Source organism: Homo sapiens, chromosome X (genome assembly GCF_000001405.40).
Source record: "Homo sapiens chromosome X, GRCh38.p14 Primary Assembly".
Lineage (NCBI taxonomy): Eukaryota > Metazoa > Chordata > Mammalia > Primates > Hominidae > Homo > Homo sapiens.
Genome location: NC_000023.11, coordinates 46,325,471 through 46,397,559, shown reverse-complemented (window position 1 = coordinate 46,397,559; position 72,089 = coordinate 46,325,471). Strand labels below are relative to the sequence as shown.

The window sequence follows — 72,089 nt, the reverse complement described above, 5'->3', positions numbered from 1 at the left end:
GATCTCAGCTCACTGTGACCTCTGCCTCCTGGATTTTAGCGATTCTCCTGCCTCAGCCTCCTGAGTAGCTGGGATTACAGGCGGCCACCACCACGTCTGGCTAATTTTTGTATTTTTAGTAGAGACGGGGTTTCACCATGTTGTTCAGGCTGGTCTCAAACTCCTGACCTCAGGTGATGTACCTGCCTTGGCCTCCCAAAGTGCTGGGATTACAGGTGTGAGCCACTGCGCCTGGCATATATAGTGGTATCACTCTTTCAAACAATACATGCATGGATGAATCAAAAGCAATTATTATCCCCATTTCACACAAATGGTGAAGACCAATAACTTCCTGTTGAGAAAAAACAGATCAAATATCTGAAACTCGATATATAAATGAGAATAGAATTATAAGAGCAGACTACTGAGTAACAATGACAATGTCGACGACGATGATGATGATTTTGGAAGAGGGTTGGAATGAGAGGGACCTTGCTGGTTGTTTAATATGGGTCTTGATTTAGAAATTTTTGTTTGTCCTCTCCCTCTCCCTCTCCCTCTCCCCACGGTCTCCCTCTCCCTCTCTTTCCACGGTCTCCCTCTCATGCCGAGCCGAAGCTGGACTGTGCTGCTGCCATCTCGGCTCACTGCAACCTCCCTGCCTGATTCTCCTGCCTCAGCCTGCCGAGTGCCTGCGATTGCAGGCGTGCGCCGCCACGCCTGACTGGTTTTCGTATTTTTTTGGTAGAGACGGGGTTTCGCTGTGTTGGCCGGGCTGGTCTCCAGCTCCTAACCGCGAGTGATCTGCCAGCCTTGGCCTCCCGAGGTGCCGGGATTGCAGACGGAGTCTGGTTCACTCAGTGCTCAATGGTGCCCAGGCTGGAGTGCAGTGGCATAATCTCGGCTCGCTACAACCTCCACCTCCCAGCCGCCTGCCTTGGCCTCCCAAAGTGCCGAGATTGCAGCCTCTGCCCGGCCGCCACCCCGTCTGGGAAGTGAGGAGCGTCTCTGCCTGGCCGCCCATCGTCTGGGATGTGAAGAGCCCCTCTGCCTGGCTGCCCAGTCTGGGAAGTCAGGAGCGCCTCTTCCCGGCCGTCATCCCATCTAGGAAGTGAGGAGCGTCTCTGCCCGGCCGCCCATTGTCTGAGATGTGGGGAGCGCCTCTGCCCCGCCGCGACCCCATCTGGGAGGTGAGGAGCGTCTCTGCTCGGCCACCCCATCTGAGAAGTGAGGAGCCCCTCCGCCCGGCAGCCGCCCCGTCCGGGAAGTGAGGAGCGTCTCCGCCCGGCAGCCGCCCCGTCTGAGAAGTGAGGAGCCCCTCCGCCCGGCAGCCGCCCCGTCTGAGAAGTGAGGAGCCCCTCCGCCCGGCAGCCACCCCATCTGGGAAGTGAGGAGCGTCTCCGCCCGGCAGCCACCCCGTCCGGGAAGGAGGTGGGGGTCAGCCCCCCGCCCGGCCAGCCGCCCCGTCCGGGAAGTGAGGGGCGCCTCTGCCCAGCCGCCCCTACTGGGAAGTGAGGAGCCCCTCTGCCCGGCCAGCCGCCCCGTCCGGGAGGGAGGTGGGGGTCAGCCCCCGCCAGGCCAGCCGCCCCGTCCGGGAGGGAGGTGGGGGGGTCAGCCCCCCGGCCGGCCAGCCACCCCGTCTGGGAGGTGAGGGGTGCCTCTGCCCGGCCGCCCCTACTGGGAAGTGAGGAGCCCCTCTGCCCGGCCAGCCGCCCCGTCTGGGAGGGAGGTGGGGGGGTCAGCCCCCCACCCGGCCAGCCGCCCTGTCCAGGAGGGAGGTGGGGGGGTCAGTCCCCCGCGCGGCCAGCTGCCCCGTCTGGGAGGGAGGTGGGGGGGTCAGCCCCCTGCCCGGCCAGCCGCCCCGTCCGGGAGGGGAGAGGCGCCTCTGCCCGGCCGCCCCTACTGGGAAGTGAGGAGCCCCTCTGCCCGGCCAGCCGCCCCGTCCGGGAAGGAGGTGGGGGGGTCAGCCCCCCGCCCGGCCAGCCGCCCCGTCCGGGAGGGAGGTGTGGGGGTCAGCCCCCCGCCCGGCCAGCCGCCCCATCTGGGAGGGAGGTGGGGGGATCAGCCCCCCGCCCGGCCAGCCGCCCCGTCCGGGAGGGAGGTGTGGGGGTCAGCCCCCCGCCCGGCCAGCCGCCCCGTCCGGGAGGGGAGAGGCGCCTCTGCCCGGCCGCCCCTACTGGGAAGTGAGGAGCCCCTCTGCCCGGCCAGCCGCCCAGTCCGGGAGGGAGGTGTGGGGGTCAGCCCCCTGCCCGGCCAGCCGCCCCGTCCGGGAGGGAGGTGGTGGGGGTCAGCCCCCCGCCCGGCCAGCCGCCCCATCCGGGAGGGGAGGGGTGCCTCTGCCCAGCCGCCCCTACTGGGAAGTGAGGAGCCCCTCTGCCCGGCCACCACCCGGTCCGGGAGGTGTACCCAACAGCTCATTGAGAACGGGCCATGATGACAATGGCGGTTTTGTGGAATGGAAAGGGGGGAAAGGTGGGGAAAAGATTGAGAAATTGGATGGTTGCCGTGTCTGTGTAGAAAGAGGTAGACATGGGAGACTTTTCATTTTGTTCTGTACTAAGAAAAATTCTTATCCTGTTGATCTGTGACCTTACCCCCAACCCTGTGCTCTCTGAAACATGTGCTGTGTCCACTCAGGGTTAAATGGATTAAGGGCGGTGCAAGATGTGCTTTGTTAAACAGATGCTTGAAGGCAGCATGCTCCTTAAGAGTCATCACCACTCCCTAATCTCAAGTACCCAGGGACACAAACACTGCGGAAGGCCGCAGGGTCCTCTGCCTAGGAAAACCAGAGACCTTTGTTCACTTGTTTATCTGCTGACCTTCCCTCCACTATTGTCCTGTGACCCTGCCAAATCCCCCTCTGCGAGAAATACCCAAGAATGATCAATAAAAAAAACAAAACAAAACAAAACAAAACAAAACAAAAAAAAGAAATTTTTGTTTGTTTTTGTAACTTCTAGGGTAGGCTTGAAAAGGAAGCTATCTCCTACTTGATAAAGATACATTCAAAGGGGAAAAATGAGTTTTATTAACTCAAAATATTTCTTGCAAAAAATATTTCATGGTAGGTACATATCAATTTTTCTTTAGAAGTGACTTCTTCAATATCATTTGTTTTACAATTGTTTTCACATATTTTTGCGTTTTTAAGTTTAAAGGAAGAGCCCTTTTAATCAATTTACAGCAATTTTTTTTTTTTTTTTTTTGAGACAGAGTCTCACTCTGTCACCCAGGCTGGAGTGCAGTGGTGTGATCTCGGCTCACCGCAACCTCTGCCTCCCAGGTTCAAGCAATTCCCCTGCCTCAGCCTCCCGAGGTAGCTGGGATTACAGGCGCACGCCACCACGCCAAACTAATTTTTGTATTTTTAGTAGAGACCGGATTTCACCATGTTGGCCAGGATGGTCTCGATCTCTTCACCTTGTGTTCTGCCCGCCTCAGCCTCCCAAAGTGCTGGGATTACAGGTATGAGCCACCAGGCCCAGCCAGCAATATTCTTTTGTTCATTACTTGATGTGAGACATACCTGGGGGAACACTTGGGCAGGGACAAGTTGATGAACCTCATGAAAATGCTCCCTTATCAGGCTAGTATCCTGGTACACCTTGGAAAGGGAAGGGGTACAAGACCAGGTCCTTTCAAACTTATTTGTACTTTTCTAAAGTACTTGTTATAAATGCACCAAAACTTCAGTGGATATAGCTGTCATAAAATATTCTTAAGACTCAGAGTAATAAATCATGGATATGTAGAAACAGGAGAAGTACCTATATAGTGTCTTCAAATAATCATGGCCAAAATCACGTTTGCTTAAATACCACACACTTGATAGTTCATCAACAAATAATTATTGAGCCAGGTATCCAGATAAGGTCCCAGCCACCATGGTTACACTCTAGTTGGTTGGGGGGATGCAGAAATTTAAGAAGTGAAAATTAAATAAGATAATTTGGCCGGGTGCGGTAGCTCATGCCTGTAATCCCAGCACTTTGGGAGGCCTAGGCGGGTGGATCATCTGAGGTCAGGAGTTTGAGACCAGCCTGGCCAACATGGTGAAACCCTGTCTCTACTAAAAAAAAAATTAGCCAGGCGTGGTGGCACGTGCCTGTAATCTCAACTACTCGGGAGGCTGAGGCAGGAGAATCGCTTGAACCCTGGAGGTGGAGGTTGCAATGAGCCAGGATTGTGCCACTGCACTCCATCCTGGGCAAGACAGAGGGAGACTCTGTCTCAAAAATAAAAAAGATAATTCAAGGTAGTAAAGGAGATCAGAATATGTCACTCCCAAATATGCTACCTAGGCTTAAAGATGATTTTGAGCTGAAGTCAATTAAGAAACAGCAGACACAAAAGAAACTCTCTGCCCGTCCTCTTTCTATCTAGAAGCAGGACAAAAATTTCCATTTATAATGGTGTGTCCCTCTCTTGTACCAAGAAAAGAACTACTCTTATCACTAAAGACAGCACCAACTTGAGTCTGCACACCAAACCTTACTAAGCATGTTTTATCTACTATTAGTTTCCTCCATATATTTACCCTCCCATAATTTAACTACTCCTAGAAGCCCAAATCCCTTTTCCTTGGTCTAGTCACATCTCCATAATTTATCATACTTTTTATTTTTTATTATTTTTAACTAATTAATTTATTTATTTTGTGACAGAGTCTCACTCTGATGCCCAGGCTGGAGTGCAGTGGCACGACCTCGGCTCACTGCAACCTCTGCCTCCAGGGTTCAAGCTATTCTCCTGCTTCAGCCTCCCAAGTAGCTGGGATTACAGGTGTGCACCACCATGCCTGGCTAATTTTGTGTATTTTTAGTAGAGACAGGGTTTCACCACGTTGGCCAGGCTGGTCTTGAACTCCTGACCTCAGGTGATCTGCCTCAGCCTCCCAAAGTGCTGGGATTACAGGTATGAGCCACCACGCCCAGCCACACTTTTGTTACTGTTTTTCTAGAGACAGGGTCTCATTCTGTTGATCAGGCTAGAGTGCAGTGGTATGATCATAGCTCACTGCAGCCCCAACCCCGTGAGCTCAAGTGATCTTCCCACGTCAGCTGGTACTACAGGCATGCACCACCATACCTGCCTAGTTTTTTTTTTAGTTTTTGTAGAGATGGAGGGGTCTCTGCATTGTCCAGGCTGGTGTCAAACTCCTGGCCTCAAGCAATCCTTCCACCTCAAACTCCCCCAAATCACCCTTTTGTTAAAATCATATAGAAACCCCTGAGTCTAACCACCTCTGAGGTTTTCACTCCTTTTCTGTGTGGCCCCTGCCCTTATGCATGTACAATTAATTAAACACATCAATTAAATATGTATGCTGTTTTTTTCTTGTTACTCTGTCTTGTATTGGTTTAATTTACAGGCCCCCAGCTAATAAACATAAGAGGGTAGAGGAAAAGTTTTTTCTCCCCTACGGTGGTGATAACTGTTATGAAGAAAATAACAGGAAGTAATACAATAGTGGATGGAAGAAAGTGGCTTTGGATATAAGTAGTTAGGAAAGGCTCCTCCGAGGAAACGACATCTTTTTTCTTTCTTTCTTTTTTTTTTTTGTGACAGAGTTTCACTCTTGTTGCCCAGGCTGGAGTGCAGTGGTGCGATCACAGCTCACCGCAACCTCTGCCTCCTGGGTTCAAGTGATTCTCCTGCCTCAGCCTCCCAAGTAGCTGGGACTACAGGCACCTGCCACCACATCCAGCTAATTTTTGTATTTTTAGTAGAGACAGGGTTCCTCCGTGTTGGTCAGGCTGGTCTCGAACTCCTGACCTCAGGTGATCTGCCCACCTCGGCCTCCCAAAGTGCTGGGATTACAGGCATGAGCCACTGTGCCCAGCCTGGAAATGACATCTTAATAGAGACCTGTAATATGAAAAGGCCTGGGGCATACCAAGATCTTAGAAAATGTATTCCAGGCAGAGGGAATAGCAAGCGAAAAATTCCTGGGTTAGGCATCCACTTGGATATTTAATTGGAAGAAAGAAGGCCAGAGTAGCTGAAGTGGAGTGGACCATGGAGGAAGTTGAACTGGAGGAGGTCAGAAATGCCTGCAAGGGTCAGGCTGGATGGGGTAGTAGAGGCCAATGATTCCCAAACTCCAGCGAACATCAGAATCACCTGGAGGGATTAAGTCACCGGTTCTTGGGTCCCACCCCTAGAGTTTCTGATTCTGGAGGTCTGGGTGAGTCTGAGAATTTACGTTTTTAACAAGTTTACAGATGCTGCTGCTGCTGCTGGGTCCAGGGACCACGTTTTAAGAACCACTGTTAGGCCAAGGGAAGGTGCTTAGATTTTATTTTAATAACAATGGGAAGCTATTGAGGTTATTTTAAGCAGGATGTTAAGCAGGTTTGAAACTTTATTTTGAAGGGGTTCAGAACATGTCACCCCAAAATATGCCATTTTGGCATATTGATTATTTTGAGCTAAAAGAAATTGAGAACCAGCCAATGCAGGAAAAAAGCTCTTCACCTCCCCCTCAACTGCCTAAAATAAAATATAAAATTCCCCTTTTGTAAAGGAAATTTGCATTTATAAAGGAAATCTTATTAGTAGAGGTATCTGTACCAGGAAGAGAGCTAGTTCAAGACAACTTTTATCACCTGAGAGACTTTTATCTGTAAAACAAGGCAACCTTTATTCACCATACATTTTCTCTCTTCACCTTTCCATAATCTGTCTCCACCACCCCACAAAAGTCCCATGCCCCTATTCTTTTCTATAGCTCAGCAGGATAGATAAGCCTCAATCATCCGGCTGCTTCCTTGAGTCTCATATTTTTGTGGAACTTCTGTGTTTATTTACATAATTAAATTTTTTTTTATCCTGTTAATTTGTCTTACGCCAATGTAATTTGTAGACTAGCCAAAGAACCTAGAAATGCAGAAGGAAACAAGTTTTCCTCCCCTACAGTTTGTGTAATTACAAGGCCCCTTTGATTGCTGTTTGAACAGACTGATAACAAAAAAGGAAGAAAGCAGATGCCATCATATTGAGTCTTGGTTGAGCTTCTGGTAACTGAATTTGAGGCTCCTTTCTGCTATTGTTAAAGACAAACCAGAGCCTGACAGTGGTAAAAGTGGTAAAACAGATTTTATCTAGGACTATTGCCATAGGGGAAAAGAGACTTCAGTATAGGACTGGACTCCATTTTGAATACAACAAAAACTGTAGGAATTTATTGCCAGGGAGCAGGGTCCATGGGGATCAGTGGTTGGGAAATTACTAAGAGGAAACATCAGGGGTAAGGGGGATTTCTGGCTAAACTGGCCTAACAAGATTCTTACTGAAGACAGGCCAGGGGGATCACAAATCACCTGGGGGATGGTGAAGGACAAGGAACCCGATCAGATATTGAGGGTGATCAGATATTGAGTTGGGGGGGCAGTTTCTGGCCAAACTGATGTAGCAGGATTCTTGCTAAAGTTGAGTGATGCAAAGATGGACATGGAAGTCCAAAAGTTGAGGCCCATTTGGGAAAAGAATTCAGGGGAGCCTGACTAAAGTTTGGTCAAGGAGAGTCTGTCACTATCTACTTGATCAATATAATTTAAGCTAGAAACTCATCCCTCAACAGATGTACCCTGCAGAAACCTATCCAGTTGAGAATATGACACTTGCCATTCAAACCATCTTTCATGTACATAATAGGGCATTTTCAATTCAATTCAATTCAATAAGTATATATTGAACATTTATAATGCCCCAAAATAAAGGAAATATGAAATAATTGGGGGCAAATAGAGTGAATATAGGCAGTTGGGGTATAATGTATAATCACCCAACAGGATCTTCTTGCCCTCTGCACATATAGAGCCAATTCACTGAGACAGCAATATTGCAATAAAGAAAGAGTTTAATCTAGGGCTAGCCATGTGGAAGACAGGAGTTCATTACTCAAGTCAGTCTTCCTAGGAACTCAGAGGCTAGAATTTTTGTGAATCATTTGGTGGGCAGGGGGCTAGGGAATGGGTGCTGCTGATTGGTTGGGGATGAAATCACAGGGGTGTGGAAAATGGTCCTTGTTCACTGGGTCAGCCTCTGGGCAGGGTCCAGAGGACCAGGTGAGTCACAAGTCATAGGTCTGAGTAGAGTCATTCAGTTGCCAGAATGCAAAAGTCTAAAAGACATCTCAAGAGACCAATCTTAGGTTCTACAATAGTGATTTTACCTATAGGAGCAATTGGGGAAGTCATAAATCTTGTGACCTCTGGAACAATGGCTGGTTATCATTTGACTACCCCTACATCTTAGCAGAGTTCAGGCCCCTCCCATAATCCTAAACTTGTGGCCTTTTATTAGCTTCACAAAGGCAGTTTCAGTCTCCAAACAAGAAGGGGATAGTTTTAAGAAGGGCTATTATCATCTTTGCTTTAAGGTTAACCTATAAACTAAATCCCTCCCAAAGTTAGCTTGGCCTATTCTCAGGAATGAACAAAGACAGCTTGGAGGTTAGAAGCAAGATGGAGTCAACTATGTCATATTTCTCTTATTGCCATAATTTTGCAAAGGTGGTTTCATAAGCTACCTGTCCATCACTGTACTATTCCTAGTGTTTAGTACAGTACCTAGCATAAAGTCATTTCTTAATATCTGTTGAAAAAAATTCCATGAATAAGTACTGATTTTGGAATCAGATGAGCAGAGTGCCTATCTTATTTTGCCACTTCTTGAATGGAACCATTGACGTCACTGAGCCTCAATTTTTTACTTGAATGTTAAGCATCACAATAGAAACTTCATAGGGTGTTAAATTATGTCATGTATGTGCTAGAACTGGGATAATTTAAATTATTGTGATTGTTAATAAAGATAAAAATAAAGATTGTACAAACAAAGGAAATCACAAAATGTAGTTGTGGGATGTGGTAAATGAAAGACAACACAAATAAAGGAGAAGGAGGAGGCATGGAGAGTTGCAGGCAGGCATAGTCTTTTTTTTTTTAATCAAATATAAGTTTAAAAATATTTGTTAAATTGGCAGCCCAACTTGGGCCAGAGGTTAGATTTTTATACTGAACTTGAATGCCTTAATCTTGAAATCTTGAATTCACTTATTCATGGAGTTGTGTGACTTTGATCTTTTAAGAAATAAAATACTCTGTTAAAGGCTCAAAAGGCTTTTGTCAGAGGAGACCAGCAAGCAACTCTTAAAACCCTTTTGAAGTGGAAATGATCCAAACTCCCCAAGATTTCACCCATCAGGGGAGAGAGTTTGGTGAGGCTCACCTTAGGAGCTGTCTTTAACTGTACCCCTTATGCTGTTAACAGCTAGGAATTTAACCTTAAGGTATTTGAGCATAATACATGTGTGTGGGAAGAGTGGAGTTGATCTAATTTTAGATAACACAATTGAGAAAGACTGGAGGTGAAAAAGAAGGGAAGACGTGTCTGTGTGTGTGTGTGTGTGTATGTGTGTGTTTGTATGTATGTGTGTGTGTTGTCACATGTATGCAGGATATTCCTGCTTCCAGTCTGATACTAATCCAAGGAAATCTACATGATCTGTGGAGAAGTTGAGATACGGCTGAGTCAAAGTTCTCCTGTTCCCTTAAATCCCTTCACACATTTCTAGGGACAGAGAGGCTTATAGTTTTTTATTTAGGAAATTCTTCTGTGCCTCGGTTTAGTAAAAATTTGGTAGTAACCCCCAAGTTTGAATTGTTCGAAACTAGAACCTGGTGGCAGAAGGGCTTTCTCTGAAGATTTCCAAGGAAAGGGTAGATTTCCATCTTATAGCAATAGTGTCTATGTTATGCTTCGTGGGTGTGGGCAAAATCAGGGTTTAGAGGTGTATCTAAAGTGGCTTGCCAAATCCTCCTTCATGGGTTTGGGCGGCAGAGCCCGAGAAGACTTTGCCTGGGTATTCCTTATTGAAGTTCAAATATCCTGGCAGACTGTCACACTTTAATTTATGATCAGTTAACAAGGATTAATGAGATTGATATCTACAGTGGGTGGGGTGGGAACCTGGCAGGGTAAAAAGGGGCTGACATCAGAAGTGGTGAGCTGGAGCCAAAGGGCAGACTTTGACCACTTCCAAGTTTAGCCTATAGCCCTCTCTTGCACCCTAGGCACAGCAGGTGGGAGAGGGTTTGAGTAGGACTCAGGTTACACGAACTAGATTCTGGCTCCATTGTGGTATCCTCTTGATGAAACTTTTAAAAGTTTACCTTATACAGAGTAAATATTTACTTGATGTGTGGGTTTTTTTTTTGACATTTCCCTCATGCGTCCAACAGCTATAGCATGTTTTTCCGTTCTAGGAAGTTGCCTTAGAAGACTCACTCTCCTCATTCTTCCTCTTATCTCCCTTCTTGCTCTCAAGACTCCATTGAGTTGGCCGTTGGCACCAAGGAGCCTCCATGAAGGAGGCCATTCCAGGATGGAATGCAAGTACTGCTGATGAACCAGAGTGGTAGTAGATGTAGGGGAGGAAATATCCTTTTCCCTGTACTCTCCTAGGTTCAGTGGCTAAAGCCTGTGAATCAAACTGGTAAAAGAGATTAACAAGAGAAAAAAATAGTTTTAATTACATACATATGGGAGTCTTACAAAGAAATGAGAGTCAAGGAGGTGGCCGGATGATTGAGGCGATTGAGGCTTATACACCATCTTAGGCTAAACAAAGGAAAAGGGGTTTGGAGCTTCTGGGTGGGGGAGGCAAGTTATAAGAAGGGGAGGAGAGGAAGTATCTAGTAAATAAGGGTTCTCTGGTTATGCAGATACATCTCTCAGGTGATAAAACTCTGGAGTAGTTCTCTTCCTCTTATGAAATATCTTTAAAAATGGAAATTTCCTTTATAAATGTAAAATCCTTTTAAAAGGATAAAATGTATACTCCATTTTAGGCAGTTAGGGGGAGATAGAGAGCTTTTCCTGCATCTGCTTCTTCTCAATTGCTTTTAGCTCAAAATAATCCATATGCCAAAGATGCATTATTTTGGGGTGGCATATTTTGGTACCCTTCAGACTAAGAACTTGGGCTATGGAATCAAACAGAGCTAGATCAAAGGTTTAGCTCTGTGCTTCTGAGGTTTGTAATATCAGACATCCCTGTGTTATGGAAAGAAAACAGAAATTACTCAGGATTTCAATAAAAAAGTGGTGATAACAGAGAGGCTTAGGTACTTATGTGATTGTTGGGAGGGCTGGAGGAGCAAAGGTCAGGAAAGGCCACTGCTAGCTCTCAGACACACTGGTCACTTTCAGAGACTTAGGAAGTTGCTTCTGTTGTCCAAGAAAGGAATTTCAAGAGGCCACCTCTGATGGTGACAGGGAGCTGGCAGCATCAGGGAGGGAGATTAACAGAGAAACATTCGAAAGCTGATGAAAAAATTAACATCTACTGACACATACAGGTCTACCCACTGGTGCTTTTCCTTTACCTTCCAAATCTTATGCAAATACATTTCATCAGGCAAACCTAAAATGAATCCAGAATCCTGCTGGTGAAAGAGTCTGGGACATGTGATTCCATGTGTTTAACCTTTGAAAACCAGGAGAGCATAGAAGGAGGTGCAAAGAATGCTGAACGTCAGCACAGCCTATGTCCAACACAGCAAACCATTGTCCCTGAGCCTGTGTCCTCACCAGTAAAATAGAGGTCCTAACATCTGCAACTATGGCCATCTCCAAAAAGAATGCATGCAAAGTAACTGATACGAAGCTCAAAAACCATTTGTTCCTTTTATTCCACTGGAAAATCATCATCTGATCAAGAAAACCAAAACACTTTCTGAAAGGAATACAAAAAAGGACTTTTGTGCTACTTAAATTCTTTTTTTTACTGTAAGAATAATAAACGCTCATTTTAAAATTTGTGAAAATACTGTCAGAGGCAAAGTGCACTGGATAATTAAGGAGATGATTTAGTTCAGATTAGTACAATAGGGAGAATATTCATTAGTTAATTCTTCATTAAAGAAGATGGCTAGCACCTGAGGTTTTATAGAGGCACAAAAACCAAGGAGTCTTGGGAAACGGTGGGCAGGAAGTCTTATGGGAGTCATGAGGAGCCATGAGGAAGGGTAGAGGTGGGTCTTATTTCTGAATACCATTGGCAAGGTGGTCCTTTGCACTTACCCTTTCCTGGAAAGTAAAGAGGTAGGGAATTTATTTCATAATCATTTCTACTTTCTGAGAGAGGGCTCAGATAAAATTCAATGTGCTCAGTCTCCCCTTTTGTTCAAGATGAATCATGAGTTGCTTAAAAGCTCAGTGATTATAAAACTCCTGAATAGGGGAGGTAGGGTCTAAGAAATAATCTTTCCAGGACTCTTCTTGACATTGTTGCAGATCAGGACACACCACCCCAAAATATGACCAGAGACCAGAATATGCCCCTTTGGCATATTGGTTATTTTGAAAAACTGTAAATACAGGAGTAGTTCTGGAAAGTTGCTCTTTTGGAAGAGAAATTTATATGTATAAAGGAAATCTCCTTTCATAAGGGTCTCTCCCTCTCAGTAACCGGAGGAGAAGAATGATTAAATCACTATTAAACAACGGAGAAGGCATGACTTAAATCAGCATGACAAATATTGCTTTTATTTATGGTGCTTTTCCTGGCAATCTGTCTTGGCGTGGGATTTCCCCACACCCTTATTAGTTTCAGCAAACAATGGTATTCATGCTTGAAGTTTATACTCTTTCTTTGAGATCTACTCTGGATATTTACTAATTTCTCTAAATTTTCTCTCATGTATACTATATATTAATATATAATATATTAATATGTATAATATATTTTAATATATAAACTATAAATTAAAATATATAATATATATTATAATTATATATTATAATTATATATTATATATAATTATATATTTAATATATACATAATTATACATAATTATATATATTTAATATATATAATTAATATAATAATATAGATACTATGTATAAATATATGATATATATTAATATAGATGCTATGTATAAAATATATAATATATTAATATAGACACTATGTATAAAATATATAATATATATTAATATAGACACTATGTATAAAATATGTAATATATATTAATATAGACACTATGTATAAAATATATAATATATATTAATATAGACACTATGTATAAAATATATAATATGTATTAATATAGATACTATGTATAAAATATATAATATATATTAATATAGATACTATGTATAAAATATATAATATATATTAATATAGATACTATGTATAAAATATATAATATATATTAATATAGATACTATGTATAAAATATATAATATATTTATAGATACTATGTATAAATATATAATATATATTTATAGATACTATGTATAAAATAGATAATATATATTTATAGATACTATGTATAAAATATATAATATATATTAATATAGATACTATGTATAAAATATATAATATATATTAATATAGATACTATGTATAAAATATGTAATATATATTTATAGATACTATGTATAAAATATATAATATATATTAATATAGATACTATGTATAAAATATATAATATATATTTATAGATACTATGTATAAAATATATAATATATATTTATAGATACTATATATAAAATATATAATATATATTAATATAGATACTATATATAAAATATATAATATATATTTATAGATACTATATATAAAATATATAATATATATTTATAGATACTATATATAAAATATATAATATATTAATATATTATATATAAAATATATAATATATTAATATATTATATATAAAATATATAATATATTAATATATTATATATAAAATATATAATATATTAATATATTATATATAAAATATATAATATAAAATATATAATATATTAATATATTATATATAAAATATATAATATATTAATATATATACTATATATAAAATATATAATATATATAAAATATATAATATATTAATATATATACTATATATAAAATATATAATATATATTTATAGATACTATATATAAAATATATAATATATATTTATAGATACTATATATAAAATATATAATATATATTTATAGATACTATATGTAAAATATATAATATATATTTATAGATACTATATGTAAAATATATAATATATATACTATATATAAAATATATAATATGTATTTATAGATACTATATATAAAATATATAATATATATATACTATATATAAAAATATATAATATATATGAATATATACTATATATAAAAATATATAATATATTAATATATACTATATAGTATATATTATATATTTGAGACAGGGTCTCACTCTGTTGCCCAGGCTGCACTGCAGTGACACAATCTTTGCTCACTGCAGCCTCAACCTCCTGGGCTCAAGCATCCTTCTGCAAGTAGCTAGGATTACAGGCGTGTGCTACCACGCTTGGATAATTTTTAAAATTTTTTGTAGTGATGGGTTCTCTCTATATTGGCCAGGCTGGTCTTGAGCTCCTGGGCTCAAACAATCCTCTTGCCTTGGCCTCCTAAAGTGTTGGGATTACTGGCATGAGCCACCACACCTGGCCCAAGATATTGTTAAAGAAAAAATACTTAATGTTACTTGTTAAAGCACTGTAAGGAATACTTTACCCAAGACCATCATGGTATTTATAGAGACCACTGCAACAGGGCCTTGCAGCAGGGCAGAGAGATTGGACTCAACTCTGAATACAGCCTGGGCAGGTGGGAATTTATGGCCAAGGAGCAGTGTGGGGGTCTGTGGATGGACAACGACTAAGGGGAACATCAAGAGTAATGTAGATTCTGGTTCAACTGATCTAACAGGATTCTTGCTGAGGACAGGCCAGGGTGAACAGATATCACCTGGGGGATGGTGGAGTATGAGGAACTCGATCAGATGTCAAGGCTGGGGGATTCTTGCTAAACTGACTTAGCAGAGTTTTTGCTAAAACTGAATTTTACAGAGAAGTGCACAGATGGGCCTAGCAGAAGGTTCAAAAGCCTGAGTAAAGTTTGACCAAGCAAAGAATCTTTGTCAACATATGTATTAATAAACTTCTGTTTTTTTCTCTTGTTAATTTTTTTTTTTTTTTTGAGGCGGAGTCTTACTCTGTCACCCAGGCTGGAGTGCAGTGGTGCAATCTCAGCTCACTGCAACCTCTGCCTCCTGCCTCAGCCTCCCGAGTAGCTGGGATTACAGGCGCCTGCCACTACCCCCGGCTAATTTTTGTATTTTTGGTAGAAACGGGGTTTCATCATGTTGGCCAGGCTGGTCTCAAACTCCTAACTTCAAGTGATCTGCCCTCCTCAGCCTCCCAAAATGTTGGCATTACAGGTGTGAGCCACTGCGCCCGGCCAGGAATCTGCCTTTTGTTACAGGAAGTCCCAGTTAAGAATGGTGAAGGGTAAAGAGAAATTTATTTTTTCTCCCCCACAGCAATGTCCGGTAAAATCAGTTGATCTATCTTTTGAGAGGCGGTAGCAAAGGTAAATTGTTTTAGGGGCCTAGAAATCAGGCATTTCAAAAGAGGGATGCTTAAAGTAAAATACAGAAACACTGATATAAAAATAAAAGGTTATGTTAACCTATAAAGAGCTAGGAGTTGAACCCTGAGGGCAACCAGGCTACTGGATTCCAAGAAATGGATAGAGGAAACTCTTCAGATTAAGAATCAGGAGAATTGAAGATATTCAGCAAATTTCTTTGTTGGCATCTCTAATGTGATTAAGATATCAGAGTTTTGGGGAACAAAGGTATAGTGGTTGCTTCTGGCTACGGCACATGCGCTCCCTCTGCAGGCCCAAATTATGAGAGCACCAGTTGGTTAGGCAGCACAGCTGATTTTCTTGATGCTCTCAAGCTAGGATGTCTATGCTCTTGATAATATTGTCCATGGTTGTGGCTACTACTCATGTAAGAGTGTGTGTATATGACCTGGGCATTTCTTTGGATTTCTTAGTGGTCAAGGCAGTGGTTTGTTCAGACAGAAATTCCAGCCCATGCATGGTCATCTGTGAGAGTGAGTCCTTTGAGGTTTATATCAAGTTTTTGGGATTCGATTTGCAAGGTTTCTTTAAGTCCTGGAGGAAAAGGTCAAGTGCAAGGAAGTCCAGCATCTCAATAGGGTTTTGGGCAGTCAGGTTTTAGTTCTTGGTGATTCAGGAGTCAGGCAGGAGAGAGAAAAATTGGAAATGTTCGTTTGAAGGGTCGTAGCCAGATATTGAAGAAAACGGAAAGAACTGAAAGTTTGTTAAACAACTGACCAAGAATCTGGGCAAGGTAGCAGGATCCAGTCTAATTTGCAGGTAGGAACCCTAACTGGTGTTTCCTGAGGAAGAGAAAGTCAACTAAATCTCCATCAGACAAGACAGAGTTTGTATGATATATATCAGTTTCCTTCAATTTATAAAGTGATGCACAATAGTTCAAAGATAATGAACAGGACCAGAATCTGATAAACCAGAAATATGTGCTACAGATGATACAGAGTTTTCCACCGAAATAAAATTTTTCTTTATAGTACTGAAAAATATTCACTTACCAATTCTGTGAACATTTGTTATATAGTTTAGACTATAATGAATATTCAATTCAGTATTCTGATTTATTTTTTCTCAATTAGAAAGGAATTCATTAGAAGAGGAAAATGTTATATATTTGTGGAATGGCACACCACTCTGAAAACAGAATCTAGTTTTTAATGCTAAAAAATTAGGAAATGAAGTTTAAAAATCAACGAGCTATAAACTGAGAAATACAGAGGAAGGAAATGATACTGCAGAATGTCAAATATTTATGTAGTGGACTCTCACAAGTGAGTTTCACATATTTATTTTTGGATCCCTCCAGCAGGAACCGACATCAGCACTGAGAAGCCGTTTATTGAAGTATGGGAATGAGTGTGTTTTGATCCTAACTGGAGAGTGTTTTGTCTGCCTTAGTGAAAGGAGAAGCTGAAGAACGCAGCAGCCATCGTGCCTGCTAATTTTGATGTTATGATTTAATACCAGGTTGGCAAACTATAGCCCATGGGCCACATCCAGCCCACTCTCTGCTTTTATAGATAAAGTTTTATTGGAATACAGCAGTGTCCATTTGTTTATGTAATTTATTTATTTATTTATTTTTCTTTCTTTCTCTTTCTTTTCTTTGTCTCTCTTTATCTCCCTCCCTCCCTCTTTCTTCCTTCCTTTCTTTCTTTCTTTCTTTTTCTTTCTCTATCTCCCTCCCTCCCACTTTCTTTCTTCCTTCCCTCCCTCCCTCCTTTCTTTCTTTCTTTCTTCCTTTCTTTCTCTTTCTTTCTTTCTTTCTCTTTCTTTCTTCCTTTCTTTCTCTTTCTTTCTTTCTTCCTTCCTTTCTTTCTTTCTTCCTTTCTTTCTTTCTTTATCTATCCCCTTTCTTTCTTTCTCTCTTTCTTTTTCTTTCTCTCTTTCTTTCTTTCTATAGGGTCTTGCTCTGTCACCCAGGCTGCTAGAGTGCAGTGGCACAATCTTGGCTCACTGCCACCTCTGCCTCCAGGGTTCAAGCGATTTTCCTGCCTCAACCTCCCTAGTAGCTGGAATTACATATGCGTGCCACCACGCCCAACTAATTTTTGTATTTTTAGTAGATACAGGGTTTTTCACAATGTTGGCCAGGCTGGTCTTAAACTCCTAACCTCAATTGTTCCTCCCACCTAGGCTGCCCAAAGTGCTGGGATTGCAGGCGTGAGCCACCGCACCCAGCCTTGTTTATGTATTTTCTATGGCTGCCAGAGACCTTATGGTCCACAAAGCCTAAAATATTTACTATCTGGCCCTTTTTGGAAAAAGTTTTCTGATCCCTGATATTATATAATATAATTTATAATGTCCACATTTTGTCTCTGAAAAGAAGAAAATCTCCTATGGAAAAAACCTTGTTAATGGAACGTATTGGATGGTCTGGCTATTGTTAACAAACTTTTGTTTAATACATAATCCTTTTTTTTGAGCTCCCATTAAGTGCCAGACTTCATACTTGGAACATATTCTCTGCCTTCCAGGGGCTTTTCATCAGGAGAACCAGAGGCAGGAGTGCCTGTAATCTGAGGCAGCCAATGAAAGTGTTAGAGAAGAAGACAAACAAGGGAAAAGAAGACATAAACAAGAGACTGACTTTGTGAGGATCATCTGCGATGGGTTGTGGAGAAGGAATGAATGATGCATAGAAAGAAATGATAGTACATAAATGGGTAAGGATATCAGAAAAGGACATTTCTCACAAGGTGAACATCATTCATTTAAAACTGGTCTGATTGTCCCATAGAACTAATATTTATGGTTTTTTAAATAAATATAGAAATTGACCCTCCCTGGTCTTAAAATTAGAAACTTACATTTGTCTCATCTGAGTTCGTTCCTTAGGAAACCGACCCTCAGGCAAGGGACTGAAACTCATCAGATCACTGCATCTGGACAATGAGATGCCAGACCCCTCATCCATCATCATTGCTTTCTTTCCCCTCCTTAATTCCTGTTTTCCCACCTTCCCTACTATATAAAACCCCCAGTTGGAGAGATGGGTTTGAGACTTTATCTGTCGTTCTCCTTGGTCACAGCACCCAATTAAAGCCTTCTTCCCTGGTAATACTCATTGTTTCAGTGGTTGGCGTTCTGTGTGGCCATCAGCAGGGCCTGGACTGAATCCCTGGCATTTCGGCAACACAATTAAAAAATGTTTATCACATGCCTAGGTACTGGGTATACTTTTGGTGCACCAAAGTTTCTGTCTTCATAGAACTTACATGTCAGATTGTGAAGGTATTTTGAAGAAAAAAAAATGCTCTGGTGGGTGAATGTAAGGCATTTTAGGGAAATATTGTGTTGTCTTCTGTGGCTGCTGAATAGGTTGCAGGGGGTTGGGATAGTGGGAAATCATCTGGCTTGGAAAAGTAAACAGAAGTCAGATCATGAATGGCCTTGTATGCCAAACTGAGGTGTATTTTGCTTTTCATTTTGTTTTGCTTTGTTTGTTTCTGGCTTGGCAATAGGGAACCACTGGAAGTTTTGAAGATGATCTGGGTGCTTTATGCTGTTAGACCAATGTGCTTTAGAAGATGAACTTTGGCTTAATATGAGACAGTTGGAAGAACTGGGTGAAGGGAAGGAAGCCACTTCAGAGGCAAGAGTTAAGAAGGATCTGAACTAGAATATGGGCCATTGCAACAGAAAGGGAGAGAGAAGAAAAAAATTGCAGAGATGGAATTATGGTAATTAGCAATTGATGGAACATAGAGCTGCTGAAGAGGTTTTAAGCCTGAAAGAAAAGTTATTGGCCGGGCACAGTGGCTTATACCTGTAATCCCAGCACTTTGGGAGGCCGAGGCGGGTGGATCACCTGAGGTCAGGAGTTTGAGACCAGCCTGGCCAACATGGCGAAACCTCATCTCTACTAAAAATATAAAAATTAGCTGGGTGTGGTGGCACACGCCTGTAATCCCAGCTACTTAAGAGGCTGAGGCAGGAGAATTGCTTGAACCTGGGAGGTGGAGGTTGCAGTGAGCTGAAATTGCACCACTGCACTCCAGCCTGGGCGACAGAGCGAGACTCTGTCTCAAAAAAAAAAAACAAAAAAAAAAAAAAAAAGAAAAGTTATTGCTATTGAAGAGACTGCAAGCACAGGAGGGGGAAGTTGAGGTGCAGATTATAATAGATTGTTCCAATAAGAACACGTGGACACAGGGAAGGGAACAACACACACTGGCGCCAGTTGGGGGGTGAGGGACGGGGGGAGGGGAGCATTAGGACAAATAGCTAATGCATACAGGGCTTAAAACCCAGATGACGGGGGCCGGGCACGGTGGCTCACGCCTGTAATCCCAGCACTTTGGGAGGCTGAGGCGGGTGGATCACGAGGTCAAGAGATCGAGACCATCCTGGCTAACAAGGTGAAGCCCTGTCTCTTCTAAAAACAAAAAACAAAAACAAAACAAACAAAAAAACCACCTAGATGACGGATGAAGGGTTGATAGGTGCAGCAAACCCCCATGGCACACGTTTACCTATGCAACAAACCTACACGTTCTGCACTTGTATTCTTAAAAAATAATATTAATAGGCTAGGCATGGTGGTTCACGCCTGTAATCCCAGCACTTTGGGAGGCCGAGGTGGGCGGATCACGAAGTCAGGAGTTCGAGACCAGTCTGGCCAAAGTAGTGAAACCCCGTCTCTACTAAAAATACAAAAAATTAGCCGGGTGTGGTGGTGTGTGCCTGTAATCCCTGCTACTCAGGAGGCTGAGGCAGGACAGTCACTTGAACTTGGGAGGCAGAGGTTGCGGTGAGCCGAGACCACACCATTGCACTCCAGCCTGGGCGACAGTGCGACACTCCATCTTGAAAAAACGTAATAATAACAATAATAATGATAATAGATTGTCCCACTTCCTTCCCTCTGCCAAAGGATAATCCAGAACATCACGGTGCCAAGATGTGAGCTTCATCTGGCTAAGTCCACTAAACTATTTTTTTAAGAAAAATGATTCAAACAAGCTATCTGAGCTCTGGATTTGGGATTTCTCAGTATTATTTAAAAAATAATTTTAAGCACGGTCATGATATCTTTAACAGTTTTGAAACCTTTATTTTTCCATTTTAATTTAAAATAAAAATCGCATCTGTAAAACACTGTTAAGAATGGGATATATCAGCAAATAAAAAATGGACTCAGAAGACATAGTGAATTAATGTAAGATTGACTGTGGATTTTATTTTTCACACTGATATTTTGGCTTCTATAGACTAGAGAGATACTCTGTGAGTTTTATGATGATGTTTTTCCATGTTGTATGAGTGAACCATGGCATTGTTCTTTGAACATCTGTGTAAATGGCTCTGAAAACCTGAGAGAGAATAGTCAGCCCTGAACACAGGGAGGCAATGTTGCTTAAAGAAACAGAAAGACCCGGGCTCCTGACTCTCTGCTTCTTGCCGGTTGTGTTAACTTCTATACAAATAGCTTGACAAGCTATTTAGCCCCTCAGTGCCTCTGTCTCCTCATCTTTAAGATGGAAATTAAAAATGCCTATTTCAGATGGTTGCCATGAGAGTTACATGATAAAGGGCAGGTAAAGCACTTACTTGTGTGGGGCCTGCCTTGTGGTCAGCGTCAGTGACCATTCTATTTCTGTTGGGTGTGCTCAGCTGTTGGCCCAGGAGCAGGGCTGCTGCTTACCCAGGCTGTTACTCTGTGCCTCTGCTCAGTCAACCCAGAGTATTCCTGCATTTGATTGCTTTCTGCATGTCATCAATGTAGTGATGTGGAATCGTGGTGTGAAAGCTGAAGTACCTTTTAGAGATGTTACCTTTTGTATTCTCATTTTTTCCTGTGTTACTGTGTTAGCTTCTGGCTCTTTAGGGGGGAATATTGTGTTAGCTTCTGGCTCTTTGGGGGGAAATTGTTTAGGCACAGGAAAGAGAGATTTTTTTTTTCTTGATAAGTTTTTTTTTCTCAGTAGGGTTCTGTTTCCACATTTCCAAGTATGGCTTACTTAAGCTCAGGTATTCAGCAGGTGAATCTGAGGCTGGGGTCAGGATGAGATATCTAATGACTAATACGTTATCAAAGTCTGTGGTGAGTTTATATGTCTTCCCTATGGATATTTGAACAATTTGAATCATCGTCTCCCACTGTCACTTTCTACCCTGGAAATCTGGGAGTAACCTACCAAGCGTATGTAAATTACCCAGTGATATAAAAAGCCATCCTTTTCACATTCCACAAAAAACATTGACCATCTAGCTGAAGGACTTTCCAGTTTCAGTTGCATGTTTTATAAGAAAAAAAAAATCCCTTAAACCAAATAGCTAAGAGCTAACATACAAAATGAGGCCTTTTCTCATCTCCCCTCCACTTTCACCAGCACAAGCAAAGTGGTGGTAAAATATACAAGAAAAAGTGCCTGTTTTGTAGGGTTGTTTTAAAATGTGCTCCCTTCAAGTTTCTTGGGTCCTTTTGTCCCAGTTTCCATGGGATTTAGGAAATGGTGAGCAAACATGCCCATAGCTGTTTAGGAAAAATAGCCCATAGCTATTTGCTATGGGCAGGTACTTATTTTCTTGGCCTTGTGATATGAAGAGTGTGGGAGGTCCAAGAAAGGGCTATGGGCCCTGAAGGCCATGCCATTTCAAAAACTGGATAGCTCTGGTTCAAGCAAAAAAAAAAAAGAAAGAAAGGAAAAAAAAAATCTCCGAATGCTAGAATTCCATCTTCAATTAAAAATCGATCCTCATTCCACCATTGGAGAAATAATTGGCATGATCAATCATATGGGTGTCAGTTGCCTGTCAAAGCAAAGTTGTTACTGTTGTGCTCTCCCCATCACCTTTTCAGAAAACTGGCAAATTCTACCATTCTGGGGAGCACTGCCCTCTGTGATAAAGAGAGAAAAGAGATGTATCTAGATGTGATCTAGAAGATTTTTTATGTACTATGCCTAGCTTAAATTCAGAGTACAATGTGTTTGAGGATGGTTAGCTGTGAGATGAAATTTGTAAACTTTGTGCTGTGCCCATCTCATTTCTGTACTATTTTCCACATGCTTTTTACTAGTTCTTGGTACAAGTGGAAGCAGAAAGTGATTCTGCTCACTTTCACGTGTATTAAACTGTGTTCAGCTTTCATATAGTTCTCATAACTGAGTTTTGAGACCAATATTAGCTGGTCTTTCATAGCAACGTATGTATTAATTTTCTCTTCCAACTTGATTTCACTTGCACTTTTTCTCCCTCATGAATATTCTTTGAGGATAACATTTCTACTGAAAACTCCTTATCTTCCCAGATATGTTTGTGAGAATTAACTAAACCTGTGTCTAACTCAAGAAAAAAACCCCACTTCAGTTCACTTGCTTAAGTATTTGAAAATAACTTTGCTCTTTCTTTTCAAGAAATAACTCTTTTCCCATTTTTTAAAACATTGAACTTCCTTATTAATTTCTTTGTTTATTGTGTAAGGGCCTAATTAATGACTCACAAAAAGTTGTTCATGGGATTGAAGAAACTGATCTTGTTAAAGGTGTCTTAAGTGGGGGAATATGTGAAATCTTCCCCACAGGCATTCATGGTTTTGACATGTTGGTTTATGTTTCCTGAGATCTAGTTTTCTTTTCAAGCTCGTATTTTTACAGTCTGTAAACATCCCTCTCAGCTCATGTATACATGTGCATACACACCCACACAACACAAATCAGTTTATTTGGTTAATGAAATTAAGTAACTGGACAGTTAGGTTTTTCAAAGTTGAGGCAGGTTGTCTGAGACTTAGAGGGGAAAAAGGCTGTTATGTGATCAGTTTGTTGCTCAAAGCCAGGTATGAGGGAGGGGGGTCCCATGAATCCACAGCAGCCATCCTGATTCTCGCTGACACAGGTCACACACTTCAGCACGAGAAAAGCCTTTACTCAAGGATGCTGTGATAATGCCTCAAGCAATTGTGGAACGATGATTCTGGGAACCAGAAATAGACATGCTCTTCTTGTAGTCATTTATTGCTCTCACGTAAACCATAAATCCAATGGTTAATTAAGTACCTAAGTATTTGTAGAAGACATTGTGAAGCATTATCTCAAAACAGGCATTTTCAAAAATGAAAAAGGTCAGCACTTGTAATAAGAGGGAAGTATGCTGAAATTTACTCCACATATTTTTATAGATATTTGACTTAAATAGTGACATTTTGGACCACTGAATAACTGCACACATTTTTATAGATATTTGACTTAAATAGTGACATTTTGGACCACTGAATATAAATAGAGAACAACTATTAGCAATGCTACTGATTGGGATTCTATTTCTATTATTAATTTCAACTAATTTTAAAAGATGAGTTTTTTTAGTTTGTCTTATTAAAAGTGTCCATCAGTAAGATATGGTAAGCTACTATTTCATATTATGTGGGAAATTAATGCTCTTATACTTCCTGAAAATGAAGCCATTTTCTGTTCATGTATTGACCAAATGGCTGATTATTACCTAGCAAAAAATATTATTACTTTTTCAGTTCATTCAATCAATGATGCTTTCTGAGCGCCTACTATAGTGAGGTACAGGACTGGGCACATTGAAGAATACAGTTCAGAGAAGATTTTCCTATTCCTAGAACACATCTAGTTTTTTTCTATCTCAATTTTTCATTTACTTCTGTCCTGTCCACCTATAATGGTCTCTTTTCCATTTATCTAAATCTACTCATTCTGTTGCACCTAAGTCAAGTGTCTCTTGGCAAAACCTTTCCAAACTACTTTAGGGCTCAGTGATTTTTTTCCCTTCTGTACATTCTCAAGCAATTAATTAATTACTGGTGACCTTTTTTTACGGTAGTATATTTTTGTTTTGTTTCGTTTGTCTAAATGGATAGGCAACCCCTTGGGGAGAGTGGACATGAAGTGAGAGGCAGGAACAATGTATTTTTTGTTCCTCACACTGACTTCCTTGCTGTGCATTGCTCCCTGAGAAGTGACTTGGGAGTTCAGAGAAGACAGTGATCCCCGGGGGTAAGGTCAAAGAAGGGGTCAAAGAGGTGAGACTTGATCTGTACTTAGAAGGGTAGGTAAGCTTTAGGTAAGAAAAGAAGGTAGAGATGGTATTTCAAAGGAATGTTGGGTGGTGCAGACAAGTATGAGTGAAATGAGGATTCAGAGTGCATCAAACAGAAATGAATAGTCTCAAAACTGTTGAAGTCTGCCAAGAAGATGGATGGTTTATGGATCACACTGGTATATAAGCCTCCTGAAGCACAGTATGTAACCCTGGAAAGTGATGCAGAACAAGTGATGTCTCATGCATCTATTTCTCATTGGCTGCATCTCTTATAAGACAGGCTTTGCTGTATATCACTTTCCTAGTGTATATCTTTATTCTATCTCTTTTTTTTACCCTGCTCTGATTTAAAGGATTATTCGATTAGACTATTAGGCAAGGGATTCAAAGTTCTCCCATTTCATCACCGATAAAACTAGAAATGACTCTCTCATGAAGACAAAAAGTCCTTTGACATGTCCTAGAAGAGGTGCCAAGCCGTAGTTGAGGGCATACAGAACACAGAATCAATTATTGACCAATAATCAAGCATTCCTATCTACTTCTATGGGAGAAATGATGGTTTTCTTGATATTAAAGGAGAGCATGAAGGTTTTCTTTCCGCCTGCCGTGAGCATCATGATGAAGAATGCCCATGGGCTGTTTAGAACAGACAAGTTGATAATCAGGTAATGTAGGATTAGGAGAGGTTATGGGATTTCAGAATTAAAGGAATTATGAATCAACAATTGTCTACTTACTAAGTTAAGGAGATAACTGCATAGATTTGCCAACATGAATTCAGCTATGAATTCATTCGTCTTGGAAAAATATGAAAGTAAATAATTATGGACTTAATCCATGTAGAATAAAATTTTATTTAGTCAGACACTACCAATAAAAATTTTATGATACTCAAGAATGAGAGGTTGAATACTTAAGAGAATAGAAAGATATCAAATATCTTTAATTGCCTGTCATTAGGGTTGTGCAAATTACAAACATACCTTATCTCTTCCTTGAAGCAGATCCACTAATTGATGATGATAACAAACAACTATGTTATTGGTTTATATATTTACTATACTATAATTTTTATCATTATTTTAGAGTGTACTCTTTGTACTTGTAAAAAAAAAAAAAGTTAACCATAAAACATCCTCAGGCAGATCCTTCAGGAAGTATTCCAGAAGAAGGCATTGTTATCATAGGAGAAGAAAGCTCCATGTATATTATTGCCTTTGAAGACCTTCCACTGGGACAAGATGCGGAGATGGAAGGCAGTGATATTGATGATCCTGATCCTGACCCTGTGTAAGCCTAGGTTAATATGTGTGTTTGTGTCTTAGTTTGTAACAAAAAAGTTTAAAAAACAAAAAATAAAAAATCTAAAAATAAAAAGGCTTAGAGAATCAGGATATAAAGAAAATATTTTTGTATAGCTGTACAATGTATTTATATTTTAAGCTAAATGTTAATACAAAAGAGTCTTAAAAATGGAAAAGTTTATAAAGTAAAAAAGTTACAGTAAGCTAAGGTTATTATTGACTTTTTTTTTTTTTTTTTGAGACGGAGTCTCGCTCTGTTGCCCAGGCTGGAGTGCAGTCATGCCATCTCGGCTCACTGCAACCTACGCCTCCCAGGTTCAAGCGATTCTCCTGCCTCAGCCTCCCAAGTAGCTGGGACTACATGGCGCCCACCACCATGCCCGGCTAATTTTTGTATTTTTAATAGAGACGGAGTTTCACCATGTTGGCCAGGCTGGTCTCTAACTCCTGAGCTTGTGGTACGCCCCCCTCGGCCTCCCAAAGTGCTGGGATTACAGGCGCGAGCCACGGCTCCTGGCCTTTTTTTTTTTTTAAGAGATAGGGTCTCTGTCTGTTTCCCAGGCTGACTAGAGTGCAGTGGTGTGATCGTAGCTGACTGTAGCCTCAAACTCCTGAGCTCAAGCGATTCTCCCACCTCAGCCTCCTGAGTAGCTAGGACTACAGGCATGCACAATCGCACCTGGCTAATTTTATTTTTCGTAGTGATGGGGTTTTACTATATTGCCCAGGCTGGTCTGAAACTCCTGGGTTCAAGTAATTCTCCTGCCTCGGCCTTCTAAAGCACAGGGATTACAGATGTGAGCCATTGTGCCTGGGAGAAAGAAAAAACTTTAAATTAGTGTAGCATAAGTATACAGTGTTTATGAAGTCTGCAGTAGTGTACAGTAATGTCCCAGGCCTTCCCATTCACTCACCACTCACCTGATTCAGCCAGAGCAACTTCCAGTCCTGCAAGCTCCATTTATAAGTGCCCGTATAGGTGTACTATTTTTTATATTTTACATCATATTTTTACTGTGTCTTTTCTGGTCAGATATGCTTAGATACACAAATACCATTTTGTTATAATTGCCTACAGTATTCAGTACAGTAATATGCTGTACAGGTTTGTAGCCTAGGAACAATGGTCTATACTATAGAGCCTAGGTGTGCAGTAGGCTTTACCATCTAGGTTTATGTAAGTATACTCCATGATGTTCTCACAAAAATGAAAACTGCCTAATGTCACATTTCTCAGAATGAAGTTCCTTTCTGTGTGTGTGTGTGTGTGTGTGTGTGTGTGTGTGTGTGTGTGTGTGAGATGGAGTCTCGCTCTGTCGCCCAGGCTGGAGTGCAGTGGTACAATCTCGGCTCACTGAAACCTCCGCCTCCTGGGTTCAAGCGATTCTCCTGTCTCAGCCTCCCGAGCAGCTGGGACTACAGGCATGCGCCAACACGCTCACCTTATTTTTGTATATTTAGTAGAGACAGGGTTTCACCATATTGGACAGGCTGCTCTCGAACTCCTGACCTCATGATCCACTGGCGTCGGCCTCCCAAAGTGCTGGGATTACAGGCGTGAGCCACTGCACCCGGCCTGAAGTTCCATTGTTAAATGAGGCATGACGGTAATTGATGTAGGAAAGCTATTGCTTTTTTGATGTCTATTTTGTATATCTTGTTTGAGACAGTTATTCAACTGTCTTACTAGGTCTACCTTGGAGTTTGAGACAATAATATAGTTCCTTTTTTATTGCATTGGCTATGTTCTCAAGGGCAAAATGAAATCATAGCAGTCACAACGATCATCTTTTTAAAAATCTTGACATTAATAGGAATCCTTGTAACATTTACTTCACTAATATGTGCGATACTTTCTGATGCTTTCTTATAGGAACCTTTTATTTTATAGGTTTCATTTTATTATTCAAATAAAGTTTATTTTTATTATTTGTTTGCTAAGAAGTTTAGCAGGAATGAGTGTTAAATTTTACCATATGAGACGGAGTCTTGCTCTCTTGCCCAGGATGGGGTGCAGTGGAGTGATCTCAGCTCACTGCAACCTCTGTCTCCCGGGTTCAAGCAATTCTCCTGCCTCAGCCTCCTGAGTAACTGGGATTACAGGTGAGTGCCACCACACTGGCTAATTTTCTGTATTTTTAGTAGAGATGGGGTTTCACCATGTAGGCCAGGCTGGTCTCCAACTCCTGGACTCAAGTGATCCACCCGCCTCGGCCTCCTAAAGTGCTGATATTACAGGCGTGAGCCACCACGCCTGGGTTTTTGGTGACTTTTAATGCTGACCTAAGATTTTATTCTCATCTAATCTATTTATATGCAGTATAAGATTAATTTTAAATGTTTTTTAAATGCTGAAACACTCCTGCTTTTATAGGATAAACCTTTTTTGGTCAAAATGGATTACTTCTGGAATATATTTGCTAATGTAGCTACATTGTTTTTTATATTCATTAGTGAAATTAGTATCTGATTTTTGCCTGTGTGTGTGTGTGCGTGTGTGCGTGCGTGCGTGTGTTCACCTTGTCTGGTTTTGATGTGACGGTTATGCTAGTCACATAGAATGAGTTATGCAACTATTAGTGTCTTTCCTTCCAGATTTAAATTGGAACCTTTAGGTAAGTATCCTTGAAGTTTTGATAGAACTTTCATCTCAAGTCATTTTTGTCTGGTGTCATTGTTTTGGGAAAGGTAGAGTTTTTAGTAACTTCAAAATTTCCTTCATCTTTAGAAAACTCTGGTACTTTGTCTTATTTTCAGGCAATTTTTGTAATTTGAATGGGAGAGGATATTTGTAAGCACATATAACAGAAAAAAGATTAGTAGCCAGAATATATAAAGAATGTAACCAGTGATTATTTTGTTTAATCTGGTGTTATTAGTTTGTTCTAACCTTTCTTATCTTTATTCAAATATTGATTAGAGGTTGTGTCAGAGGTGTTTGAACCAGAGCAACTCCATTTTGAATAGGGGCTGGGTAAAATGAGGCTGAAACCTACTGGGCTGCATTCCCAGATGGTTAGGCATTCTAAGTCACAGGGTGAGATAGGAGGTAGGCACAAGATATAGGTCATAGAGACCTTGCTGATAAAACAGGTTGCAGTAAAGAAGCCGGCTAAAACCCACCAAAACCAAGATGGCGACGAGAGTGACCTCTGGTGATCCTCACTACTACATTCCCACAAGCACCGTGACAGTTTACAAATACCATGACAGTGTCAGGAAGTTACCCTATATGGTCTGAAAAGGGAAGGCATGAATAATCCACCCTTTGTTTAACATATAATCAAGAAATAACCATAAAAATGGGCAACCAGCAGCTCTCAGGCCTGCTCTGTCTGTGGAGTAGCCATTCTTTTATTCCTTTACTTTCCTAATAGACTTGCTTTCACTTACTCTGTATGAATTGGCCTTGAATTCTTTCTTTCTTTTTTATTTTATTTTATTTTATTTCTATTTTTTGAGACAGTATTGCTCTGTCACCCAGGCTGGAGTGCAGTGGCGTGGTCTCAGCTCACTGCAAACTCCGCCTCCTGGGTTCAAGTGATTTTCCTGCCTCAGCCTCCCGAGTAGAAGGGATTATAGGCGTGGGCTACCACACCCGGCTGATTTTTGTATTTTTAATAGAGACAGGGTTTCACTATGTTGGCCAGGCTGGCCTCGAACTCCTGACCTCAAGTAATCCGCCTGCCTCGGCCTCCCAAAGTGCTGGGATTACAGGCATGAGCCACTGCTCCCGGCTAAATTCTTTCTTGTGCAAAATCCTAGAACCTTCTCTTGGAGCCTGGATCCAGGCCCCCTTTCCAGTGACAGCTGGAAGGCATTTTACCAAATTCACAATTAGGATTTTTCTCTGGGCACAAAGGAAAGGGAGAGTGGAGACGTGCATCTTACACATTTTGACATATAATGTTTTCTTTGGTCTTCATTCACAAATATTTCATAATCTCAGTTTTTATTTCCTCTTTGAGTTACTTAGAAGAGTTTCAAAAAATTATTTATAATTTCTAAGCACATAGCTTTTTTTTTGGATATTCTTTTGTTGTTAATGTATAATGTTACTGCATGTTGCGAAATAGTGGGCCTTTATAATATTGGCCTTTTGTGATTTATTGAGATTTTCTTTGAGCCATAATGCATGGTCTGTTTTAGTAACTGCTTCATTAATTGAATGAAGCACTTGAGGGCAGATCACTTGAGGTCAGGAATTCTATTTGTTGGATTCAATATTCTATATAGGTTTGTCAAGACAAATTTGTAATTGGGTTCAGTTCTTCCATATTCTAATGTATCTTAGGTCACTGAATCTGTTAATACATGAGCGAGGGTGTACATTACTCACTGGAATTCACTCGTTATACAACAAATATTTGTCAAGGACCTACCATGTACCAGGCCCTGTTTTAGGTGCTGGGATTTAACAATGAGTGAAACAAAGATTGTGCTTTCATGAAACTTACCTTGTGATTGGAGGAGACAGACAATAAGTAAATAAATAAAAATATCTATAATGCATGTGTCAACACACAAAATTATAACAAATTTAGTTTAAAGATCTCAACTGGCTTTATTGGAATTCTAGAATCAGGCAAAACTTTATTCCATAAAATAGAATTAAGTGTTCCCATGAGCTGAGCAGAAGAGACTGGCTTTATAGACAGAGAAGGGCTGGAGAAAGCAGAAACAAAGAACAAAGTATACTAAGGGGTTCAAAGCTACTTTTCTTGTGAGAGGGGGACAGGGAGACAGAACAATAGAAAGATAATAGATTAGTTAATGACAGGTTACTTCAGGCTACTTCTTTTGTGAAAGGATTTAAAACAGAGAGAACTTCATTATCATGCCAACTGAAGATTTAAACTGGCCTGTTTGGGAAATTGGCTCTCTCCTAATTTCTCAGAAATTCAGATGATAAATTAGTTTGGATTTGGCGATGTGAAACTTTAGCATGAGCGACTCCATTTGCTTTCTAGTCTGATCTATTGGGGCCTAGTACAGGAGCTTAATCCAAACCAATAACTTCCTATAATCTTTATTTAACAAATGCTTCAGGTGGTAAGAAGTAGTAAGAAGAAAAACAGAGCAAATAAAGGGACAGAGAATGATCAGGATGATGGGCATGGGGGATGGGTGCTCTTTTAGGTAGGGTGTGGGAGCAGGCCTTTCTGATAGGGTAACACTTGAGCAGATGGGCAAGACAGATGGGGAATCCACCACAGATAGCTGGGACTCAGGGTTCCAGAAAGGGATCCTAGAGCCAATTATGTCAAATACCAATAAAAATCCCATGTAAATGCTCTTACCTCATCTGTTTATGCAGAACCTTAAACCTGCTCTCAGGTGTCCTGCACTAGAGCAGAGACCTAAATGAAAGGAGGGGGCAGGGCATGTGATTATTTGGAGGAAATATGTTCTAAGCAGAGGAAATAGAATGTGCAAAGGCTGAAGTTAGAGTGTGCTTGTGAAATGGCAGAGTGAGACAGAGAGCTATAGGATCCATGGTGAGGGAGAGGTAGTCCAAGGCCCTGAAGGTCAAAATAAGATCATAGTAAAGCTTTAGATTTCTGCTTTTGCCAACTTTTTCCCTTAGTCAGTTTTTACTTTATGTAGTTCAGTATTCAGTACTCTTAAAAAGTTATTTTTTTAGGCCGAGCATGGTGGCTCACACCTGTAATCCCAGCACTTTGGGAGGCCGAGGCGGGCGGATTGCCTGAGGTCAGGAGTTCGAGACCAGTCTGGCCAACATGGTGAAACCCCATCTCTACTAAAAATACAAAAAAATTAGCCAGACCCAGTGGCGGGTGCCTGTAATCCCAGCTACTCGGGAGGCTGAGGCAGGGGAATTGATTGAACTAGGGAGGTGGAGGTTGCAGTGAGCCGACACCGCACCATTGCACTCCAGCCTGGGCGACAGAGTGAGACTCCGTATAAAAAAAAGTTATTTTTTAAATCTCTGCATACAGATTCAAGACATATACCTTCTTTGCACACTTTATTTTTATCAATCTAAAATATGGTTCTATGTCTAATTTTTAACTCTAATTTTCTCTGATAAATAATGCTATTGCTTAGGTTTTGATTAAGTTTTTTTTTTTTTTTTTTTTTGAGACAGAGTCTCACTCCATCGCCCAGGCTAGAGTACAATGGCGCAATCTCGGCTCACTCCCAGGTTCAAGCGATTGTCCTGCGTCAGCCTCCTGAGTAGCTGGGACTACAGGCGTGTGCCGTGACAACCGGCTAATTTTTATACTTTTAGTAAAGACAGGGTTTCACTGTGTTGGCCAGGCTGGTCTTGAACTCCTGACCTCGTGATCAGCCCACCTCAGCCTCCCAAACTGCTGGGATTACAGGCATGAGCCACCACGCCTGGCCTAAAATTTTTATGATATATCTTTGGTCATTCATTTATTGTTGATATTTCTGACATTTTGCCCTTTAAGATACAAAAGAGCCCCTGCTTCTTTCTGTTAGAGAAATTTAAGCTCTTCACTTTTATTATAATTTCTGATACATTTGGACTTTTCTTTAGCATCTTATTTTGCTTTTTCTATTTACTATAATACCTTATTATTTTTTTCTTTTCCTTTCATGTTATTTCCTGCATTTATTAGGTTACTTTTGTTTTCTTTTTTCCTTTTGGTGCTTTAGAAATTTTGCATTCAGTTCCAGATTCTGGAACAGCACTTTTATTTTCTTCTTCTTCTTTTTTTTTTGAGACAGAGTCTTGCTCTGTCGCCCAGGCTGGAGTGCAGTGGCATGATCTTGGCTCACTGCACCCTCTGCCTCCTGGGTTCAAGCAATTCTCTGACTTAGCCTCCCGAGTCACTGGGATTACAGGTGCCTGCCACCACACCTGGCTAATTTTTGTATTTTTAGTAGAGACGGGGGGTTTCACCATCTTGGCCAGGCTGGTCTTGAACTCCTGATCTCGTGATCCACCCGCCTCAGCCTCCCAAAGTGCTGGGATTACAGGTGGGAGCCACCACGGCGGGCTGGAACAGCACTTTTCAATAGAACTTTCTGCAATTATGGAAATGTTCTACATCTGCACCGCCCAATTTAATAGCCAGTAACCACATGTGGCTACTGAGCACTTGTAAGGTGACTAGTGTGACTAAATAACTGAATTTTAAATTTTATTTAATTTTAGTTGATGGGAATTCAAAAAGCTACATGTAGCTAGTGGCTACCATTATTGGATAGCGCAGTTTGAAAGATTAAACTTAAAATGTTAATGGAGCAATTTAAACATCTTTTAGAAAAACTGAATACTCAGTATCTGCAGGCATACCTTGTTTAACTGCACTTTGCTTTGTTGTGCTTTGCAAATATTGTGTTTTTTACAACTTGAATGTTTGTAGCAACCTTTCTTCAAGCAAGTCTATCAGTACTATTTTTCCAATAGCATGTGCTTACTTTATATCTCTATGTCCCATTTTGGTATTTCTAGCAATATTTCAAGCTTTTTCATTATGATTATATCTGTTATGCTGATCTGTGATTAGTGATCTTTGATATTACTATTGTAATTGTTTTTGGGTGCCACAAACCCCGGCCATGTAACGCAGCACACTTAATGGATAAATGTATGTATTCTGACTGTTCCATTGATTGTCCATTTCCCTATCCTTAGCCCTGTCCTAGAGCCTCCCTATTTCCTGAGATACAATATTGAAATTAGGCCAACTAATAACCCCACCATGGCCTCTAAGTAAGTGTTCAAGTGAGAGAGTCACAAGTCTCTTACTTTAAATCAGAAGCTGATTACACTTAAGGCTGGGCGTGGTGGCTCACGCCTGTAATCCCAGCACTTTGGGAAGCCAAGGCGGGTGGATCACTTGAGGTCAGGAGTTCGAGACCAGCCTGACCAATATGGTGAAACCCCATCTCTACTAAAAATACAAAAATTAGACAGGCGTGGTGGCAGATGCCTGTAGTCCCAGCTACTTGGGATGCTGAGACAGGAGAATTGCTTGAACCTGGGTGGCAGAGGTTGCAGTGAGCTGAGATTGTACCACTGTACTCCAGCCTGGACGACAGAGTGAGACTCTGTCTCAATAATAAATAAATAAATAAGCTGATTACATTTAAAATGTTAATGCAGCAATTTAAACATCTTTTAGAAAAACAGTACTCACTATCTACAGGCATAACTTGTTTTACTGGATTTTACTGTGTTGCGCTTTGCAGATATTGTGTTTTTCACAATTTTTTTTTTTTTAACAAAAATTAAGCTTATTGAGACAGGCAGATTGAAAACTTAGGCCAAAAGTTAGGCTTCTTGCACTAGTTAGCCAAGTTATGAATACAAAGGGAAAGTTCTGGAAGGAAATTAAAGCTGCTTCTATAGTCAACACATGAATGACAAGAAAGAAAAGTAGCCTTATTGGTGATATGGAGAAAGTTTAGGTGGTCTGGATAAGAAGATCAAACCAGCCACAACACTCCCCTAAGCCAAAGCCTAATCCAGAGCAAAGCTCTAACTGTCTTCAATTCTATGAAGGCTGAGAGAGATGCGAGGAAGCTGCAGAAGAAAAGCTTGAAGCTGGCAGAGATTGGGTCATGAGATTTAAGAAAATAAGCCATCTCCATGACATAAAAGTGCAAGGTGAAGCAGCAAATGCTGATGGAGAAGAAGCTACAGCAAGTTATCCAGAAGATCTAGCTAAGATCATTGATGAAGGAGGCTACGATAACAACAGATATTCAATGTAGACAAAACAGCCTTCTATTGGCAGAAGGTGTTATCTAAATTTCCTTTTCTTTTCTTTTCTTTTTTCTTTTTTTCCTTTTGAGATGGAGTTTTGCTCTTGTTGTCCAGGCTGGAGTGCAATGGCACGATCTTGACACACCGCAATCTCCGTCTCCCAGGTTCAAGCGATTCTCCTGCCTCAGCCTCCCAAGTAGCTGGGATTACAGGGATGTGCCACCATACCCGGCTAAATTTTTGTATTTTTAGTAGAGACAGGCTTTCACCGTGTTAGCCAGGATGGTCTTGATCTCCCGACCTCAGGTGGTCTGCCAGCCTCGACCTCCCAAAGTGCTGGGATTACAGGCATGAGCCACCATGCCAGCCTAAAATTTTCATAGCTAGAAAGAAATAAATGCCTGGCTTCAAAGCTTCAAAACACAGCCTGGCTCTCTTGTTAGGGGCTAATGCAGCTGGTGAATTTAAGTTGAAGCCAATGCTCATTTACCATTCTGAAAATCCTAGGACCACTAAGAATTATGCTAAATCTACTCTGCCTGTGCTCTACAAATGGAACAACAAAGCCTGGATGACAACACATCTGTTTACAGCAAATCACTGGGTAGGCACAACAGCAGAATAGAGATGACAGAGTGAAGAGCCAGTGCACTTGAAGATAGATCAATACAAATTATTATTGGGGCCTGGCGAGGTGGTTCATGCCTGTAATCCCAGCACTTTGGGAGGCTGAGGAAGGCAGATCACCTGAGGTCAGAAGTTCAAGACCAGCCTGGCCAATGTGATGACACCCCATCTCTACTAAAAATACAAAAATTAGCTGGGTGTGGTGGCAGATGCCTGTAATCCCAGCTACTTGGGAGACTGAGGCAGGAGAATTGCTTGAACCTGGGAGGCAGAGGTTACGATGAGCCGAGATCACGCCATTGCACTCCAGCCTGGGCAACAAGAGCAAAACTCCGTCTCAAAAACAAAAAAAAGAAATTATTATTGAGAGGCCTAGGTGGGCGGATCACTTGAGGTCAGGAGTTTGAGACCAGCCTGGGCAACATAGTGAAACCCCATCTCTACAAAAAATACAAAAATTGCTGGTCGTGGTGGCATGCGCTTGTAGTCCCAGCTACTTGGGAGGCTGAGGTCAGAGGATGGCTTGAGCCCAGGAAGGGGAGGTTGCTGTGAGCCGAGATAGCGCCACTGCACTCCAGCCTGGGTGACAAAGCCGGACTCTGTCTCAAAACAAAAACAAAAATAAAAACATATAATAGAGCTCCAATACATTTGGCAGCAGACCTTCCAGTGGAAACCTTACAGGCCAGGAGAGAGTGGCATGACATATTTAAAGTGCTGAACCTTTACCCTAGAATAGTATATCTGGTGAAAATATCCTTCAGGGCTGGGCATGGTGGCTCTCACCTGTAATCCCAGCACTTTGGGAGGCCGAGGTGGTGGATCACCTGAGGTCAGGGGTTCGAGACCAGCCTGGCCAACATGGCAAAAACCCATCTCTACTAAAAATACAAAAATTAGCTGGGCATGGTGGCAGGCACTTGTAATCCCAGCTACTTGGGAGGCTGAGGCAGGAGAATTGCTTGAACCCGGGAGGTGGAGGTTGCAGATCGCTCCACTCCAGCCTAGGGGATAGGGTGAGACTCTGTCTCAAAAAAAAAAAAGAAAAAAGAAAGAAAGAAAGAAAAGAAAATATCCTTCAAACATGAAGGAAAAATAAAGACCTTCCAGACAAACAAAAGCTGAGGGATTTCCTCAACACCAGACCTGTCCTACAAGAAAAACTAAAGGGAGCTCTTCAATCTGAAAGAAAAGGACCTTAATGAGCAATAAGAAATCATCTGAAGGTACAAAACTCATTTGTAAAAGTAAGTACACAGAACATTATAACACTATAATTGTGGTGTGTAAACTACTCACATCATTAGTTGAAAGATGGAAAAAATGAGCTGATCAAAGATAATAACTGGCTGGGTGCGGTGGCTCATGCCTGTAATCCCAGCACTTTGGGAGGCTGAGGCAGGGGAATCATGAGGTCAGGAGTTCGAGACCAGCCTGGTCAATATGGTGAAATCCTGTCTCTACTAAAAATTAGCTGGGCATGGTGGCGGGCGCCTGTAATCCTAGCTACTTGGGAGGCTGAGGCAGGAGAATTGCTTGAACCTGGGAGGCAGAGGTTGCAGTGAGCCAAGATCGCACCACTGCACTCCAGCCCAGGCAAAAATGCAAGACTCCATCTCAAAAAAAAAAAAAAGGTAATAACTACAACAACATTTCAAGACATAGACAGTACAATGAGATATAAACAGAAACAACAAAAAGGTAAAATGTGGGGAGAAAATGTTAAAATATAAAGTTTTTATTAGGTTTCTTTTTGCTTGTTTGTTTGTTTGTTTATGCAATCAGTGTTATGTTGCCATCAGCTTCAAATAATGGGTTATAAGATATTGTTTGCAAGACTCATGATAACCTCAACTCTAGAAATATACAACAGATACACAAAAAATACAAAGGAAGAAATTAAATTATATCATCAGAGAAAATCAGCTTCACTAAAAGGAAGACAAGAAGGAAAGAAAGAAGGGATAGAAGACCACAAAACAACTAGAAAACAAATTTAAAAATGGCAAGAGTAAGTCTTTACTTGTCCATAATAATGTTGCATGTGTAAAAAGTAAAGTAGAGGTTCCTCTTCAGAGACTTTCCTCCCTGTCTACTTAGGAATAAATAGTAACTTCTCTTAGAAGCAAAATTTATTCAAAGTCCTGTGCTAACATTCTTAAATATCTGTGCTAACATTCTGAAATATCTGCTAGCTGTAATAAAGAAATCAATGTACTTTGTATTCTTAGCTCCCACAATTTAGCCTAAATATTTACCCTGGTGTGCTTATACTGGTCCAAGCAAGCATTAGGTCATAGCCTGTTCATCTTCCTTATTTGGAGGTGTTTTTACCTTTCTCAGCATTGCACAAGTTACTTCCTCCTTCCTTTGTTCTCCTCTGCCTTTGCCTCTTTTGGAAAGTTCTAAGTTGCTAGCCAATCGGGACAAATACAGAATGTGAGGTCCCATTCCAGCCAATGGAAACTGGACACAGCAGTAGGGTGGACGCATCAGGTTATAAATGACCCTGTCTTCTTTGTTCAGTGTACTCTCATGGCAAAACTGCTGGCAAGTGTACCCTTTCTGCAGAAAGTTAAAATGGCCTTGCTGAGAGAATTAAATTTATGTTCAAGTGCTATTTCTTTGTGGCACTGGGGAACAAGCATTCTATTTCTAAATAAACATTTTTACATATAACACATGTAAATGGACTAAACTCTCTAATCAAAAGACAAAGTAGCTGAATGGATTAAGCAAGCAAGATCCATTGATTTATTACCTGCAAGAAACAAACTTCACCTATAAACACACGCACAGGCTGAAAATAAAGGAATAGAAAAAGATATTCCATCCAAATGAAAACCAAAAAAGAGGAGGAATAGATGTGGTTCTATAAGACAAAATAGATTTCAAGACAAAAACTATTGAAAGCAACACAGAAGGTCATTATATAATGATAAAGGGGTCAATTCAGCAAGGGGATATAACAATTCTAAATATATATATGCACCCAAGACCAGAGCACCTAGATATGTAAAGCAAATATTATTAGAACTAAAGACAGAGAAAGATCGCAATACAATAATAGCTGGAGACTTCAACACTCCTCTTTCAGCATTGGACAGATCATCTAGACAGAAAATCAACAAAGAAACAGGGAAAAACTGAAAGCCCTTCCTTTAAGATTTGGAACATGAGAAGAATGCTCACTTTCACCACTGTTATCCAACATAATACTGGAAGTCCTAGCTAGAGCAATCAGACAAGAGAAAGAAATAAAGGACATCTGAATTGGAAAGGAAGAAGTCATATTATCCTTGTTTGCAGATGATATGATAGATTTGGAAAAACCTAAAGACTCCACAAAAAAAAAAAAAAAAAAACTATTAGAACTGATAAATTCAGTAAAGTTTCAGGATACAAAATCAACATACAAAAATCTGACTGGGCGCGGTGGGTCACATCTGTAATCCCAGCACTTTGGAAGGCCAAGGCAGGTGGATCACTTGAGCTCAGGAGTTCCAGACCTGTGTGGGCAACATGGTGAAAACCCATCTCTACCAAAAAATACAAAAATTAGCTAGGTGTGGTGGCACATGCCTGTAGTCCCAGCTACTGAGGAGGCTGAGGTGGGAGGATCGCTTGATCCAAGGAGGCAGAGGTTGCAGTGAGCTAAGATCATGCCACCACACTCCAGCCTGGTGACAGAGCAAGACCCCATCTCAAAAAAACAAAAAAACAAAAAAACAAAAAAACAAAAAAAACTATACCATTTCTATATGCCAACAGTGAACAATGTGAAAAATTAATTTTTTAAAATCCCATTTACAACAGCCACAAGTATAATTAAATATCTAGGAATTAACCAAAGAAGTGAAAGATCTCCATAATAAAAACTATATAATACTGATGAAAGACACTGAATAGAACACCAAAAAAATGGAAAGATATTTCATGTTCATAGATTGGAAGAATCAATATTGTTAAAATGTCCATACTACCCAAAGCAATCTGCAGATTCAGTGCAATCCCTATCAAAATACCAATGAAGTTCTTCATAGAAATAAAAAAAAATCCTAAAATTTATATAGAACCACAAAAGACCCAGAATAGCCAAAGCTATTCTGAACAAAAAGAGCAACACTGGAAGAATCACATTAACTGACTTCAAACTATACTACAGAGATAATCAAAACAGCATAGTGCTTGCGTAAAAACAGACACATAGACCAATGGAACAGGATAGAGAACCCAGAAACAAATTCATATATTTACAGTGAACTGATTTTCAACAAAGGTGCCAAGAACATACATTGGGGGAAAGACAGTCTCTTCAATAAATGGTGCTGGTAAAATTGGATATCCATATGCAGAACAATGAAACTAGATCCCTATCTCTCGCCATACACAAAAATCAAATAGAAGTGGGTTAAAGACTTAAATCTAAGACCTCAAACTATGAAACTACTCTAAGAAACCTTAGGGAAAATCTCCAGGACATTGCAGTAGGCAAAGATTTCTTAAGTAATACCCCAGAAGCACAGGCAACCAAAGTAAAAATGGACAAAGGGGATCACATCAAATTAAAAACTTCTGCACCACAAAGGAAACAATCAACAAAGTGAAGAGACAACCCACAGAATGGGAAAAAAATATTTGCAAACTATCCACTTGACAAAGGATTAACAACCAGAATATATAAGGAGCTCAAACAACTCTATAGGAAAAAATCTAATAATCCAATTCAAAATGGGTAAAAGATCTGAATAGACATTTCTGAAAAGATATGCAAATTGCAAACAGATATATGAAAAGGTGCTCAGCATCACTGATCATCAGAGAAATGTAAATCAAACCCATAGTGAGATATCATCACACCCTAGTTAAAATGGCTTGTATCCAAAAGACAGGCAATAACAAATGCTGGCAAGGATGTCGAGAAAAGGGAGCCCTCATACAGTGTTGGTGGGAATGTAAACTAGTATGACCACTATGGAGAACAGTTTGGAGGTTCCTCAAAAAACTGAAAGCAGAGCTACCATATAGTCCAGCAATCTCACTGCTGGGTATATACCCAAAAGAAAGGAAATCAGTATATTGAAGAGATAGCTGCATTTCCATGTTTATTGCAGCACTGTTCACAATATCCAAGATTTGGAAGTAACTCAAGTTTTTGTCAACAGACAAATGGTTAAAAATATGTGGTACATATACATAAGGGAATACTATTCAGCTATGAAAAAGAATGAGATCCTGCCATCTGCAACAACATGGATGGAACTGGGAGTCATCAAGTGAAATAAGCTAGGCACAGAAAGACAAACTTTTCATGTTCTCACGTACTTGTGGGAGGCAAGAATTAAAACAATTGAACTCATGCAGTTAGAGAGTAGAAGGATGGTTACCAGAGGCTGGGAGGGGTAGTGGAGGGGATAGAGTGGGGGAAGAAATGGGAATGGTTAATTGGTACCAAAAAATAGTTCGAAAACATGAAAAGATCTAGTATTTGATAGCAGAACAGGGTGACTATAGTCAATAATAATTGAATTGTACATTTAAAATTAAAAATAACTAAAGGAGTGTAACTGGATTATTTGTAACACAAAGGATAAATGCCAGAGGTGATGGATACCCCATTTGCCCTGATGTGATTATCACACATTGTATACCTGTATCAAAACATCCCATATACCCCATAAATATATACACCTACTATGTACCCACAAAAATTTTCATAAAAAATAGAGCCTGAAGATGTGACTGAATTGCTGCCATCTCATGATAAAACCTGAATGGATGAGAAGTCGCTTCTTATGGATGAGCAAAGAAGGTGGTTTCTTGAGCCAGAATCTACTTCTGCTGAATATGCAGTGAATATTGTTGAAATGGCAACAAAGGATTTAGAATATGCTGGAAACTATTTGACAAAGGGGCCGGGTTTCAGAGGATTGACTTTAATTTTTAAAAGAAGGTCTACTGTGTCTAATATGCTATCAAACAGCATTGCATTCTGTAGAGAAGGCTTTCATGAAAGGAAGAGTCAATCAATGCAGCAAATTTCATTGTTGTTTATTTTAAGAAATTGCCACAGCTACCTCACCCTTCAGCAACCACCACCTTGATTAGCCAGCAGCCATCAACAAGGAATCAAGACCCTCCACCCGCAAAAAGATTACAACTCACTGAGGGCTCAGATAATTGTAAGCAGTTTTTAGAAATAAAGTATGTTTAAATTAAGATATGTACATTGCCTTTTTAGACATAATGCTATTGCACACTTAATAGACTATATGATAACATAAATATAGCTTTTTTTAAAAAAATAGAGATAGTGTCTCATTATGTCGTCCAGGCTGGTCTTGAACTGCTGGGCTGAAGTGATCCTCTCACTTCCCAAAGTGTGGGATTATAGCCACCATGCCCAGCCACTGTAAACGTAACTTTTATGTGCACTGGGAGACAAAAAAATTTGTGTGACTCACTTTATTGTTATAGTCACTTTATTGCAGTGGTCTGGAACTGAACCTGCACTATCTCCAAGATATGCTTGTAATAATAATAAAAATAACCGCATAAATAATATAAGAAAACATAAATAACTTTTTTAATTTTAAGATAATTCCAGAGTCACTTGCAGTTTTAAGAAATAATATGGAGAGATTCTGTGTATTCTTTGCCCAGTTTCATCCAATGATAACATTTTGCAAAAGTATGCTACAAATAAGAAAACCATAGAGACAGAGAGTAGAATAAGGTTATCAGTAGTGAGTGGAAGGAGCAATGGGGATTGTTACCTAATGGTTTAGGGGGATTTTTCTGCATGATGGAAAAGTTTTAGAAATAGATAGTGGTCAGCCGAGTGTGATGGCTCATGCCTGTAATCCCAGCACTTTGGGAGGCCGAGGTGGGTGGATCACCTGAGGTGGGGAGTTGGAGACCCGCCTGACCAACATGGAGAAACCCTGTCTCTACTAAAAATACAAAATTAGCCGGGCATGATGGCACATGCCTGTAATCCCAGCTACTCAGGAGGCTGAGGCAGGAGAATTGCTTGAACCTGGCAGGTGGAGGTTGCGGTGAGCCAAGATCGCGCCATTGCATTCCAGCCTGGGCAACAAGATCGAAACTCCGTCTCAAAAAAAAAAAAAAAAAAAAAAAAAAGAGAGATAGTAGTGATGGCTACACATCATTGTGAATATACTTAATGCCACTGAATTGTGCACTTAAAAAATGGTCACAATGCTAACCTTCATGTTTTGTATTTTACTAAAATAATTTTTAAAAACCTTCTTAGAGACTGAATGTTTGTGTACCCCCAAAACTCATAAGTTGAATTTCTAACCCCCAGTGGGATGGTATTTGGAGGTGGGGCATTTTGGAGGTAATTTGATTTAGATGAGGTCATGAGGGTGGGGACTTCGTGATTAAATTAGTGTTCTTATACAAAGGGAAAGAGAGACCAGTTTTTTCTTTCTTCACCATGTGAGAATACAGCAAGAAGGTGACAATCTGCAAGTCAGGACAAGAGCCCTCTGCATTAACTGAATATGTTGGCACCATAATCTTATACTTCCCAGCCTCCATAACTGTGAGAAATAAACATCTGTTGCTGAAGCCATTCAGACTATGGTATTTTGTTTTAGCATCCTGAGCTGACTAACACAAACCCATAGTACAATATCACAACTGTAATACTGACATTAATACCATTAAGATACAGAATAGTTGTATCACCACAGGGATCCATCAGGTCGCCCTTTTGTAACCACATCATGCTCCCTTCTTCTTCCCTGCAGCCCTCATCCTTGACCCCTGGTAACTACTAATCTGTTCTCTATTTCTATAATGTTTCTTTTTTAGTCAGCTTAGTTCCCTTGAGATCCATCCAAGTTGCTGCTGTATGAATAGTTTTTTACTTTTCATTGTTAAGTGGCATTCCATTGGTATAGATGTAACACAGTTTTTAAACTATTCACCCATTGTGATTATTATTAATAAAGCTTATATGAACATTTATGTATAGGTTTTCAACACCTGCAGCACTACAGCCCCTCTCTGGGACATCCCTGAAAGACAGTGGTGAAGGGAAATCCTTTCAGTTGGCAAAACTTTGAGCAGCACACCTGGCTATGCACTTCGCTCAGAAAGAGAAACGGCCAGATATGCAATTATATACCAATTCATGGGCTGTAGCCCATGATTTGGCTGGATAGTCAGGGACTTGGAAAGAATATAATTGGAAAATTGGTGACAAATATATTTGGGGAAGAGGTCTGTAGATAGACTACTTCGAATGGGCAAAGAATGTGAAGGTATTTGCATCTCATGTGAGTGCTCACCAAAGGTTTACCTCAGCAGAGGAAGATTTCAATAATCAAGTGGCTAGGATGACCATTCTGTGGAGACCAGTCAGCCTCTTTCCCTAGCCACCCTTGTCACTGCTCGATGGGCTAATGAAGTAAGTGGCCAGGCTCCAGAGATGGAGTTTATGCATGGGCTCAGAATTGACCAAGGCCAACCTGACTATGGCCACCACTGAGTGCCCAATCTGTCAGCAGCAGAGACCAACACTGAGCCCCCAATATAGGACCATTCCCTGGAGTGACCAGCCAGCTATCTGGTAGCAGGTTGATTACATTGGATTGCTTCCATCATGGGAGTAGCGGCATTTTGTCCTTACTGAAATAGACACTTATTCTAAATACAGATTTTCCCTTCCTGCATGCAATGCTTCTGCTAAAAACTACCATCCATGGACTTATAGAATGCCTTATCCATTGTCATGGTATTCCGTACAGTGTTGCTCCTGATCAAGGAACTCACTTCATAGCAAAAGAAGTGTGGCAATGGGCCAGATTCATGGAATTCATTAGTCTTATCATGTTCTCCACAATCCTGAAGCAGCTGACTTGATAGTACAGTGGAAAGGCCTTTTGAAGACTCAGTTACAGCATCAGCTAGGTAGTAATACCTTGCAGGGCTGGGGGCAAGGTTCTTCAGAAGGTTGTATATTCTCTGAATAAATGTCCAATATATGGTGCTGTTTATCTGATAGCCAAGATTCATGGATCCAAGAATCAAGGGATGGAAATGGGAGTGGCTCCACTCACTATTGCCCCTAGTGACCCACTAGTAAAACTTTTGCTTCCCGTTCCTGTGATTTTATGCTCTGCTGGCTAGCGATCTTAGTTGCAGAGGGAGGAATGCTTTCACCAGGAGTCATAACAATAATTCCATTGAACTGGAAGTTAAGACTGTCACCCAGCCACTTTGGGCTCTCATGCCCCTGAGTCAAGGCCAAGAAGAGAGTTATAGTGTTGTCTGGGGTGATTAATCCAGACTACCAAGAGGGAATTGAACTACTACTCCACCATGGAGGTAAGAAAGAGTATGTTGGGAATACAGGGACCCCTTAGGATGTCTCTAGTTTTATCATTCCCTGTGATTAAGGTCAATGGAAAACTGTAACAACTCAATCCAGGCAGGACTATTAATAGCCAAGACTCTTTAGGAATAAAGATTTGGGTCACTCCACCAGCTAAAGAACCACAACCAGTTGAGGTGCTTACTGAATGCAAAGAGAATATGGAATAGGTAGTGGATGAAGGTAGTTATAAATGCCAACTACAATCCACATGACCAGAAAAGAAGACTGTAATTATCATGAGTATTTCCACCTTATTTTGTTGTGAATATACTCGTGTGTCTGTGTGTAGCAAATATCTTTGCTTTCTTTCATCTTATCTCTTATCATATAACATAATATGTATTGACTTTATATCAGTATTTAAGTATTGTTAACTTTATATCATAGTATTTAAGTTATGGGATATCAGGAGAAGAGTAAACATCACTCAAGGACTTTCCTCTTCTGGGGAAGGGATTAGTGCATTTTCAGTTGTATATAGAATAGTTATATCATGTTAGGTGGAATTATGACCTTGTTATTGTCTTCTCTTGGAGATTAAGTATGGTTTAAGGAGATGCCTATGGGTGCCAAGTTGACAAAGATGAACTTGTGACAGTTAATTTTATATGTCAACTTGAGTGGTCTAAGGGATGCCCAGATAGGTGGTAAAACATTATTTTTGAGTATGTCTGTAAGAGTGTTTCTGGAATAAATTAACCTTTGAATCAGTAAACATGGTAAAGAAAATCACACTCACCAATGTGAGTGGCCATCATCTAATACATTGAGGGGCCTAAATAGAACAAAAAGGCAAATGAAGAGCAAATTTGCTCTCTCTGCTTGAGCTGAGACATCCATATTTTCCTGCCCTCAGATATCAGAGTTCCTGGTTCTTGGGCATTTGGATTTGGACTGGGACTTACACCTCTGGCTCCCTGGTTCTTAGACCTTTGGACTCAGACTGAGAGTTACACTATTGGCTCCCCTGATTCTCAGGCCTTCAGGCTTGGACTAGAAGTACACTGCTGTTTTTCCTTGATCTCCAAGTTGCAGACAGCAAATTGTGGGACTTCTTAGCTTCTTAGCTTCTATAATTGCATGAGCCCATCCTCCATAAAAAATCTCTTTCCAGCTGGGTGTGGCGGCTCATGCCCACCCAGCGGCTCATGTCTTTGGGAGGCCAAGGCGGGTGGATCCTTTGGTCTTAGGAGTTAGAGACCAGCCTGGGAAATATGATGAAACCCCATGTCTACAAAAAATATGAAAATTAGCTGAGTGTGGTGGTGCACACTTGAAGTCCCATTTACTCAGGAGGCTGAGGTGGGAGGATCGCTTGAGCCCAGAAGGTTGAGCCTACAGTGAGCCAAGATTGAGCCACTGCACTCCAGCCTGGGTGATGAAACCATCTAAAAAAAACTCTCTCTCTCTCTCTGTATATATCCTATTGGCCTGTTTCTCTATAGAACCATGACTAACACAGACTTTGGTACTGAGAGTGGGGTGGAAGCAGTACCTAAAAATATGAAAGTGGCTTTAGAACTGGATAGCAGGTAAAGATAGGAAGAGTTTTGAGGTGCATGATGGAAAAAGTCTATGTTGCTATGAAGAGACCACTAAGGGTGATTCTGGTGAGAGCTCAGAAAGAAAAGAATAGGGCTGTAGAGAAAGCCTCAGTTTTCTCAGAGAACATCTAAGTGATCCTGAATAGAATGTTGGAGAAATATGGGTGGTAAAGGCCATTCTGGTGAGGTCTTAGACAGAAATGAGGAACATGTTATTGGACAACAGAGAAAAGATGATCATTGTTATAAAGTGACAAAGAACTTGGCTGACTTGTGCATATGCTCTAGTGTTTTGTGGAAGGTAGAACTTGTGAGTGATGAAACTAGATATTTATTTCAGGAAATATCTAAGCAATGTGTTGAAGGTGCAGCTTGGCTTCTTCTAACTACTTATAGCAAAATGTGAGAAGAGAGAAGTGACTTAAAGTTGGAATTGTTAAGCAAAAGGAAGCAGAAATGAAAGATTCTTAGGAAAATTCTTAGCCTATACATATTGCAAAAAATGAGGACATTAAAGATGTGGCCAAATGACTGTTTGATAAGGAGATTAGTGTAGATCAGCCATCTCAACGGAAACTAGGTGTTATTCTTCAAGACAATGGAAGAATTACCCCAAAGGCAATTCAGAGATCATCAGGCTAGCCATTCTATCTGAGACTGCCAGTGCCTGTGGAACTTCAGCGCACCCTGCTCATTGCCAGCTCACTTTGTGGTCTCCACTCACTGTACTACTTTGTCACCCCAGGTGCAGCTCCCATGGGTCCTGGTGCAGCATGGACTGTGGTGGCTGCCCCTCTGGAGGGTGCAGATAGCAAACTTTGGTGATGTCCATGTGGTACTGTCTTCTCTGGTATGCAGAATGCATAGGCTGAGGTGGGGGCGTGGCTGCTTGCACCTAGGTTTCAAAGGCTGAAACACCATGGCTGCAGGCACACAGTGACAACCTGGAAGATCTGTGGCATGAGGGCACAGATCCTGCCATGGAGTCATACCATAAAGCTGTGAAAGTGACATTGCCACTCAACATTGTCACCCAGTGGGCCTGGATGTCAGAGCATCAAGTCAAAGAAATTATTCTCAAGCCTTAAGGTCTAATGGAATTTGCCCTGTTAGGTTTTAAACTTACTTGAGACCTGTCCCCTTTTTCTTCTTTCTTCTTTCTCTCTTTTGGAATGGGAATGTCTGTCTATACCTGTCCCACCATTGAACTGTGGAAGCACATAACATGTTTGGTTTCACAGGTTCACAGCTGGCAGGAATTTGCCTTAGGATGAATCCTATCTTGAATATCATCCATATCTGATTTAGATAATATTTGGATGAGACTTTGGACTTAGATTTTAAAGTTGATACTGAAATGAGTTAAGACTTTTGGGTTTATTGGAATGGAATGAATATATTTCACATGTGAGAAGGTCATGAATTTTGGGGGACCAGGGACAGAATGCAATATACTGAATGTTTGTGTACCCCCAAAAGTCATATGTTGAAATCCTAATCCCTAAGGTGATGGTATTTGGAGATTGGGGCCTTTGGGAGGTGATTAGGTCATGAGGGTGGGGCCCTCATGATTGGATTAGTGCCCTCATAAAAGAGATCCCGGAGACTTCTTTTGCCCCTTCTGCTCTGTGAGGATACAGTGAAAAGATGGCCATCTGTGAATCAGGAAATGGGCCCTCACTGGGTACCATATCTGCTGGTGCCTTGATCTTGGACTTCCCAGCCTTCAGAACCATGAGAAATAAATTTCTCTTGTTTATAAGCCCCCTAGTCTATGGTATTCTGTTATAGCAGCAAAAATGAACTAAGACAGGGATGTAAGTCAGTGCAATTGCTGGGTTGTATGGTAAGCCATGTTTAGTTTTCTAAGAAAGTTTTACACTCTTTTCCAGAGTGGCTGTACCATTTTCCCATTACCACTAGCAATTTATAAGTGATTCCATTTCTCTACATCTTTGCAAGCATTTGGTATTTTCACTTTTTTTTTTTTTTTTGAGATGGAGTTTCACTTTTGTTGCCCAGGCTGGAGTGCAATGGCGCAATTTTTTGGCTCACTGCAACCTCTGCCTCCCAGGTTCAAGCGATTCTTCTGCCTCAGCCTCCCAAGTAGCTGGGATTACAGGCATGTGCCACCATGCCTGGCTAATTTTGTATTATTTTTAGTAGAGACGGGGTTTCACCATGTTGGCCAGGATGGTTTTGAACCCCCGACCTCAGGTGATCCACTCGCCTCGGCCTCCCAAAGTTCTGGGATTAGAGGGGTGAGCCACCGTGCCCAGCTCACTATTTTTTATTGTAGTCATTCTGATAGGTGTGTACTGCTATTTCATTGTAGTTTAAATTTGCATTTTCCTGATGGCTGATGATATTTAACATATTTTCATGCATTTATTTGCCATTTGAATATCCTCTTTGGTGAAATGTCTGTTGAGGTCTTTTGCCTATTTTCTTATGGATTTTTTTTTAACTTTGGGTTTTTGAGGGTTCTTTATATATTCTAGATATTATTCCTTTGTCAGCTATGTAGTTTGCAAATATTTTCTCCCAGTCTGTTGCTTGTTTTTCCATGTTTTCAACAGGGTCTTTCACAGATCAAAGTTTTAAATTTTGATGAGGTCTGATTTATCAGTTTTCCTGGATCATGCTTTTGGGGTCAAATCTAAGAACTCTTTGCCTAGTCCTAGATCATGACAATTTTCTCCTATAATGTTTTTCTCTAAAAGTTTTATAGTTTTACATTTTATATTTATGTCTGTGATCCATTTTGAGTTAATTTTTTACTTGAGGTATGAGATTTAGTAAAGGTTTTTGTTTTGTTTTTTAACCTATGGATGTCCAATTTCCCCAGCACCATTTGTTGAAAAGGCTGTCCTTCCTTCATTGAATTTCTTTTGCATCTTTGTCAAAAATCAGTTGAGCATATTTATGTGAGTCTAGAGAACCCAGGTTCTCTACTCTGTTTCCTTTATCTATGTGTCTATTCCACCACCAATACCATACTGTTTTGATTACTGTAGACATATAGTAGGTCTTAATGTTGGGGAGAATGATCCCTCCCACTTTATTCTTCTTTTTCAATATTGTTTTAGCTATTTTAGGGCTTATGCCTTTTCAAATAAATTTTAGAATAAGCTTGTCTGTGTCTACAAAAAACCTTGTTGGCTTTTGATAGGAATTGCATTAAGCCTATACAGTAATTTGGGGGAAAACTCACAACTTTACCTTGTTGGGTATTCTAATCAATGAACACTGATTCTCCATTTGTTTATTCTTTTACTTCTTCCATCAGTATGTAATTTTCACCATATAGATCTTGTGCATGCTTTCTTAAGTTTATAAGTAAGTATTTCATTTTCTTTGTGGAGAATGCAATGGTATTGTTTTGAAAGTTGGTTTCTACATGTTTATTGTAGTATATAGAAATATGATTAATTTTGTGTGTTGATTTTTGTATCCTGCTACCTTGCTGAACTCACTTATTATTTCTAGGAGTTTCTGGTAGATTTCTTGGAATTTTCTATATACATAATTGTGTCATTTGCAAATAGAGGTAGTTTCATTTCTTCCTTTCCAATCTATATACCTTTTATGGTGGCTAAAACTTCTTGCACTATGTTGAATAAATGCTGAGAGTGGACATTCTTGCTTTGTTCCAAGACTTAGGAAGAAAACATTTAGTCTTGTACCATAAAGTATGATGTTGAAGCCAGATGAGGTGGCTCATGCCTGTAATCCCAGCATTTTGAGAGTCTGAGGCAGACAGATCCCTTGAGCTCAGGAGTTCGAGACCAGCCTGGGCGACATGGTGAAACCCTGTCTCTACAAAAATATGAAAATTAGCTGGGTGTGGTGGCACACACCTACAGTCCCAGCTACTCAGGGGGCTGAGGCAGAAGGATCACTTGACACTGGGAGGTCAAGCCTGTAGTGAGCCAAGATTGCACCACTGTATTCCAGCATGGGCAACAGAGTGAGAACTTGTTTCAAAAAAAAAGTATGATGTTAGCTGTGGGTTTTTTGTAGATGTTCATCAAGTTGAGGTGGTTCCTATTTATTCCTGAGAGTTTTTATCATGACTAGGTGTTGGATTTTCTCAAATGCTTTTTCTATGTCAATTAATATGATTGTATGATTCTCCTTCCTTAGCCTGTTGATAGGGTCTATTACAATGATTTATTTTCAAATGTTTAACCAGCCTTGCATACCTAAAATAAATCCCATTTGGTCTTGATGTATAATTCTTTTTATAGTATATTCCTGGATTTGTCAATATTTTATTGAGGATTTTTTTTGTTTATGAGAGGTATTCTGTAGTTTTTTTGTTCTTTCTTTTCTTTGGTACTGTCTTTGTATGGTTATTGGTATCTGGGTAGTATTAGTCTCATAAAATGAGTTGGCAAGTGTTCCCACCTCTGCTGTTTTTTGGAAGATATTGTGTAAAATTGGTATTAATTCTTTTTAAAATGTTTGATAGAATTTTCCAGTGAAATCATTCAGGAGCCCTTTAATTACAAAATCATTTTTCACCCAGTGGTTATAGAACTATTCAGGTTGTCTATTTTATTGTGATTGAGTATGGTAGTTTGTGGATTTTGAGAAATTGTTCCACTCCTAAGTTTTTGAATTTGTGAACACACAGTTGCTCATAGTATTCCTTTATATTCCTTTAATGGCTGCAGGATCTGTAGTGATATCCTATGCTTTATTTTTGAGATTGGTAATTTGTGTCTTCTCTCTTTTTTATCTTTGCCAGGCTTGCTAAAGTTTTATTGATTTCACTGATTTTTAAAACAATTTAGTTTTGCTTCATTGATTTTCTATATTGTGTTCCTGTTTTTAATATCACTGATTTCTGCTTTTTACTATTTCCCTTCCTCTTCTTTTTAGTTTATTTTGCTCTTCTCTTTCTAGTTTCTTGTTTTTACTTATTCTGATGTTCTTCTTTCCTTTTTGAAGTTCCACACCTTCTTCTGTTATCATTTCCACTTTTTTTTTAGAAAGTCTCTTTTAGCAATTCTTTAAGGATAGATTTGCTAGCAACAAATTCTTAGTTTTCCTTATTCCAAGAATATCTTTACTTCTTCTTTATTACTGAACAAAATTTTTGCTTGATATAGAATTTGCAATTGACAGGTCTTTTCTTCCAATACTTGAAAAATGTGTTATTTCCTTCTGGTCTTCATGGTTTCACATGAGAAATACCCTGTGATTCAAATTGGTGTTCCACCATAAATAATGCATTTATTTCTTTTTGGATTTCATGGTTCCTTTTCTTTCTGTTTTGTGTCTTTCATTTTCAGAACTTTTCAGAAGTTATGTGTCTTGGCATGTTTTTCTTTAGATTTATCCTGTTTGGGATTCACTCCACTTCTTGAATCAATCTCTAAGCTTCTGTCTCTCACCAAATTTGGAAAGTGTTCAGCCATTATTCTTCAAGTACTTTTTCAATCCTACAAACATTTTATCAGCCCTCTGTCTCTTCTTTTTAGTATTCCATGAGACAAATGTTATCTATTTTATCATCTCACCAGTTCCTGAGATTGTTCATTTTTTTCAGTCCATTTTTTTTCCTTTGAAAATGCAAAGTATTTATTAATTTAAAAATCTTCTCATAACAGGGATCCTAGCTTGTAGTAAAGGCTACATTGTCTATATTTCATTCTTTAGGGCGAAGTCTGCCTAAGCTATTTCAAACAAATACATGTTAACAATGTTAACATACAATACATGTTAAAGTACTAGTTACCAACCCCTTTACCAATCCATTTTACTATTTAACAACCTTAATTGCAAGGCAGTTTCCCTTAAATACACTGAATTGCATCAGACATGAGATATAATGACAGGGACATTTATTTTGATTCAGATACCAACTCTGTCACCTGCTGAGCCCTGCCTGGGCCTCTTTATCCTCATCTGTAATATGAAAATGTGAGGAATGCCTATTATTTTCAGTCTATTTTTTCTCTTGCTCAGATTGGGAAAATTCTATTGATGTGTCCTTGAATTCACTGATTTTATCCTCTGTCAAATCCACTCTTTTGGTTATTGTGTTTTTCAGTTCTATAATCTCCCTTTGGTTCTTTTTAAATAACTTCTATTTCTTTGCTGAGATTTTCTATATTTTTTCACTTGTTTGAAGATAATTTGTAATTATCTGTTGAAGCGTTTTATGATGGCTGATTTTAAATCTTTGTCAGATAATTCCATCATCAGATTCATCTCCTCGTTGGTGTCTGTTGATTATCTTTTCTCATTCATGTGATTTTCCTGGTTCTTGATATGATGAGTGACTTTTGACTATATCCTGAACATTTGGATATTATATTATTAGACTATGGATTCTACTAATTCTTCTTTTTCTTTTTTTAACAGGTTGTCCCCTGGTTGAGGTACAGCATGAAGGCTGAGTGGGTGTGTATGTTCAGCTGCTCTCTGGTGCCCAATGATACTACTCTGGCAAAAGTAGGCACTGACTCCTGTTGCCTTGTTGTAGATGTGTGGGGTAGAAATTCAGTTCCCACACTGGCCCCATCAACACCTTCCCAGTGAAAATGGGGCACTGACGTTTGCCACCACACTGCCTCCTAATGGGAATGTAAGCCTGCATCCTTATTGGTTCCCATTGACACTAGTGAGGGTGCGGGGAAGCCAAGGGTTGACTCACTCTGCTTTTTTGTTACAGTGGAGGCAGTAGCTCAGCTTTGTGCTGAGCCCTGCAGACACCAAGGGAGTGAAAAGGAAAAGTGGAATGCCAACAAACCCCACCACTCACCACCTCCTTCTGTCCCATCAATGCCTGGTGTGGAAGGGTTCATCTCCCAACTGGGCCCCACTAATACTAGGGGTGGGAGAAAGCAAAGACTGTACTAAACCCACCTCATGTCACCTCATTCTGCCTTGTTAATGTCGGGTAGATTCGGAGGCTCAGCTCCCTACTGAGCCCGGCTGACATTAGTGGCGGGGGGATAGTGGACAGTGGAGTGCTGATTAGATCTGACTGGCATTGCCTTGTTCAGTCCTATTTATGCCATGTGGGGCTGGATACTTAGCTCCCTGCTGCTGGGCTCTGCTAACACTTGGGATGGGGGGTGATCAGGGTATGAACTATATCTTTCTGCCTCTTTAAGTCTCATTGCTACCTGGTGAGGATGGAGGCTCAGTTTGCTGTTGGACCCCACTGACACTACACTGTGGGGCAATCAGCAAACTGCCTGCTTTTGTTTGGCAGGGAGTAGAAGGTCAGCTTTCTGCTCAGCTTTACCAGTACCTCTGCATGGGAATCAGAGCACCAGCTGCTTTTGCCTGGTGGGCATTGGAAGATCCCACAGCAGGGAAGGGTACAGATTTTCTACTGGTGTTTGGTTGGAGTAGGGCAGGTATTGCCAAAAAAGTTTTCTGTTGTTATGCCTGACAGCTAGAGCTATCAGGCTTTTCATGGAGTTGTTTTTTTTTTTTTTTTTTTTTAATCTGTACTTGGCAGTTCTGGGTTGGAGAGTTGGAGGCTTCTGCACAGTGCCCTCTCTGGGATGTAAGGGAGGTGATAAGGAAACCCAGGAAATTCACTGTTGTGTTGTTCCTCAGTCTAACTAAGGTCCCTAAGAATTCTGCTTTCTCCTTTCAACCTTTCAGAGTCTTCCTATTCTTGTTTGCTGTGTTATGCACAGGGTTTCTTAGGAGAAGACCCTGGGAGGAAGGGGACATTCCATCTTCATCAGATGCAGAAGTTCCCTGTTTTTCTTTTTAACATGAGAGCAGGAAAAGCTTTTCAGACTATGTCTCAAAATTCAGAATCAATAAATAAAAGATTAATGAATTTACTTACATTAAAAACACATAATCATAATAAAATATAAAATGGTAAACATAGAGGAACTATTTTATATATATATCAGACAAAAGATTAATCTCCCTAATAAATAAAGCGATCTTAATAATTAAGAAGAAAAAGACTAAAACCTTGATAGAAAAAAAAACCAAAAGGCACAGAGAGTTCACAGAGAAATGCAAATGAACATTTGAAAAGTGCTCATTATTACTCACAAAAATAGAAATGCCAATTAAAACTGTATTGTTACCATTTTACACAAATCAGACTGGCCAAAACTCCAAAGTTTTACAAAACACACTGTTGACAGACAGACCTGTGGAGAAATAAGCACTTTTATACATTGCTGGTGAAAGTGTAACATGGTACAAGTCCCAAGGAGGTGAATTTGGCAATATGTAATAAAATTACATTTGCCCCTTGACCTAGCAATCCCACATCTAGAAATTTACCCTGAAGGCATGCTTCCATAATTATGAAATAATACATGTACAAGATTATTTTTCTGGCATTATTTTTAATAGTAAAGACTAGAAGCATCTGACATATCCACCAATAAAGGACTTATTGAATAAACTAAGCTATCATCTCATAATGAAGTACTAGACAGGTGTACAACAAGAATGACAAGGTGTCTATGTTCTGATATGAAGGTTATTTTTTTAAAAACAAGGTGCAGAACATGTATATAGTGTTTTATCTTTTCTATGTGAAAGGAGGAAAATAATATCATGTGTATTTGCTAAAATTTTTCCCCAAAAATTACTGGAAGAATAACCAGAAACTAATGGAAATGGTTACCTACAGAGGGCTTGGAGGGGGGCTGAGGAGGAGAGGATAAGAATTGAAAAGAGATTTCTGAGTATGCCTGTTAATATAATTTTGACTTAATATATAAATGTTTAACATCCAAAAAACAAAATTAAAAAAGAAGACAAACCAGTCTATAACTGAAAACAATCAAATGGACCTAAATGTATATCAAAGATAATGGAATCATACAGAGGCAAGAATTATTTCAAATAATTTGTGAATACAGTACACAGACTGTACCAAAGTAAAAAAGAAGTCAAAAGAAATCTTGAATATCACTTGGTAGTTTTACTTTGAGTAGTAACACTGGTATTAAAATTTTGAAATCTTTATATGTGTATGTATGTATGTATTACAGATAAAGCGAATTTGAATGAAAAATATCTATGTCTACCTACATCAATCTATCTATCCACACACACATTTCCAAGACTGACAACGTAATTGGCACAAAATAAAAATATGTGGTCACTTATTCAAAAAGCATTAATAAATGCTCTAAATAATAATGCCCTTAAAGGTATTAAAATATAAAGTTTTTCCCTTCCATAGCCTCTTACTCTCTCAACTTGTAATGGTGTTTTTATTGCTATTTAGTGTTGTTCTGAAGAATATTACAAATTTAAATTTTTTGCATTAATTTTACCTTTTATCTTTATATTGTGCAATATTTGTTTTTAAAGCAAATGTAAGAACCTTTAAGTCCTATGTGGAATAACTGAAATTTCACAATCTATATTTTGTGACTTGTCCCAGAGACTGCCTGGAGCTGGCCAGAAGAGACTAACACAAACCAGATTCAGGAAGGTTGGAAGGAGGAAGAAAGGGTCTCTCTAGGCACAGGATACAGCAAGTCCTGAGATAACATTGTTTCATTCAATGTTGTTTCCTTATAATGTTTGAAACTGTCCCCACAGTGTCGATAAGAATTTCATGGCAGGTTCTGGACAGAAATATAGTTATAATTAAGCATTAATCACACTGCACTTTGGTCCACTTCCTTGTTCCTAAAAGTCAGGTAACACTAGATAGTGACCATTTGCATTTCCACTGGCTTTCTGACATTGACTGTTTAAGAATTGATTTGTATCCCCATTGTTCCTATAGACAGGATCTCTGACATTGGAATCATAAGGCTTTTGTTTAAGGATCACTTAAGATGTTTTTCTGGCACCAAATTCCAACAACTAGTTTGAAGACCCCCGCAGAGAAAGAGGATCAACATGAAAATACAGCTTCTTCATCTCCCTGCCCCATCACTTCCCCCGCTCGTTTCACAAATCAAGGATCTCCACCCTTCAGCCCACTCCAAAACCCTTAAAAACACTAAACACAAATTCCTCAGGGAGACGGATTTGAGATTTTCTCTCATCTCCTTGTTCATTGACCCTACAATTAAACCTCTTTCTCTACTGCAACCTGGTGTCTCAGCATATTGACTTGCTGTGTGCATGAGGCAATGAACCTATTACAGATACATGTCAATGAGAAAAAGAATAGATTCTGGGCAGGGGCTATTGTCTCTGTGGAATTTGCACATTCTCCTCATGTGTGTGGGTTTTCTCCAGGGACTCTGGTTTTCTCTCACATTGCAAAACTGTGCACCTTTAGTCAACTGGCATGTCTACATGGTCCCAGTGTGAGCGAGTGTGGGTATATGTGTGGGTGAGCCCTGCCATGGGATGACATCCTGTCCAGAGCACATACCCACCTGATGCCTCAAACTGCTGGGATGGGCTCCAGCCACCTATGACCCTGCATTGGAATAAGCAAGTTGAAAAATGAATGAAAGAATGAATACAAATGATTGTCAAATAAAAATTCAAAAAGTCTACAATAATCATACAAATGCATGACAATACAAGACACAGCACAAAAGCACTCAGTGAGCCCACTATATTTGTGACTGGTTTTGAACTGTGTGGTGGTGGGAGGAAGTGCTTCTGAAACTGCCTTTGCAAAGATTATGACTGCAAGAGAAGTCTAACATGGCTGAGTCCATCTTGCTTCTAGCCTCACAAGCTGGTTGTCTTTACTCATTCCTGGATGTAGGCCAAGCTAACCATGGGAGGACTTCATTTATAGTTTAACTTTGAAGAAAGGATGATAATAGTCCCTCCCTAAAACTGATCACCTCCTTGTTCAAGGGCTGAAACTGCCTTTGTAAGACTCATTAAAGGCCTTAAGATTAGGATTCTGCAAAGGGCCTGAATTCTGCTAAAACGTAGGCATAATTTCTTTTCTTTTTTTTTTTCTTTTTTTTTGAGAGGGAGTCTTGCTCTGTGGCCCAGGCTGGAGTGCAATGGCACGATCTCGGCTCACTGCAACCTCCGCCTCCCGGGTTCAAGCGATTCTCCTGTCTCAGCCTCCTGAGTAGCTGGGATTACAGGCACCTGCCACCAAGCCCGGCTAATTTTTGTATTTTCAGTAGAGATGGGGTTTCCATGTTGGGCAGGCTGGTCTTGAATGCCTGACCTCGTGATCCACCCACCTCAGCCTCCCCAAGTGCTGGGATTACAGGCGTGAGCCATCGCACCTGGCCTAAATGTAAGCATAATTTCTATAATCCCTTACTGCTCAGGAGTTATGTGGCCCGAGGTCACAAGATTTGTGACTTCTCCAATTGCTCCTGTAGATAACATCACTATTGTAGAACCTAACACTGGTCTATTGAGATGTTTTTCAGACTTTCAAATAACAGCAAATGGCTGACCCCATCGGGATTTGTGACTCATGACTCAACTGGCCTGGTGGCCCCCAAACCAAAGGTGGACTCAGTGCATGACGGCTGTTTTCCACACCCTTGTGATTGCATCCCCAATCAATCATCAGCACCTAATCTCTAGTCCCCTGTCCCTCAAACTATCCTTGAAAAACCCTAACCTCCGAGCTTTTGGAAAGACAGATTTGAGTGATAACTCCAGTCATTTCACTCAGAAGCCTTGTGTTAATTAAACTCTTTCTTTACTGCAATACAGTGGTCTCACTGAATTGGTTTTGTTTGTGCAGCAGGCAGAAAGAGCCTGCCAGGTGATTACACTCCTTGCAATGTTCATTATGCAAACATTTATTCTCTGATTTAACCCACCACCACCACAACCAAAGCTGTCACTCAGTGATTCACCAAAAATGGTGGAAATAATTATCTTACTAACTTTTTTCTATCTTTCTTAAATGTATGCATAGTTCACATTTCTTTCTTTTTCTTTTAATTATTTTTTTCCATAAGTTATTGGGGTACAGGTGATATTTGGTTACATAAGTTCTTTAGTGGTGATTTGTGACATTTTGGTGCACCTATCACCCGAGCAGTATACACTGCAACATATTTGTAGCCTTTTATCCCTCGCCCCCATCTCACTCTTTCCCCCAAGTTCCGAAAGTCCACTGTATTGTTCTTATGCCTTTGCGTCCTCATAGCTTAGCTCCCATCTATCAGTGAGAACATACGATGTTTGGTTTAATCATTCCTGAATTACTTCACTTAGAATATTAGTCTCCAATCTCATCCAGGTCACTGCAAATGCTCTTAATTCATTCCTTTTTATGGTTGAGTAGTATTCCATCATTCATATATATATATATATATATATATATATATATATATATATATATATAGCACAGTTTCTTTATCCACTCATTGATTGATGGGCATTTGGGTTGGTTCCACGATTTTGCAATTGTGAATTGTGCTGCTATAAACATGCGTGCACAAGTATCTTTTCCTCTGAGTAGATACCCAGTAGTGGGATTGCTGGATCAAATGGTGGTTCTTTTAGTTCTTTAAGGAATCTCCACACTGTTTTCCATAGTGGCTGTGCTAGTTAACATTCCCATCAGCAGTGTCAGTTTTCTGATTTTTTTTATTATGGTCATTCTTGCAGGAGTAAGGTGGTATTGCATTGTGGTTTCGATTTGCATTTCCCTGATCATTAGTGATGCTGAGCATTTTTTCATGTTTGTTGGCCATTTGTATATCTTTTTTTTTTTTTTTTTTTGAGACAGAGTCTCGCTCTGTTTCCCAAGCTGGAGTGCCGTGGCGTGATCTTGGCTCACTGCAAGCTCCGCCTCCTGGGTTCACCATTCTCCTGCCTCAGCCTCCCAAGTAGCTGGGACTACAGGCGCCTGCCACCATGCCCAGCTAAGTTTCTGTATTTTTAGTAGAGACAGGGTTTCACCGTGTTAGCCAGGATGGTCTCGATCTCCTGACCTTGTGATCACCCACCTCGGCCTCCCCTTGTGATCTTCACACCTCGGCCTCCAGGCGTGAGCCACCACGCCTGGCCCATTTGTATATCTTCTTTTGAGAATTGTCTATTCATGTCCTTAGCCCACTTTTTGATGGGATTGTTTTTTTCTTTCTTTTTTTTTTTTTTGATGGAGTCTTGCTCTGTCACCAGGTTGGAGTGCAGTGGTGTGATCTCGGCTCACTGCAACCTCTGCCTCCTGGGTTTAAGCGATTCTCCTGCCTCAGCCTCCTGAGTAGCTGGGACTACAGGAGCATGCCACCACACCCAGCTAATTTTTGTATTTTTAGTAGAGATGGGGTTTCACCATGTTGGCCAGGATGGTCTTGATCTCTTGACCTCAGGATCTGCCTGCCTTGGCCTCCCAAAGTACTGGGATTACAGGTGTGAGCCACCCCACCCAGCCATGTTTGTTTTGTTCTTACTGATTTGTTTGAGTTTGTTGTAGATTCTGGATATTAGTTTTTTGTCAGATGTACAGATTGTGAAGATTTTCTCCCACTCTGTGAGTTGTCTGTTTACTCTGTTGACTGTTCATTTTGCCACGCAAAAGCTCTTTAGTTTAATTAGGTCCCAGCTATTTATCTTTGTTTTTATTGCATTTGCTTTTGGGTTCTTGGTCATGAAATCCTTGCCTAAGCCAATGTCTAGAAGGGTTTTTCCAATGTTGTCTTCTAGAATTTTTACAGTTTCAGGTCTTAGGTTTAAGTCCTCAATCCATCTTGAGTTGCTTTTTGCATAAGGTGAGAGATGAGGATCCAGTTTCATTCTCCTACATATGGCCAGCCAGTTATTCCAGCACCATCTGTTGAAAAGGATGTCCTTTCCCCACTTTATGTTTTTGTTTGCTTTGTCGAAGATCAGTTGGCTGTAAGTATTTGGGTTTATTTCTGGGTTCTCTATTCTGTTCCATTGGTTTATGTGCCTATTTTTACACCAGTACCATGTTGTTTTAGTGACCATGGCCTTACGTATAGTTTGAAACCAGGTAGTGTGATGCCTCCAGATTTTTTTTTTTTCCTTAGTATTGCTTTGGCTATGCAGGCTCTTTTTTGGTTCCACATGAATTTTAAAATTGTTTTTTCTAATTCTGTGAAGAATAATGGTGGTATTTTGATGGGGATTGCATTGAATTTGTAGATTGTCCTTGGCAGTGTGGTCATTTTCACAATATTGATTCTACCCATCCATGAGCATGGGATGTGTTTCCATTTGCTAGTGTCATCTATGATTTCTTTCAGCAGTGCTTTGTAGTTTTCCTTGTAGAGGTCTTTTGACTACTTGGTTAGGTATATTCCTAACTATTTTTTTTTCCAGATATTGTAAAAGGGGTTGAATTCTTGATTTGATTCTCTGCTTGGTCACTATCGGTGTATAGAAGAGCTACCTATTTTTGTACATTAATTTTGTATCTGAAAACTTTGCCGAATGCTTTTATCAGTTCTAGAAGCTTTCTGGAGGAGTCTTTAGGGTTTTCAAGGTAAACGATCACATCCTCAGCAAACAGTGACAGTTTGACTTCCTCTTTGCTGATTTGGATGCCCTTTATTTCTTTCTCTTGTTTGATTGCTCTGGCTAGGACTTCCAGTACTATGTTGAAGAGGAGTGGTGAGAGTGGGCATCCTTGTCTTGTTCCAGTGCCCAGAGGGAATGCTTTCAACTTTTCTCCATTCAGTATTATGTTGGCTGTGGGTTTGCCATAGATGGCTTTCATTACATTAAGGTATGTCCCTTGTATGCCAATTTTGCTGAGAGTTTTAATCATAAAGGGATGCTGGATTTTGTTGAATACTTTTTCTGCATCTATTGAGATGATCATGTGATTTTTGTTTTTAATTCTGTTTATGTGGTGTATCACATTTATTGACATGCATATGTTAAACTGTCTCTGCATCCCTGGTATGAAACCTCCTTAATCATGGTGGATTATCTTTTTGATATGCTATTGGATTCAGTTAGCTAGTATTTTGTTAAGGATTTTAGCGTCTACGGTCATCAAGGATATCAGTCTGTAGTTTCCTTTTTTGGTTATGTCCTTCCTTTGTTTTGGTATTACAGTGATGCTGGCTTCACAGAATGAATTAAGAGGGGTTCATTCTTTCTCTATCTTGTGGAATAGTGTCAAAAGGATTGCTACCAATTCTTCTTTGAATGCCTGGTAGAATTCTGCTGTGAATCTGTCTGGTCCTGGATTTTTTTTGTTGGTAATTTTTAAATTACCATTTCAATCTCACTGCTTGCTATTTCTGTTCAGAGTATCTAATTCTTCCTGATTTAAGCTAGAAGGGTTGTATTTTTCCAGGAGTTTATCCATCTCTTCTAGGTTTTCTAGTTTATGTGCGTAAAGGTGTTTACAGTAGCCTTGGATGATCTTTTGTATTTCAGTGATGTCAGTTGTAATATCTCCTGCTTCATTTCTTAGTGAGGTTATTTGGATTTTCTGTCTTGTTTTCTTGGTTAATCTTGCTAATGGTCTATCAATTTAATTTATCTTTTCAATGAACAGCTTTTTGTTTCATTTATCGTGTGTGTGTGTGTGTGTGTGTGTGTGTGTTTGTTTCAATGTCCTGCTGGCTGTGGTGGCTCACTCCTGTAATCCCAACACTTTGGGAGGCCGAGGTGGGCAGATCATTTGAGGTCAGGAGTTTGAGACCAGCCTGACCAACATGGTGAAACCCCATCTCTACTAAAAATACAAAAAAAATTAGCTGGGCATGGTGGTTCATGCCTGTAGTCCCAGCTACTCGGGAGGCTGAGGCAGGAGATTCACTTGAACCCAGGAGGTGGAGGTTGCAGTGAGCTGAGATCGTGCCACTGTACTCCAGCCTGGGCAATAGAGTGAGACTCCATCTTAAAAAATCAAACAAACAAACAATTTCCTTTACTTCTGCTCTGCTCTTGGTTATTTCCTTTCTTCTGCTGGGTTTGGGTTTGGTTTGTTCTTCTTTCTCTACTTCCTTGAGGTGTGACCTTAGAATGTCAGCTTGTGCTCTTTCAGTCTTTTTGATGTAGGCATTTAGGGCTATGAACTTTCCTCTTAGCACCGCCTTTGCTGTATCCCAGAGGTTTTGGTAGGTTGTGTCATTATTGTCATTCAGTTTGAAGAATTTTTTAATTTCCATCTTGATTTTGTTTTTGACTCAATGCTTATTCAGGAGCAATTTATTTAATTTCCATGTATTTGCATGGTTTTGAAGGTTCCTTTTGGAGTTGAATTCCAGTTCTATTCCACTGTGATCTGAGAGAGTGCTTGATATAATTTCAATTTTCTTAAATTTACTGAGGTTAATTTTATGGCCTATCACATGGTCTATCTTGGAGAAAGTTCCATGCACTGTTAAATAGAATGTGCATTCTGCGGTTGTTGGATGCAATGTTCTGTATATATCTGTTAATTCCATTTGTTCCAGGATATAGTGTAAATTCATTGTTTCTTTGTTTACTTTCTGTCTTGATGACCTGTCTAATGCTGTCAGTGGAGTATTGAAGTCCCCCACTATTATTGTGTTGCTATCTCATTTCTTATAAATTTGGGAGCTCCAGTGTTAGGTGCATAATTTATAAAAATTCATAATTTATAAAAATTTATAAATTTTTATAAATTTGGGAGCTCCAGTGTCAGGTGCATATATGTTTAGGATTGTGATGTTTTCCTGTTGGACAAGGCCTTTTACCTTTATATACTGTCCCTCTTTGTCTCTTTTAACCACTGTTGCTTTAAAGTTTGTTTTGTCTGATATAAGAATAGCTACCGCTGCTTGCTTTTGGTGTGCATTTGTATGAAATGCCTTTTTCCACCCCTTTCCTTTAAGTTTATGTGAGTCCCCTTATGTGTTAGGTGAGTCTCCTGAAGCCAGCAGATAGTTGGTTGGTGAGTTCTTATCCATTCTGTGGTTCTGTATCTTTTAAGTGGAGCATTTAGGACATTTACATTCAATGTTAGTATTGAAATGGGCGATTCAATAACAATGCATTCATTAGGGTTGTGCTCTTTGTTGCCTGTGTACTTTGGTTTTTTTGTTTTTGCTTTTTAACTTGTATTTTTGTTTTACAGGTCCTGTGTGATTTATGCTTTAAAGAGGTTCTGTTTTGATGTGTTTCCAGGATTTGTTTCAAGATTTAGAACTCCTTTTAGCAGTTCCTGTAGTGGTGGCTTGTTAATGGCGAATTCTCTCAGAATTTGTTTTTCTGAAAAAGACTATATCTTTCCTTCATATATGATGCTTAGTTTTGCTAGATACAAAATTCTTGGCTGATCATTGTTTTGTTTGAGGAGGCTGAAGATAGGGCCCCTATCCTTCTAGCTTGTAGGGTTTTTGCTGAGAAATCTGCTGTTAATCTGATAGGTTTTCCTTTATAGGTTACCTGGTGCTTCTGTCTCACCGTTCTTAAGATTCTTTACTTCGTTTTAGCTCTGGATAACCTGATGACAATGTGTCTAGGCGATGATCTTTTTGTGATGAATTTCCCAGGCATTCTTTGGGCTTCTTGTATTTGGATGTCTAGGTCTCCAGCAAGACTGGGGAAGTTTTCCTCAATTATTCCCCCAAATATGTTTTCCAAGCTTTTAGAATTCTCTTCTTTCTCAGAAACACCAGGCTAGGCATGTCTGAGCTCAGACTCTCTTTGGGTGGGTCTTGCTGTGGCTGCTGTGGGGGATGGGGGTCAGATTCCCAGGTCACTGGAGTTGTGTACCTAGGAGGATAATGCTGTCTCTGCTGAGTCATGAAGGTTTTCAGGGAAGTGGGGGAAATCCGGCAGTCACAAGCCTCACCCAGCTCCCACACATACCGAAGGGCCGGTCTCACTCCCACCGTGCTCCCACAAACAGCCCCCAGTCTGTTTCCTGGTGGTGGGTGAGATGGGCTTGAAACCTTGCCCCAGGCTACCTGCTTCCCAGCTGCAGGTAGGGAAAAGAAAAGGGCTTGGTTCTTTCCCCGCCTGTGGAGTCTGCACAGTGAACTTGTGCCCTCCCCCAGGTTCTGGCCAGGAGGCTTCTCACCCTGTTCAAATTGTTACAAAGTTCAGCTAGAGATTTCCTTCTCCCTGTGGAGTTTTACCTCTTGCTCCTCTGGCCACCCTCCCGATGGATCCTTGTGGTGCCAGGCAGGAATGGCTGCTTGGGGACCCACTGAGCTCCCAGACCTTTCTGCTGTATCCTCTACCCCTGTATTTCACTTGGCTCTCTAAATTGACTCAGCTCCAAGTAAGGTCGGAAACTTCTCCCACAAACAGACCTTCAGTTTCTCCAGCGGGGGTGAGTGTTCAGGAGAGGAGGGTCTCCCTTTCCCACTTCCACAGTTGGGGCACTCACAGTATTTGGGGTGTCTCCCAGGTCCTGCAAAAGCAGTCTGCTTCCTTTAGAGGGTCTGTGGGTCCCCTTGGGATTGCTGCTTTGTTCTTGCAGTTGATCTGGAGCTTAAATTCACAGTGCGAGCCTCCACATGCTGCTCTGTCTGGAGCTCTAGTCTAGTCCTGCCTCCCATCTGCCATGATGATCATAGTTCACATTTATTTCTATATTTAATATTAGAAATGTTTGGGTCTTTATTTTAGAAGTTTGGTGATGTTTTTCTGACCACAAATTGTGCCCTAGGAACTTAACTCTTGTTATATAAGTTAGCCTATGGTAAAATTAGTTTTGTTACATGTCATTTCACTTAAATTTGCAGTTTCCAAGAACCTATCGATGATGTTAAGTGAAGACTTACTCTATGTCCCTTGCATGGGATACTTGAGGGAGAAGTGCAGATGCTCACAGGCACTCAGGAGGCCTGCCCTATGTGATGGGGCATGTGTGATCCGTTGAGCCTGAGAGCTGCCAGGTTCCCTCTCCTTCTGGTGTCTAGGCTGATATAACGTGCCCCAGCTGAAGGCAGGGAGGTCAAGCCAGGCATTTTTCCCTCCCATGGTCCTGCTGCCCCAACACATTACAAATGGGAGGCTTCCAAACATATTGCAGCCTCCATGCTAGGATGCACTAGGTAACCGGATGGTGGTGGGTAATAGGTTACCCCTGCCTAGTCACCTAATGAATGCGATGTGGCACTGCCAATCCAGATTGGAAATGCTACCGCCATTCCTTGTTCCAAGATACTGCAGGGCAAACACACTTAACCTGACCTTCCCTGCACTCACACCAGTTTGAGACAGAGAGCAACAGTGGTTGCTGGGAAGGGTTGGAGATGGAGGAAATGGAGAGACCAGGCAGTGCCCAGGGTTCCAGGGAGTTGGGGAGCAACCCCTGAGAACCCACCCTGGGGAGGTTAGGGAGCCACATATGAGCCAAGGTTCCGAGCCCCTGGTGTGTGCTTCCTTATCTACTGGACTCTACTTACAAAGCACAAATATAAAAATAAAATTGCATAGAGTTTCAAGACAGTGATTACAGAGCATTAAACCCCAAGCACCAGGCCCTTCTGAGCAGGAGTACACAAGTACACCAATAAAGCTAGTCCTTCACATTTCCTAGTGCTGTGCACTGCTGTGGCCTAGAAGCAATGGTATCCCAGTAGCAATAAGCATACCTTGAAACCAGATCTTGGTTTCTAAATACCATTTCCTAATTAAAAAAAAAAAGCAGTGCTTCTTGGAAAAATGGTGGATTCCTGTCTTGGCACAGGCAAAGTACAAGGTGAGGCTGGGACTTCTTGTGCCAGGATATAGGAAAGCACCAAAAGACCAGTGGGATTGTGTCAAAAGGACTCAGGAGTCAGGTTAAAGGGGCTCTCTCCTTGGCCAAATTTGGGACAATTGAGCATCAAGAAGAATAATGATCATAATTGCTTATAATCACTGAGTAAATTAAAACCATGAATATATTATGATAAACAAGTGAAAACTCACTAGTGATCAATGATGACAATTATATCAACTTCTTTTTTTCCTGAAATTTTATAACTAAGGGAAAGATTTAGGCATTTACCCTGACTTTTTAGTTAATCCCTATTTGATTCTTCTTTATAGAGGAATGTCAGGTAACAATTACAAACAAATTTATACAATATCATCATTTTCCCATTTTCCAATAAAAGAATCAATTCAGGCAAGGATCATCAATGACTGCTAACATAATTGGAGGACAGACTGGTGGAGGCAGCATACTTATGTAGTTCCAATGTACCAGCCCTCAAGTTACTCTTTTTCTAATTTTTAAAATTTTTGTAGAGACAGGGGCTCACATGATACCCAGGTTGGTCTTGAACTCATGGCCTCAAGGGATCCTCCTGCCTCCATCCCCCAAAGTGCTGGGATTATAGGCATGAGCCACCACATGTGGCCTCATGTTACTTTTTAATTGCAAAGGGAAGAATTTAGCTTGGTTCTCATTACCTTAACCCAGTGATTACACTTGACATCACTTATAGTGAGACAGCCTGGTGTTATGTGCCTCCTGAGGTGATGCAATATGAACTACACAACATAACCTATGTAGTATTCTTGCCAAAAATGTTTAACCTGAATCTAATTATGCCTCTAGACCTAACATCCAGTTTACAGGTGTCTCAGCTTGCCAGGACTGCTGAAACAAAGTACCACAAACTGTGTGGAATAAACAGGAGAAATTTATTGTCTCACAGTTCTAGAGGCTGGAAGTCTGAGATTAAGGTGCTGGTGGGGTTGGTTCCTTTTGAAGCCTGTGAGAGAATGAACTCTTGTAGACCTCTTCTTGGGGAGTGGCTCAATGGCTCGTAGCCCTGTGAATTAAAGTGACAAAAAACAGTTTACTGAGCTGGGTATGTGTAGTGGTGTGCACCTGTAATCCCAGCTACTTGGGAGGCTGGGGCGGGAGTTCAGAAGTTCAAGACCAGCTGAAACTGCCTTTGCAAAGATTATAAAGTGAGACAGTAAAAGAGATCTGACCAAACTGACTCCATTTTCCCTTTAAGCTCCAAGCTGCCCTTGTTCCTTCCTGGGCATAAGTCAAACTAACTTTGGGAGGAATTTAGTCTATAGTTTAACTTTGAAACAAAGATGATAACAGTCCCTCCCTGAAACAAACTCCCTCCTTGCTTGGGGACCAGATCATGTTTATAAAACTAACAATTTAGCCACAAGATTAGAAATTATGGCTCAAGAGTCATGTAGCTAGAGCCCACAAGATTCCTAACTTTCTCAATTGCTCCTATGGATAACATCACTATTGTAAAACCAAAGATTGGTGTTTGAGGTATTTTTCAGACCCTGCATTCTGATGGATTAGCTGGTGCCACCCGGACTGGTAAACTGGGTCCTCTGCTCTTGTGGCTCACACCCAGGAACTGACTCAGTGCAAGAATACAAGCTCCGACTCCCTGTGATTTCATCCATGAGCCGACCAATCAGCATTCTCCATTTCCAAGCCTTTTGCCCGCCAAACTATCTTTAAAAAAGCCTAGCCTCTGAGTTTTGGGGGAGGCTGATTTGAGTAATAATTAAACTCTAGTCTCGTGTTTAGCCAGCTCTCTGTGTATTAAACTATTAAACTCTTTCTCTATTGCAATTCCCTTGTCTTGATAAATGAACTGCATCTGGGCAGCAGGCAAGATGAACCAGTTGGGTGGTTACTCAGGCTAGGCAAAATAGCAAGACCCCATCTATATAAATTTTTTTTTCATAAAAAAAAGAAGACAGGTTACCCTGAGAAAAAGATAGATTTAATTATATACATACACACAAAAGTTAACAAATGAGGGTGACTCAAGGAAGCGTTAGAATTTGGGGCTTACATACCATCCTAAACTAGACAAAAGGAAAGGAGGTTTTGGGCTTTTTGGAGGGTGGTAAGTTATGGGAAATGTATGGTAAATAAGGATTGTCTTGCTATTTAGATAGGAGACATCTCAGGTGCTAAGAGTTTTCCTAGTACAGGAGAGGGAGACACCTTACAACTGGAAATTTATGTCCTGCTTTTAGTCAGAAGCAGGAAGGGCAGAGAGCTAATTGCCTTCAGCTCAAAACCATCCTTTTTGAGTGACATGTTTGGGGGTGGCATATTCTGGCCCCCTTCACTTGCTTCTAGTTTCTGGTAGTTTGCTAGCAATCTTTCACATTCCTTGACATGTAGAAGTGTCACTCTGATCCCTGCCTTCATGTCCACAGGGCATTCCCCTTATATGTGCATGTCTATCTCCAAATTTCCCCTTTTTATAAGGACACTAGTCATATTGGATTAGGGACCCACCCTATTACCCTACTCTGGTATGACCTCATCTTAACCAATTATGTCTACAGTGACTATTTCCAAATAAAGTCACATTCTGAGGTACTGGCGGTTAGGGCTTCAACATATGAATTTTGGGGGACAAACACAATTGAACTCATTGCAGGAAATCTGGTGGGGCAGAACAAGAACACCACCACACACAATTGATCAGACAAATCTAGAATGTGGGGCTTTCTACAAAGTCTCTTCAAAAACACAATGTCATTTTTAAAAAGTAGAGGGACTATTCCAAAAAGACTAAAAAAACCAAATGTATGAATTGTGATTGGATTTTGGTTTAATTAAGAAACTGCTACAAGACATAGTACAGGTTGAGGAGATTTGAATGTGGACTGGGTATTCTGAGAGTTAGGTGGTATTAGGCAATTACTGTCGATTTTCTTAGAGGTAATCATTGTACAATAGTTATATAAGAGAATTAACTTATATTAGAATGATGCAAGCTGAAGTATTTGGGATGAAGTGTCATGATGTCACTTTTAATTTAATTTACTTTTAAATAGATCAGCAAAAAAAAAAGTATATATTCATGAAGCAAATCTGTATATATAGCTGTGTATATAGATAAAGCAAATATACCAGAAGGTTAACATTTGTCAAATTTCAATGGTGGGTATAGGGGTTTTCATTGTGCTATTCTTTCAACTTTTCTGCATGTTTGAAGTTTTTCGTAATAAAAAGTTGACAGAAAATGAAGAAAAATAGTTTTTTAAGAGAAGATTTTTTTCCCCCATCTTTCTATTGAAAATAGAGCATTAAAAAAATCCAACTGGCTTAAAACGTACATGAAAATTCAGTTAGTGAAAAAGTAAAATTTGCTGTTAGGGTTGTAAAACAGTTGGGCTGTTTTCCAAGCAATTCCTTCCCTTTATTACTGTGAGTTGGAGGTTAGAGCACAAGGCCCTCAATCAAGAATTATTTGAAGGCCTCCAAAAGCCCTGCTGACCTCCAAGTATCTCCCCTGCTGGCTTTCCATGTGGCCTGAAATTTCTGTCACCTGGGTCAATTCTCAGGGATCAAGTATTTTCTCACTATTGGGGAGGCAGTGCCCCCTTTTAAAATGCAAATCTGGGAGGGATCCTGGGCCCATTAAGTGGGAACAATTGTCTGAGGAGCCACCACCTGCCCAAAGGCCCGCAATTCTGACAGCTCCTTCCCCAACCCCTTACCACCACTGAGATTGGACAATGTGTGCTTTAGGAAACAAAATTGAACAATGCATGCTCTAAGAAACTTCTTAGGTGAAGACACCATTTCAAGAAAGCTTATTTTCCGTGAATAAAATGGGGTGCATGAGGTCATTGCTGTTTTTACTTTGTAAACTGGGTGGCCTCTGAAAGCTTCTTTACAACACTTCAAAGGAAGCCTCCTCAACTCTTCCAGGCCCCCACCCCCTTTCCTTTGTTACCGCATTCTTACTGACCCCAAGGTTTTTCACTGAATGAAGAGTTTCCAAGGGGTCTAAAAAATACCTGGGACAATTAGAGAAATGAAAACCAGGGGGTCAAGATGAATCGACCCTTGGCAGAGGATTTACATAAATAGGTCCTAACCTCTGGCTGTGAATAAAAGATAAAATGCCCCACTGGGGTCAGAACTGCAGTTCAAGGGCATTTGCAGGGCCAAGCCTGGCTTCTCTGCTATGTCAGGAATTCCAGGAATGCCACTGATCATTGTGTGTTGGCAGGGCGCAGGAGGTTGCAGCCAGGCTAACAGAAACCCAGCCCTGCCCACTGGGTGAAACTGCAAGTCGAGAGCGTGGGAAACCAGCAAGTTGAGAGAGGATCCAGAAGTAACCCCTTCTAAAACGGGAAAGATGCCTTCCGAAAGGTGACCAAATTCTTGTTTTAGATGGTGGTGTTAATTTGGGAGGTTGGAAGGGAGGCAGGTGGGAGAAGGGACATGTCCCTTTCGAAGAGCCCCTTTGTTTCTTCTGTGGAGCACAGCTCTGTGGGAGGCATCTGCTCTTTACCTATAGACCGGATGGCCTGGTACTGGTCTTCTCTAGACTGAAGGTCCTCCACCAGGTCTCCTGCTGCTGCTACCTAAGAAAGAAATCTCACAAGGGTGTTAAAAGGTAATTTCCAGAAAGAGGTAAAATCGTGACCGTTATACAGATATAAAAACGAACATGTGTTAAAGACTTTATTTTACTTACATAACTGAGAGAGCCAGGCAGATGTTATAACTGGTTTAAAAAAGAAACAGCCCCAATTTATGTGGAGTAAAGGAATTTAGAGATGAATTGCAAATGGAAGCAAACTGTTTATTGCCCCCCACCCCGCCCCCGCCGCCACACACACAGGGGGAAGGAAGTCAATTGAACCAGATAGGACAGGATTTGCATATCTATCAGTGACCTACAACTTAGGGAGTGGCAAATAGCTCCAGTAGAATCAGAATCAGATAACGCCTGAAAGCACGTACTACAGGCAATAGTTTTCTATTGAAGTGTGAATTTACAGGGGCAAGAAATTTTGCTTTCTGAATTTTTTTTTTTTTTGAGACAATGTTTCACTCTGTCACCCAGGCTGGAGTGCAGTGGCGCGATCTCGGCTCACTGCAACCTCTGCCTCCCGGGTTCAAGCAATTCTCTTGCCTTGGCCTCCCAAGTAGCTGGGGTTACAGGCATGTGCCACCACGCCCGGCTAATTTTTGTATTTTTAGTGGAGATGGGGTTTCTCCATGTTGGTCAGGCTGGTCTCAAACTTCTGGCTTCACATGCTTTTTTAACCCAAGAGAGTGAGATGAACTTGAGAATCTTTGGTCAAAGTTGCCCCCCAAACCTCCACAATATTCTACCTTACTTTATTTCCCTGTCACATCAAAATGCATACAATCGTGGTTGATTTGTTTCTCGGTGATTTGAGAAGGATTACAAAGAGGCTGTCTTGACCTTGTCATCTTGTTCTTTTCTCTCTTACAGCACTTGGCCCTAAAGAGAAAACACTAGGAGGATGGGAACCAGGGACAGAGAAGCTACTTGCTCTGCAGCTGTTTGGGCCAGTATGTTCCCTAATCTTGATGGCCATCCTGGGCTTATTTTCCTGAGAGTCTCTAAGTGACTCACTGCATCACGTAAAACTAAGAAAAAGGATGTCCTGAATTTTCCTGCTTAGAGAGCTTGTTTTTCTTTCCTGTTGCATCAAAGGGGTCTGTTAAACTTTCTAAAAGTACTAATCTGACCTGATATCTGAAGTAACAGATAGGAATTTGGGCTCTTTAAATGGAGCCCTTCCCCCATACCTGCATCTCATTGAAGAGGCTGAACTTCAAAACAAAATCATGTTGGAGAATTAAGTCTCGTTCCCAGATTTAATTTCTTATTTTTATATTGTTGCATAAGAAATCTACTCTATAAGGCATCTATTTTCAAATTTGGAAAATCTTATTTTAAGTTCATTTATTTAAAGACCAACAAACAAAAACACCAAATTCACTAGCCCAGGTCTTTATGGACCACCATCTCCCCTCCCCGCCTCCATTTCTCCCTGGAGTAGTGATTGTGGGGCCACTGCATGAATTTTACTCTATTATTTATCTAATGAGCAAAGCCAAGGCTGGCAATGCTGAGAATGCATGAGGGAAAAAAAGATATCACAATGACAGCACACTCTGCAGCGTTCCATCCAAAAGCAAGTAAGTGACTCACTGTTCTGTAAAGCACAGGGCAGATTCTTATACGGAAAAACTACCCTCAGAAGTGCATGTGAGACCCTAGTCTGTGTAAAGGAATTTACTCTGGGTTTTCTTCACATTGGCACTCAGGTATGCGGGTGTGGGTTCACAGACATTCCTTTCTGACTCATTACCCACTTTGCCCCTGCTCCCCGCCCCCTTAGTGCTTGAGGCACTTTTTCCAGCCTCCCCTGGGCTGGGGCAGAGATTGATGGTATCTTGGCACTCTCCA

At 40.5% G+C, this 72,089-nt stretch overlaps 1 long non-coding RNA gene across 1 annotated transcript, besides 1 other annotated feature; it reads left to right on the top strand.

Moving 5' to 3' along the window:
* Positions 69,415-70,614: an enhancer, noted in NCBI's record as "BRD4-independent group 4 enhancer chrX:46186381-46187580 (GRCh37/hg19 assembly coordinates)". NCBI's record gives its function as "activates an origin of replication core promoter dependent on BRD2, P300/CBP, MED14 and CDK7 cofactors, and independent of BRD4, by STARR-seq in HCT116 cells {active_cell/tissue: HCT116}" and the evidence as "EXISTENCE:reporter gene assay evidence [ECO:0000049][PMID:35650434]".
* Positions 69,886-71,636, top strand: LINC01186 (long intergenic non-protein coding RNA 1186). Its single transcript, NR_110388.1, has 2 exons — positions 69,886-70,009; positions 71,106-71,636. It is a non-coding gene; the product is annotated as a long intergenic non-protein coding RNA 1186 (long non-coding RNA).
* Positions 71,637-72,089: the final 453 nt, after the last annotated feature.